The sequence below is a fragment of the Ixodes scapularis genome, unplaced genomic scaffold (genome assembly GCF_016920785.2).
Source record: "Ixodes scapularis isolate PalLabHiFi unplaced genomic scaffold, ASM1692078v2 PGA_scaffold5__190_contigs__length_132052651, whole genome shotgun sequence".
Taxonomy (NCBI): Eukaryota; Metazoa; Arthropoda; class Arachnida; order Ixodida; family Ixodidae; genus Ixodes; species Ixodes scapularis.
In genome coordinates, this window is record NW_024609880.1 from 104,185,849 (window position 1) to 104,257,937 (window position 72,089).

General features: G+C 45.5%; 1 pseudogene; it reads left to right on the forward strand.

Annotated features, from left to right (window-relative positions):
• The first annotated feature begins 16,897 nt into the window (after nucleotides 1–16,897).
• On the forward strand, nucleotides 16,898–21,110 carry LOC120842745 (annotated as a pseudogene).
• Nucleotides 21,111–72,089: the final 50,979 nt, after the last annotated feature.

Sequence of the window (72,089 nt, forward strand, 5' to 3'; positions counted from 1 at the left end):
TCAATCTGATCACTTAGCGCTCTCATGACTAAGGGAACTTAAGAATCCAGCTGGACGTCTTGCTCGTTTGGCGCTTACGCTAGAACAGTACGAGTACTCCATCGTGTACCGCCCGGGGTCAACCAACATAGTTGCTGATGCGCTTTCTCGTGGTCCATTTCCCGAGGAACACTCGCAGGGTACCCATGACTTGGTGACCGTCGCGGCCACGGCACGAGGATCTACAGATTCAGGGTGGGGTACATCAGTGAGCCGCGAGGAGCTTCGCAAGGTGCAGCTGGATGACGGACTCTGCCAACGTGTTTCCGCATGGCTGGCAGCAAGAGGTCCAGTCGACCGCCCAAGGGACAAGGAGTTCGACTCCTACTTGATGAGCGATGACAGTCTCCTGCTGCGCTACATCCCCCAGGCCGACGACGATCTAAATGGCTCGGTGTTTGGGACCGTGGTACCCCGCAAGCTACGTAAGCTTTTTATCCGATACATGCATGACTCTGCTTTGGCAGAACACAGCAATGGGAGCAAGACTTACGAAAAGTTACCCTAAATTGCTACCTGGCCAGGTATGAGGCAGGATATGCTCCGATACTCTCGTAGCTGCCCCTATTGGAAAAACGTACAAGAAACAAACCTGCCGCTTTTACAATTCTGGTATGACACCACCATAATTTCTTGGTATTATGTATGCAGCTAGTTTGGTTTGGCATTCTGCATAACTGGAGATACCGGCACCGCTATGGCTCCGGGTCTGTCTATACTGGCAGCCAGTTTGCTTGCCGATATGATTCCGTGTGGCTGGTATGATTTTGCGTCCGATGACATAGGCGACCGCCTTCTTTCCAACAAAAACGCTTACACCACAGGACCACCGGTATAACTAAATCATACATGCAGAAAGACGACCGCCATCTTCCACCAAAAACGTCCATCGTTCACCACCGGTATCGTACATACACCATGTATGTCGAAAACGAACATAAGCCGCGTTTACATGAATGCGACTTAGTCGCATTGAATCCAGTTGCCGCATTCAATATATGATCATGTAAACGGCATAATGCGCAAAGCGCATCGCATTTTGGAACGGGAAGGATAATCGCAAGGCGCTCGCTGCAGGAGCGAGTGAATAGCTGAGAACATGGCGGCGGCCAACCTCGTCAGCGGCGCGGAGAGCGGTCCCGCAATTTTTTTTCCCGAGAACAAACGCAAGCTTTTGTTGCGATCATAAGTAAGCGGAATATAGCGGAGCTGCTCGGTGAGGGCGGCCCCGTCCAAACCTTTGCGAAGTACGACTTGCGCGTCCGAAGGGGTCACAATGGCTTCAGTGCAAGCACGAATGACACCCGAGAGCTCCGAGCACTGTAGAGCACTGCATGGTAGCGCAGAACGAGCAGCTCCTACTTCGGTGCCGTTCCTGGCTGCGCAAGAGCCTCTCGGACTCGGGGTCCGGTTGGTCCTGTCGCGATCGGCGAGGTCTGGCGCGGCGAAACGCGGAGGCTTCCTCAAAGCGTGGGCACACACGTCGCCTCTCGTTCAGACTGAACCGGCGGCCCGGCCTGGAGTCCTAAACGCCTTGGTTTTGATGCTTCTTCCGTCTCGCAACTTCTTCCACAGCACCGAAGACAGCGGACACGATCTTTACTTTCACTGAATGCGTCGAAAGGACTCCACATGCGATGCACCGGAAAACGTGGTGCGGCTGGTGCCGGAACGGAACTGCGGAACTTCGAGCTTTGAGTTAACGTGCACGGCAAGAAACCAATCGTAACACCAAGCCGCGGATACCGCATCGCCGGTCGACAGCGGCAAACGGCCCGTTGCTCGTACTCGGCAAACTCGGCGTCTTTTCGTGGCCCCTCGCGTCCTCGCAACCAGCCACAAACTCACCAGCCCGCAACCGTAGCGACCGTAGCCGGCGTTGGAGAAAACCGAAACCGAAACTTAAGGCTTCCGCCCAGTGGCTTCGGTGCTTCCGCTGCCGCGGCTTTTCTAAGTTCGCGGCTTCCACTTCCGGTCGTCGCGGAGATGGCGAACAATGGCGAAGATAGCGCGATGTGGTTCGTTGGCTCGTTTACGGTTACGGGACAGATGTTTTGCGGTCCGTTTCTACTGCGTCTCTGGTTCTAAACTCGACGGCGCCTCTCATAGTTCAACCAGGTGTGGTCGGCCTGGGTCAGCGCGGTCGGCTCGCCTCGTCCGATCTCCGGACCGCCGGCGACTTCCGAGTTCTTTAGGCCTGGGATCCGAAGGCGTCTGTCTCCGTGAAACGGTAAGCGAATCTCGTCCCGTTTTCGTTCTACTTTTAAATTACGTTTGGTGCGCTACTGTGTAAGCATGCGTGCCAAGTGTTCGTGACAATTTTGAACTAGAATAATTGTGCTTCATTGCGGTTTGTCATTTACCGCAAATGTAAATCGAGCAATGAACGAGGAGCCATGCTTGAAAACGATGTATGTACGATGTTAACTTCTACCTGTGCGGCTTTAAAGAAAGTCAAGACCGGTTACGGTTGGATGCGAGGCTGGTCCCAATGCAATGTTAAGCACTTAGAGCGCCTTTCTGAACGGCATGTAAGCAATATAGCGATCAACGAGACGAGCGACGGCGAGAAGCTACGAGTGCCGGCGCCGAGCGACGAAGAGATCTCACTCCCGCTGCTTGCGCCGCTCGGTTCTTGGGCTTCTAGAAAACGTCGCTCATCGCCTTGGTCGCTCGCACCAATCGCTTTCATAATGTGTGTGTCGTCGCGCGGCCGTGTTTATTCGAATATAAGTCGACCTTTTTTTTTTCTTTTTTTTTTTTTCGGAAATTGTGACTAAAGAATTTCGACACCTGTATTCGCGACCAAATTTTGCGACCCTACCGGAGGCATGAAGCTATCGAGTCACCGAGCCGGCGTTGCCGTAGAGCCGCGCCGCTTCTTGTTTCAAAAAGCTTTTGGTAACCGAAATGGCTCGCCACCCGCGTTGGCCCGTGCCGCTCCTCGGGCGTCGGATGTCGACATCGCGCCTCTAGCGTTCCCCTTGCTGGGCAACGGGGAAGGAGAGGAACGCGATGCGCCACGCACTTTACCCTCCATCCTTGCAAACGCGTACAAAAAAAAAAAAAAAAAAAAAAAAAAAAAATTTACTTTTGTTAGTTGCTTGAGGCGGCTCGGCTCGCGTGTTGCTCATGGCGACACGGCGGCTTTGCTTGCGTCTTTGTAGTTTGTCTTCCGTCGCTTCGCACCTTCTTTCGTTTCCTGTCGTCATTTTACAACGGTGTCAGTGAAGTATTGCTGCGAATACGCGAGGATGTCTACCCAGCTGAAGAAGCTTCGGACGATGATAACATGTCCAGAAGTTCTGACGGTGATGAAGTTTTTGGCATCGCCCCGTGATTTAGCTGAGAGTGATGTAAATAAAGGTTTGTTTGTTTCTTTTGCCCAAAATTTCCCCTGTTCTTAAAAATAAAAAAAAAGTCGACCTATATTTGAATTACTTTTTTTTTTATTCTCTATGGACCCAGTAAATAGGGTTCGACCTATTTTCGAGTAAATACGGTAACTTTAATTTTTATTTTGGTTTACGTCGGACGCAACTCGAATGCTTGACAGTTACGTTGGGCGTAACTTTAATTTTTATTTCGAGTTCCGTCGGACGTAACGTTAGACACTCCGTTACACTTAAGGAAAATAGGGGCTGCTGGTTCATCATATAAACCAACCATTTGTGTTTAATTAAAATGCATCACTGACCTCAAAAAAAAAATATGATACTGCTATCCTAGAGTTTATGCTATAGGAATGTAGCGCTTCAGATAAATTTGTTAATTTTTACTTTTAGTCCCTGCCCCCTCCAGATACCACATCTGGCCTAAAGCAGTGTTCCGGATCTCCTTCCAAGACCTCAGGCGGGTCGTCATTCAATCCATGAGTCGGCGGCGTCTCATGGGCGTGTTGCTGTTGCTTACTGGATGGTGCTACCGAGGGAAAAGTGGTCATGCTTGGGAAAGGCAAGTATGGCCGCCGTAAGTATACATATTGTCTTTACCTTTGCTGGAATCCACTTTTAAGAAATGCACAGTTCGCATGTGTGCATCTCTCAATGTTTCCACAATCGGCTGTGTGTTTTTTTTTTTTTTTTTGAGTGCTCCAACTCTGCTAGTGCTAGTTTCTCTAGATCATGCAAATGGGATGCAACACTAAACCACATATGCTCTCGCAACAAGCAGTGCTGTGCAGAAGCACAGTGGAATTTACTCTAGCTTTATAATGCAGCACAAAATAGTTGACTCCAAGTATAGCTACTTTTGTGACTCCGTTTAACCAAAAGCTCTGCCGAAACAAACTTGCCGCCTTATAGGTAGTGCAAAAGAACCTCGCGTGCCTAACCTGGAGAAGGGCATTTTTTTTGTAGGTCAATTTTTTCTTAAACCAATACCTTCAGCCTTCCTGAAATGTTAACATCATGTGACACACGGAAGAACAGTAAACTCTTTAATGTTGGCGAACCTTTAATTTTCGCGGCCTTTAATTTTGCAGAATTCAGTGGCTGCGATTATGTGCTCTGTGACCGACTCGAGAAGAAATAGGGGCCACGAAGATAAGGGGGTTTTACTGTACATCGGAGGAAACAGGAAGTCACTTTTGTTTGTATGCAAGAGTAAAACCAACAACAACAATCATGGTGTCGACACTTTGTGAGCCTATCTGTGTCTATTGAATGATATCAATTTTGTTTTAGTTCGTTAAACATTGTTGCCTGTACACTGTGGGATGTCGTCTTCAACACGAGCAGTGGTTTTCCCTGAAGTAGGCAGCATGGACGCGTGCCGCAGCGCAACATAGTTCATTTGCAGGTGGTACCGCAGGTTGAAGGATGGTTGGCACAATATGGGGGAATCACAATTCAATGTTCTACCTCGGGCGTAGACAAGATTTGCTCATTCTAAATCATTTTGTCTAAAAATCAGGGATTTGCGATGAATGTAACCCGCATGGTTGGAAGGGCCAGACAAGCCTTGTGAGCGCTTCGTTTTCTAGCGTCTCAGTCCTGAACCCACTCACGCACCACATGTGTAGATGTTCCAATACATGGGACCACTTATTTGGAAAATGGTGAATGGCAACTGTTATCTTTATCAGACTTCTGTATTATGGTCAAAGTTGGACTGCATATTTGCAATACTTTTTCTCACTTAAAAATATGTCATACTAAAATATGTAGAATAGCCGATGACAAAAAGAGAATGGCTGGGCATCCTCCAGCACGTGCTTGTGCTTTTTACCCCACTTTGGACAGATGTGCTCGCTCCAGGCTCATGAGGCGCTGAAACGTCATCGAAGGTAGCAGATGGGCTGGTGGTGGAACAACGGAGACTTCTCCCTGCCTTCCTCATGCTGTCAGTGAGCGTGTACCTCTATACTCTAACTTAGCTTAACCTGCACAGAGCTGAGGAGAATAGGCTTGGCGAGTGCCCTTACTGCATATGCATTTGTACAGCTGAGGCACTTTCTGAATCAAGAACATTGTGTATCTTACCTTCAAAAACACATCATTTTGGGGGTGCAAGAGGAATTGTAAGGCATATCTTTGTTTGTATTGTCCTATTACGTATCGCAGGCACGTAGCCAGAGGGAGACTTATGAGGCCCGGCCCCCCCCCCCCCCCCCCGATATCTTCCATTTTGCATGGGTCCTCCTCTCCCCCCTCCCCTTCATACAGCATTTTGTTATGAGTGGGCCCCCCCTGAAACAAAATCCTGGCTACGTGCCTGACGCATCGACTCCAACTTAATGCGGAGTCGACCCACCTTGTTGATAAATTTAATGCCTGCCAGGTAATTTGTTTTGCATTCAGTTAATATATCAGTATTCAGTTAGGTATCCCAAGTCATTAGTTGTTGAGATGCAGTCTCTCTGTAAGTCAGTCATGTTTAACATTCATAAAACTGCTTGTCAAATAATGGCACTGTCGAGGACATGTACTCGGCTCGAGCAATCGCTGTCCACAAGCTGGTTGTGTGGATACAGGCAGCAAACATCCCGGTTGAAACGTCCTTCCTCGCAATGTAGCTCAAGACTAGGTCAGGGCCCCACTCACAAACGTCTATACTTTGCATCTCTTTAAGCTGGACCACTTTTTACACTACAAGCCGTTGCAGCAAAAACAGTGTGACACATGATTATAAGCTCGACGTACCATGGCGTCCAACTTGAAGGTCACATGGCTTGCAGCTTCTGCCGTGGTTAACTTTAAACTGAGATAGTTTGGAATAATGCTCTCGGTTTTTAGTGTTGCCCGGCACGGTTAACAATTTGGTGATATAGTGCTGCATTGAAAAATCTGCATTCGTGACTGTATCACCTTATGAATGCATACTAGCTATTAAACTCTCCATTCTGCAGAGAAATGAAATGCACTTTGCTTCCAATTGCAGCTACTTCTGGAACTTCATGGTATGAAGCACCTTATGGCTGCAAGCTCTGACCGATCTTGTTCTCTGGTCTGCGCAGGCCCATTGCAGGGAGTCACTCCGAGAGCCTCACCAGAGGTTCCTGCCCGTGGTCATTCTAAATTTTTTTCTTGTAGGTATGCATCCTTTCTGTCTTCCCTAATGTACTCGGGCGTTTTCTTTTCATTGTCGCAGATTTGCCTCAAAATTGGTTCAGCACAGAAATGGATGCTGTACAACCGTATCCCGCATATTTTGTTCAAGATAACTTTTCTTTGCGAAAGCTAGATTTTTTTTTTATAAAGGTTAGTTTTTTTTGTTTTTATTTACAAATTTATTTAAATTTCCATGGGCAACACTAAGACGTTATGCCAAGGGCAAGGACAAGTTCGCTGCTCTAACTTGTTCTCAACTGATTGCAAGAAATTTTGTTAATGTCGTGAAACCTCTTTCCAGCACTTGCTTTGCAGCATGGAAACAAATTATACATGGGACATACTCTTTTTTAGACTGCTTGCTCATTCTGCAGGTCTACCTTCTATAGATGTCTTGCTACTGGAGAGCAGGCGAATTCGATTGTTGGTTTTGCCATTGCTTTTTTTTAGCTGTTGTCTTAATAGTTCTTGTAAATTTAAAAATTTTCCTAAAAAGCAAGTCGGCAAGAATATCTAGTTTGACTAGTTAGCTGGAAATAATGATCTAGTACCCTTTAGTCAGTAAAATAGATAGTGTATGCCGCTTTTAGTGTCAAGTTGAGATGCACGCTTTTTAGGCATTTTGCGCAGAGTGGTACCCATTTTTATTGGTTAGCCTCTTGGTGCGCCAACTAAACTCTTTCTATCCAGACACCTGCCCTTTGCTTTTATTTGGCAGGCTCTGGCAATAAAATAATATAGTGTTATTCCTAGGTGGCTTAAAAACCTAAAGAAAGAAGTTTCTCCATGTTTAAACGCAAAGTTTTATAAAGGCAAAAATGAATTAAGCCAGTAGCAGACGACACATAGCCTCAACAGTGCTCCGCGCCAACAGCGTTGCGTCAAAATAGTGGTCGTCTCCTTTTTGCTGCCTTCTCTCTCCCTCCTTCGGCGCTCTCCTCCCTTTCCTCCTTTCCGCCACCTTTGTCACCACACCCACTGGCTAAACTCTCCCACTATACGGCTCTGCATTGCAATAGTAGTTTTTTTTTATAGTCTTTAGAGTTAAATGTGAATATTTGACAGAAATCTCCCAGGTTGGGGTGAAAGAGGGTTAAATGAATGCATTTGATCATTCGCCTTAATTCAGTACCCATTATTTCAAGGCCTGTGTGGCCTTGTCCTGGGGTGTGTCTATGACTGTGGCTGTGAAGGAGCAGTTTTTTAATAGGTACAAGTACAAAGTATAAAAGCAAAAGGATCTATGTGCTGATCACGAAAGAATATGCTAGCCATTCTAATGTAGCTCTGCCAAGTACTTGATTGTGATTTGTTTTTATTTCCAGCTACTTGGTTGCCTCAAGATCTGGGGATCCTAGTGGCCACAAGCTTGGACTCAATCTTCTTCTGTGGTCCGGCCAGGACCATGGGGGAGGTAATCCCAGCAACAAGAGCATCACAGTATCTCCCTGCCTGTGACTTTCGATTAGCATCACGACAAGGGCGTGCTCATGCCACCAAGTGTTAGGTATGCTACTCGAAATAAGCATTCTTACCTATTCTTGAAGTGAAACAGCAAAAGCACTGCTAAGCCTAAAATGCAAAAAACATTCAAATCTCGGGTTGGATGGAGTTCCAATTACAAAAAGGCGTCTGCAGACATGATTCACATGTGAACTTAAAGCCCACGGATGTAGGTTCGACGGAGTCACAGAAATAACTTCCCGCAGATGGCTTCACTAGTGCTATACCCAAACAAATTCTTAAAATAATCATTGTGTTACGTTGGTGTCATCAATCTTATGTACCTACCCCACCCAGCAGTCGGGAGATTTGAAATATAAAAAAATGGGAACTTGCACATTGTCAGCTCTGCAAAGATAATATATTGAACCGAGCATAGCACGTTCAACTTAAGAAAGCAATTCAGTGCAGGCCTAGTTTTAAGGTTCACATATTTGTTACTGCCCTTCATAATGAAGTAAAAACTGCTGAAGTTGTGGCCCACTACAGGCTTTCTATTAGTGTTAAAAAGTGTTATGGCAGTTTAAACAGCTCGCTCCAGATATTTTCTAGAAATGCATAGGTTTATGATAATTATTATGTGGATGTTTGCAGACAGTCATGGTGAGACCAATCTTTAGTGCCAAGTGTTCCACTTATTCAGAGTTGGTTGAGTCTGTAAATATTGTAGGTCGCAAATTAAATTTTTATGGTATGCAATGGGCACAATCATACGTAATGACTAGCTCTACCTAGGGGAACTTTATACGTTTACTACGGCAAGATGGTTTCGCAAAACTAAGTATTTAGTTTATTCAACTCCTGCACTAACCTTATCTCTAGAAACTTTTTATATTCTTTACGATGCTGAGTTAGGATTCTGGAAGTAGTTTTTCTAGAACTACGCTAGACATTTCCAGTTGATAATTTTTCTCGCAAAGCATTCGAGAGAGCCAAACCCTATAATATACGGATGGAGTTCCAGAATGATGCGACTGGCAGTTCGAAACATTCGGCACTGTAACAGTAATAATGCCATGTCACTTGCCTATGTAATGCTCATTTTCGCAGATCAAACTGCTTTTTCCGTCTGCACTCATTTTCAGTGGACTCATTCAGCGAACTCGCACCCGAGACTGCAGCGCTGGGTTCTGCGAAGTAATTTGAATGAATATAGATGCAACAGGTTTCTTTGAGTGTGCGTCTAACACGTATTCTTCACATTGAATCTGCTACTGTATTTATGACCGTGTCCTTAAATGTATCCACATTCCAGCTTATTTTTATTTTGACGTTTGAGTTTTCTTCAGTACTTTTCTCAACATCTGTGCTTGTTGAGCCGTACTCAAGACCATACATCTTGTCTTTCCCTATTACATTAATATATAAAACTGTTGATGCCGAGTGAGAATTCAAGGTACCGAATCTGTCGTGCGAGTTAAATAAGAACCAATAGAAAGCTCTACAAAGGAAATTTTGTTAAAGGAGGCTGTATAAGCATTAAAATAGCACATGCCATGCTAAAAAAAAAAAGTACAAATTCTTGTTAGGTATGCAAGGATGACACTGCTGTGCTGTTTCTGATGTGTAACAAAAAAAATCAGTGCCATACAGTGTTCCTTATGGAAGTACAAACTGTCGAATTCAAAGCCCAGAAGTTTTATTCAAGAATGTTCCTCAATACAAATGTATTTAGAGATCTGAGCCACTGACTCATACATGACTATGTGGCGAACATTTATTTTCATGTGCATTATAGTTTACAAGGTCTAGTCTGCATTGATTTATTGCATTCATGCTGAAACTGGGAGGGGTTCTCTGGGTATGAATAAAGATATAAACATTTCTTAAAATCAAAACATTTGAGAACAGACTATACGGCTCTGCATTGCAGTAGTAGTTTTATTTGTAGTCTTTACAGTTGAATGTGAATATTTGACAGAAGTCTCTCAGGTTGGGGCGAAAGAGGGTTAAATGAATGCATTTGATCATTCGCCTTAATTCGGTGCCCATCATTTTAACGCCTACGTGGCCTTGTCCTGGGGGGTGACTGTGACTAAAATTAGAGGATCTATGTGCTGATCACGAAAGAATATGCTAGCCATTCTAATGTAGCTCTGCCAAGTACTTGATTGTGATTTGTTTTTATTTTCAGCTACTTGGGTGCCTCAAGATCTGGAGATCCTAGTGGCCACAAGCTTGGACTCAATCTTTTTCTGTGGTCTGGCCAGGACCATGGGGGAGATAATCCCAGCAACAAGAGCATCGCAGTATCTCCCTGCCTATGACTTTCGATCAGCGTCACGACAGGGGAGTCCTCGTGCCACCAGGTGTTAGGTATGCCACTTGAAATAAGCATTTTTCTTACCTATTACTAGAACAGCAAAAGCACTACTAAGCCTAAAATGCAAAAAAACATATTCAAATATTGGGTTGGATGGAGTTCCAATTACAAAAAGGAGTCTGCAGACATGATTAACATGTGAACTTAAAGCCCGCGGATGTAGGTTCGACGGTGTCACAGAAATAACTTCCCGCAGATCGCCTTGTTCGTGCTTTACCCAAACAAATTCTTAAAATAATCATTGTGTTTCGTTGGTGTCATCAATCTTATGTCCCTACCACACCCAGCAGTCGGGACATGTGAAATATAAAAAAACAGGAACTTGCACGTTCAGCTTAAGAAAAAAAATTCAGTGCAGGCCTATATTCATGGTTCACATATGTGTAATTGCTCTTCATAATGAAGTGAAAACTGCTTAAGTTGTGGCCCACTACAGGCTTTCTATTAGTGTTAAAAAGTGTGATAGAAAACATGATTGCGCTTGGAAGATGGGGACATAGGAAGGACAGACACAACAGAGCGCTAACATTCAACTGATTTAATTCAAGAACCTCAGCGTAGAAACGAACTTTGTCACCGCACCACATCTCAACCAATCCGTTCTGCCACGGACCGCAAGTATGCCAACTCCTTATCCGCCAAGTCAATTGACGCCATACTGACACAACTTGTGCCGGAACTATTTATAGTGTCAGCCTCCATAATCTCGCTAACAGTCCTATCTTTGTGCCTCTCAAGAACAGTAGACGAAGCAAATAATTGTTTGCACCCTCAGTCATGACAGTGACACGACAGATCATCACTGCGATAGCAAACCATTATTTGCTTTGTCTACTGTTCTTGCTAGGCACAAAGATATGACTGTTAGAGAGATTATGGAGGCTGATGCTATAAATAGTTCTGGCACGTGTTGTGTCAGTGTGGCGTCAATTGACTTGGCGGATAAGGAGTTGGCGTACTTGCGGTCCGTGGCAGGGCCACGGATTGGTTGAGATGTGGTGCGGTGACGCAGTGCGTTTTTACGCTGAGGTTCTTGAATTTAATCAGTTGAAAGTTAGCACTCGGTGGTGTCTGTCTTCCTATGTCCCCGTCTTCAAAGCGCAATTATGTTTTCTAACGTACCATACCAACTTGCCCAACAATCAGCACTCGTTAAAAAGTGCTATTGTGTTTTAAGCAGCTCGCACCAAATATTTTCTTGAAATACATAGGTTCATGAAAATTATTATGTAGATGTTGGCAGACAGTCATGGTGAGGCCAATCTTTAATGCCAAGTGGTCCACTTATTCAGAGTTAATTGAGTTTGTAAATATTGTAGGTCGCAAATTAAATTTTTATGGTATGCAATGGGCACAATCATCCGTAATGACTAGCTCTACCTAGGGGAACTTCATACGTTTACTACGGCAAGATGGTTTCGAAAAACAAAGTATTTAGTTTATTCAACTCCTGCACTAACCTTGTCTTTAGAAACTTTTTATATTCTTTGCGATGCTGAGATAAGATTCTGGAAATAGTTTTTCTAGAACTACTCTAGATATTTCCAGTTCATCATTTTTCTCGCAAAGCATTCGAAAGAGCCAAACCCTGTAATGTACGGAGGGAATTCACAGAATGATGCGACTGACAGTTTGGAACATTCGGCACTGTAACAGTAATAATGACATGTCACTTATGTAATGCTCATTATCGCAGATCAAACTGCTTTTTCCGTCTACACTCATTTTCAGTAGACTCATCCAGCGAACTTCCACCTGAGACTGCAGCGCTGGGTTCTGCAAAGTAATTTGAATGAATAATGATGCAACAGGTTTCTTTGAGTGTGCGTCTAACACATATTCTTTATATTGAATCTGCTAACTGTATTCATGACCATGTCCATAATTGTATCCACATTCCAGCTTATTTTTATTTTGACATTTGAGTTTTCCTCAGTACTTTTCTCAACATCTGTGCTTGTTGAACCGTACTCAAGTCCATACATCTTGTCTTTCGCTATTACATTAATATATAAAACTGTTGATGCCGAGTGAGAATTCAAGGTACCGAATCTGTCGTGCGAGCTAAATAAGAACCAATAAAAAGCTATACAAAGGAAATTTTGTTAAAGGAGGCTGTATGGGCATTAGAATAGCACATGCCATGCTAAAAAAAATAAAAAATACAAATTCTTGTTAGGTATGCAAGGATGACAGTGTTGTGCTGTTTCTGATGTGTCACAAAAAACAAAAAAAATCAGTGCCATACAGTGTTTCTTATGGAAGTACAAACTGTTGAATTCGAAGCCCAGAAGTTTTATTCAAGAATGTTCCTCAATACAAATGTATTTTGAGATCTGAGCCACTGACTGATACATGACTATGTGGCAAACATTCATTTTTATGTGCATTATAGTTTACTAGGTCTAGTCTGCATTGATTTATTGCATTCATGCTGAAACTGGGACGGGTTCTCTGGGTATGAATAAAGAGATAAACATTTCTTGATATCAAAACATTTGAGAACGGACAAAAGGAAGGATCTGAGAACGGTATCTTAGATTCTCTTCTTTTTCTTACAGTATATCTAATGTTCACTTTATTTCACCTGATGCATTTAGTTTTTAGCGCAGCTGTTAGCACCCGTTTCCGCGTTTCGCGGCGTCGCTGTCGGCATAACCGTTCATCTAAACTTGGCAGGAAATTGAATTAATGTTGTGGTGATGTGACGTTAATATTTCCGCTAAGTCTAGCTGAGAAACTGAATGTTTTTATGGATGACGTGACACGGTCATGCGACGTCATTTTCCCCGCTACTTTTAGCGGAAAAACTGCATTTGTGTTGAGGTTATGTGACATCAATTTCCGCGCTAAATTTATTGGGAAACTTAACCCGCTAAATTTAGTGGGGAAATTTCCCCCTAAATCGGAGGGAGCAGAAGAGGAGGAGGGGAGGGGAAGGAGGGGCATACCCTCCCATCTTCCTCTTCGAGAGCTGTACTGTATTTTCTCATTACAGAGAATTGTAAACGTCTCATATTTCATCTCATGTTTTTTCAACTTTTATATTGCAGGTGCGCTTGCAGCACAAATCTGGGTTGTGCTGATCCTCTACGCACAAGTTAGGAACTCCTGAGTGACAAGAGTGGGAGTTTGGTCTGACAGCTCAAGGGACACCATTGTTCAGTATTGAATTTTTAATTATCTTCTTTTGAGCAAAGTTAAGCTTTGCTGCATGCAGTTCTTCTAAAAATAAATACCTGCAACCAAATTTACCAGGTCACGACATTTTGCCTCTGCTCTTAGTGCTCCTGGTGAGCCTCAGATAAGAGCTTACTGGTGTGCAAACATCATAATTGTTTGAAACCACTCACTGATATAGAGACTCATTGACATCCGGCATTCCAATGAAACGCTGGATATCCACAAGTCTTTCTTGAACAATGCAAGCGAGAAAGGAAGCATACAATCATATTGTATTGGGGGACATTCTACAGAGTGTTTTTTTTGTATATTTTACAGATTTAAAAAAAAAAAGCTGTAAAAGCTACATTTACGCAGTCTGTACATGTGAGTTATATGGCCAGGGCGGCATGGTATAAAAGGCTAATTTGTAATGATCAGTCGGCTTATTACAGAGATATGCCAGACTTCTTTCAGAAAACTAGATGGAGGTTCATTCTCGCGTGGTATTATCCCGCGAATCTGAATATCCCGTTCGTTTTCCACAAAGATATAACTAAACGTGAGAAAACACAAAAAAAACATCCTACCAATAGTGACATCGTAAGAAGACCTTTCAGCCGCCAAGTGTGTGTCGCTTAAGGGCCGCGCGTCCAGTCGCAAGTTTTCTAGGTATATTCTCCCGCATTGGCACCAGTCGTGACACATTTTTCTGCCCCTTTAAAAAATAGCATGTGCGTGCATAGCTTTCATAGGCGCTGAAGATGCGTGAACAAAGATTTTGAAAGCTGCTTTTGTGACGTCGCTCTCTAGGGAAGTGCTTTCAAAGCGCTTTAAAAATGACTCTATGCAGCCTCGATTAATTAAATTGGCAAATAATTTTGATATTTGAGATTCTGGAGGTCAAATGAAGAAGATTTAAAAGTGTTTTCTCAAATACAAAACCGCTTCAGCCTCTCTCTAAGTATAGTATGTTCCTGAAATTTTTAATCAGTGAAAATAGACCCATGGTTCCAATTAGAAACTTCTAAGCATCATCAAAACACACTAAATCAATTTTCTTTGTGAAGATATAAGACAAGAGCAGCATTTTATGGTGTTCTAAAAAAATGGTCAACTTGGACGCGTTTCCAGACTTCGGTTTCTTACCAGAGCGCATCTTTGCACCTACGGTCCTGCTGCCCGGTGGCCGCAGTGCGAAGCCGCCCCCTCGCCTCCCTCGTAGGATGGAGGGAAGCAAGGCGCACGTGTGTTGCGCGTCTAAGCCCCTGGGGAACAGGACCGTGGGCGCAAAGATGAGCTCTGATAAGAAACTGAAACCTAGAAACTCGTCCAAATAAAGCATTTTTACAGAACGCGTAAATTGCTACCCCTGCATTATATCCTTCTAAAAAGAGTTGATTTTGTGGTTTTCAGTGACTCAGCAAGTTTCCAATAGAAACCATAGTTTCATTTTCACTAATTAAAAAGTTAATTAACAAATTGTATTTAATTATCTGACTGATCGTTACGACTAGGTCCCTATACTACGTACGCCTGGCCATATAACTTGCCTGCACAAATCGCATTAATTTAGCTTTCACGACCTTTCTAACATATATGTAAAGCTTAAAACTAAATTGCCGTGTACAACAGTGAAAAGGCGAAACCACCATGTTGGAGCTATATGGCTCCAACATGCCGTTATCGCCTTTTCGCTGGTATAGGATGTCCCATATTACGTTATCCATGTATGGTTCCGTCCGCCTACGTGGTTCCGCCATAATCCACTACGCCGGTATAGGACGTCCCATAATACGACACGCTTGTATGGTTCCGCCTACCTGTATCGATCCGCCGTAATCCACTATACTGGAGCTGCCTTTTCGCTTGTATAGGATGTCCCATATTACGGTTACGCTTGTATGAGCCTTTTCCATCATCTTTCCATCATCGATATTTTCCAACAGGGTGCTCGGTGTGCCAGAAGGCAAAACCACGCTGTGGGAAGCCCCTGGTCTCATGCAACCAATCGGGAGCCAACGCCCTTGGCAGATTTGTTGCTGTGACGTCGGGGACTACTCTGCGGGGACTACGTGGGAAGGGGCCCTTTCCACATAGTCCCCGCGGCAATCAGTACTTGGTCTGGTAACCTACCATTTCACGAAGTGGGTTGTGTTATTCCCTTTGCGTGAGCTAGATTCGCGAAAAATCTGGGAGTGTCTACTTAAAACATTCGCTAGGTTTGGCTTTCCTGCACAGCTTGTAAGTAATAATGCCTCTTATCTGACGAGTAAGGTCTTCGCGGACGCATGCGCGGTGTACGAAATTAAGCACAAAAGAACTTCCTCATGCTACTCGCAAGCAAACATCACGGAAAGGGTAAATCGGAACCTTAAGATGATGTTAGTGGCCTACACCGAGCGCCACAAGGACTGGGACGCGAAGGTGCCCAAGCTGGCATTTGTAGCCCGCACAACCACTAATCGGCCAACGGGTCTCACTCCTGCCCGACTGAATTTGCGCAAGGAGCGCGTGTTCCCGTTTTTTAACAGTGTCCTTTCTAGAGAGTCTAGGGGAAGGCTATGTGACGTTCGCAGATGACCTGCGAAAGCGCTTCTCCGACAACCTTCGAAAGGCCCGAGAGAATCTCGACGTCGCCCGTGTATAGCAGGCAGAACAGTAAAACCAGGGGCGACGTGACTTGCAGTTCGAGCTGGGAGATTTTGTACTCCGGCGTACTCACCCACTGAGTGACTGAGCGACGCCGGTCGAGGCATCGCAGCTTCCCTCGCAAACGGAAGGTCCGTTTCGCGTGCGTGAAAAGTGCTCACCACTCACTTAAAACTAGTTCGCTGTGAGTGTAGTGAAGAAACCGGGCCTGTTCATGTCACCACGTTAAACGATTTTTTCAAGCACAAGCGGAAGATTTCTCGTAGGACCGGATCGACACTGACTCCAGTCTCGTTCCGGAAGCCCCCTTGTCTCCACCACGGCGGCGGTATAACCTCGACGTCGGTAACACCAAAGAGAGAGAAACCTTTTTTTTGTCTCCTCGACTTCGCCTCTCTCGCATTTTGGGAGTACTTTTCTACTCCCACGGATCTGCTCCCTTTTCAAGAGAAGGGGAAGAAGATTGTGTGCCCACCTCAGATCCCTTATTTGAAACTTTTTGGCATGAGGGTAGGAGCAAGACTTCGCTCGCAACTAAACATTTGCCTTGCCCTCTCTTGTTTTACGAAGATGGATGACGATAACAAGCGGCACCACACTCCGCCATCGAAACGACATGGTGGCCGGGCTCATGGGATGCCGGCCCACCAAAAACGTCAGCCAGGCAAGGGGCGGTCCAGAGTACCGTAGGCCGCGGCCACCCCCTACAGGACGGCCCAGCCGACCCGGCCTATGCAGGCGATGCAGCAGACGGCTTCAGCGATCCATCGTCCATCTGGACTGTACTTGAGGAGCCCACCTCTGTCGGCTGGGCATCATATCTGCGCTGGAGACAGCAGCCCCTCCCCAAGAACGGTTGCCCTCCAGCCAACATTTCTGAACCGTTCCTAGGACGGACCCTCGAAGACCGCCATCCCACAGAGCCGGCTGCGCAACACAGAGCCGAGGAGTTGCGCCTTCACTGCCCACTCTGTGGGGTGCCGGAGATATCCAGAGGGGTCCACACCCGTGGCCAGCTGCACGGAGAGAGGGCAGACGCCGATAGGATCGCCCGCATCAACAGGCTGTACACTGTTAGCAAAAATAACACGCCCAGACTTGTAAACCGTCGTCCCATAGCGGACACGTCGAAACGTGTTCGTTTTACACGGAGCCATCTGTGTTTTTCGTCTACACATGAGGTGCTGTGTAAAGTTAACACGCTACACCGTGTTTGCCTTCCGAGAAGCACGGTTCAACGTGTTCCTTATGAAACATGGCGGCCAGCAGCCGAGAACAGGCGAGGGACGAGCCCAGCCAGCCGCGCCTTTCAGCCGAACTGAAAGCATACAGGACGCGTTCGTTCTCGTTCGATGTCTTTTATGCACAGTAAACAGTCTCCGAGCGGCGGACGTAGCTACGTGCAAAGGTACCTACGTGCATCGTCGGCGGTCGGTGGCGTCGGCAGCTACGACAAAACCGCTAGACAAAAAAAAACAAAAAAAAAAAAAACGAATATTGAACTTACATGGATAAATAGCTCAAGCAAACTCTTGTAATCGGGCGGTAACTTGCGCCACCTAGTGCGATTTCTAGCAACCAATGAAAAAAAAGCAGGAGTCGGTTAATACGCTGGGAACTATCACGAGTAGACTGCTACTCTCATACATCACAGACAACACGAGCACCACGTAGGACACAGCAGCGACACATACACAAACACAACACCGACACTACGCCCGACACTTCCTACTAACAACGGACTCTCCCCGCGGCGTATATATGCTTGACATGTACGGGTGATCTCTTTGGTCGCTGATCGTTACCGATTTATAGAAGACGACACAAAACACGGCACAATGGACAGCCGTATGTAAGAACTGTTTGCATTTAAAAAGTATGGAGGCAAAATCTGTAAAATTAGTCCTTTGCGAAAAACAACGATGTACTAACAATAAATCTTAAACGAGCCATGAAAAAGTTCAAATTTTTGTTATTTTCATGCTCGACCAGTGTTATGAGCAGTCCGACTCGCTTGAATCAGATAGAAAAACAAATGATTGGGATTTTATCAGTACGTATTCAATAATCAATGGAAATTATACTTGCGCAAGGCATTTTTTATATATATTATTGTGAAGGACATCCGCCCAACACTTCACTTCCGCTAGTTGTAGTACGCGTACGGGAGCAGACGCCTTCACTTTTGGGGCGTTTTGATGCAGATTGTTGTCGTATGTCGTGTTGGTGTCGAGCGAAGCGGTGAGGCTTGGGAGTTTGTGACCGGTGTTATTCGTGATCATTAATGTGGCGCTGATGCGTTTTTTTTTAGTTTTTTTTTGTTTTTTTAATATTTTTATATAGCCACATTGAAAATTCACGAGCCCGTGGCACTGCATTATGCTAAAATCGCGAGCTCCTTCTCTGTTGACGTCGTTTTTCTGGTAGCACTCGTGGATACTGCAAGCGTTTAAACAGTGCACAGTCTCGCCTACATCTGCGGTGACGTAATCGACCTGTTGAAACTTATTGCTTGCGTCATTTTGGAGTACGCAAGGCAATTATCTCGCTGCTCTGGTTTCGGTTATAAAAGCAAGGCAAAACGCTCGTAGTTCCCGCCCTCAGTACACGTTGGACATCTTCCACACTTTGACACTGGATAACTGGATGAACGAGGATTTACATTTACTTCAGAGGTCACACTCGCCGCTTCCTCACCGTCGAGCAGCAGGATCAGCTGGCGACAAGCCGCGTATGAAAGGCTCGAGCATCAACAGCCCAAGTGCACTCGGTGCCGATGCGGGCGATGCGGGTTTCTGTCAACCGCTAGCCCAGCACAGACCGTGACCGTTCCAGCTCTTCGTCATGACGCGGTGTTGCAGAAAGCAGCGTATAATACCACTACACGGACCACCGAAGCGAACGCACTGTTATCGTAAATCTTGGCTCGTGATTGCGCCTAAATTTGTAAATAATCTTATTCTTTTTTCTGGAGACGCAAACGAAGGGCATAGCAAAATCGTTTGCAGATTCCGCATACCTCGCAAAAGCATCAGTCACCTTGCGAGAAGCGCGAAACACGGTGTCCGCACCGTCCTGACTTCCCAGTCTTTTACCTGCTTTAGAGCAGTTTGTACCTGTTAGTAGGTATGTCTACTGAAACTGCAACTTGAAACTTGGGGCAGTGCCAGAGGGAAAAGAGACAAATTCGGGCCTCTTCCCAATGTAAAGAAAAACCACTATGTTCTCTACGTAAAAAAATTGGTCTCAGTTCATGCATCTGTGGGCAGGTAGAAAATCTTGCCCCAGTTTATTCACACCGCATGGTGAGCGCAACAAACTCACACGAGTCACACGAGATTTACAGGAAAACATCGGTGGTGACTTAAGTTTCCCTGAAATTCTGTATAACCGGTCGTTTGCGGGACCGAATCATCTACTCGAGCGGTGTGCGTCGCTGTGCGAACACGTCGCTGTGCAAATGCAGTCTAACGACACGAAGCATAGAAACGGCAGATTTAGGGAAACTATCCGAAGTCCCTTGTTCAATTAAAACGACGTAATTTTGTTGGAAACGTCCGCAGCGTTTTACTCACGGTATGCGTCGGGAATCTTCCACATTTTGAAACGGAACGAAGGAAGATTTACTTTTAAGAACGCTCGCTGCGTCCTCCCCGACCAGCTGAACCGGATCAGCTGACGACGACGGGGATAAACCCGTCAAACGCAACCCCACAACAACCAACATGAGATCCGCGTTAGTGCGGGTTTCTACCTACAAGCACCGCACCACACACCACGAACGTTTCGGCCCTTTCTCGCATCGCCGTGTTGCCCCTAACAGAACGAGATCGCCGAAGAACGCAGCGCTGTCGTGAACCTTGGCTTCTGGTTGCGCACTCGTGGACCCTGTGACTCCCCTCGCTTTCAAAGCACACACGACGAATGGTACTTTCCGTCTTCCGGGAACATCACAGGGGCACTTCTCCGGTCACGTCTTCACTATGTGCTCGCAAACTGCGAAGCTCTATGCGAAGCTTCTCGCGTCCCGTCAAACCAAAACAATAGCGGCTGCCAGAAATTTCTCCGGTCAAACAAAAAGAACGAAAGCCAACCGGCTCTTGCTTCCACCGTACATCGACGTTGCGCTTGCGCCACTTGCGCCATGGCCAGATCGGCCAGATCGCTTGCAGTTGAAGCAGTTGAAGGTTGAAGCAAAAACGAAACCAACTGCAATGTCACGTGTTCACATCGAAGACACGCTTTTTATATCTATTTTAACTGTTTTGAACGAATAATTGGACCCATGACTTTATTTGTGGTGTGTAAGAAACTATTATCAAGAGCCCTAAACTAAATGCAAACATGGGCGACATGAGGGAAGCCGCATTGCCATCGACCAGAAAATGGCGGCGAGCCACGGTAAGCGCGGGTTTCGCCAACGTTACGCGACATGGCGTAATTGCTTTTGGTGCTTATCTGTTTCCGAGACATGTTTCTTTCCGCGGCATTTGTCTCGACGGTCCTTTCTAAGTGTGTCCCCAAGCATTCCGGTGCTTCGATAGCCGGCAATGCCGCGGTCGTCGCCGGAGGCGATGCGTGTTATCGAGGTCGGCTACACGGTTATGCGTGTATGACCGAACCAAAACACGTTTTTTACAACCTCGCATGATATCTGAACGTATTATCCGTTACTCATCGTGTAAATTTATGGTAATTTGTGTAAATAGCGTGTTTTTCACCCCAAATATTCACCAAATACACGGCACTTGCTAACAGTGTAGGAGCGCGACATGGAGCGGGCCATCGCGCTGATACAGCGCCGCCGGACGGACCTCCCGCGCCAGCGCGCCCCACCCCTCGGCGTCGACGACATTGCCATTGACATTCCCGACTGTTAAGGGGAGGGGGGGGGGGAGAGAGAGTGTGGGGGACCAGATCTACACGGTTGCCCGGTCCCCGAAATACCGCGGCCATCATTCGGCCGCAAGGTGACGGCAAGCAGCCGGCCACGCGCGCCTTGTGCCGCTCGCCTAGATAAGGCGAGGCAGAAGCGGAGCGAAGGGCAGTCGGCCGATTACCGTAGAGCTGGGATAACTATGTTAGTATTGTAATCGTCCTTGTCCTATTAAATGTAGTTTCTTGTTCTTGAAACCGTTGGCTGCGTGTTATTCCTCCGGGTTGGGTACGCAGCAAGGCAAACCGACAACAGTATATAAGGCGATTAGTCTGAGGATGATACGTCGTGGTTCGCCGGTGGTTGGTGTGGCTGAGGCGGAGGTTCTCGTGCATCAGCTGTGCCATGAACGATAACCCGCGATCCGGGATTATAACTTCAGGAACGCCGTGGCGGAGGACGACGGACTCGATGAAAAACTTGGGAGTTTCGGCTACTAGTACCTTTCACGAATTCGGACCAGCGTGCGGCTGTAAAAAAGGTGTCCGAACATTGGGCTGTCGTGGCAGCTTGAAAGATATCCTCTCTAAGGTCGGTAGGAATTACCAGCAGCCATGACGAGTCGTTGTCTCCGCAGTTTTCCTTGTAAAGTACACCTTGTCGAATGGCGAAGGTCGGCAGGGCTCTCGAGAAGAAACGGGGGATAGTACCTCCTCGTCCTTCGAAGTACTAGATTAGCGCGCGCAGCTCAGGATTGTCTCTTTGGCGTCATGCAATGTCGTCGGTGTCCACTGCACCTTGGAAGCACTCGCCGTCATCATCGTCGCTGTTGCTGGGAAGTGTCTCGGCGGGGGCTCTGGAGAGGCAGTCCGCATTGCTGTGCTTGCGGCCTGACTTGTAGACAGGGGGGGGGGGGGGGGGGGGGGCATGGGGCCCGTGCCCGTCCCCGAAATCTTCCATTTTGCTAGGAGCTCCTCTCCCCCCTCCCACTCATACAGCATTTTGTCATGGGTGGGCCAGAGTCATTTTGAACTGCTGCTGTCGAAGACTCCATCCAGCGAGGCGTCATGAAGGGTCCTTGACGTTTGCAAGCCAGCAGAGCGAGTGGTAGTTTGTGACTACGCGGAACGGGCTCCCGTACAAGTGCAGGCGAAACTTCGTGATTGCCCAGATGACCACAAGGCATCATTTTTTAGTCGTGGAGTAAATCCTTTTAGCCTTGGACAGTGTCCGACTTGCGTAGGCGATGACTCGCTGGGCGCCATCTTGCACTTGAAGCAGTACCTCGTCAAGTCATGCGTTAGTTGTGTCCCTGTGAATCTCGGTTGCCTGTTGAGCGGCTGCCTGCTTAAAGACACGTTTCTCCACAGTCGTGATCATTTGATAAAAATTAAAAAAAAAACAAAAAACAATCCTAAGTAAACGGTTGTAGCTGCATTTGAGAACCCGCGAAGCTTCTTACGAAAGCACGCGATCGAAAACAAAATTGGTACAACACGTCGAACACAAGTCTTTCGGTCAGGCGGCCTGACCCAAATCATGTCTTGGCACGCCGATGTGCTGCGTCAAATTGCCCTTGCTGCGTCTCTGTGCCTTCGCATGTCTGGATTCCCGTCAAGAATCGACGACGTGTGGATGTGCTAGCGCTTCGGGAAAGTTGCACGAGTTCCCCCGCTAAATTTGGCGTGGAAACTCGTGTGAAGGCGTATGTGCTTCTGGAGGAGCGTTGTTCTCTACTTGGAAAACGGTATTTATAACTTGCGGAACTTGCGAACCAGAAATATGTTTGATTGAAGGGCGTGCCATTCCTCCCATCCAGCACTGCCCCAATGTGTTCTGTGTTCTGAAGTGAGTATATCGGATTGATTTAAGTAGAATTCGAAAATAGACATGGGTGATACTGCGTGATAGCAGCCCTTGATTTATTTCTTCACAGATAGCAACCATTGAAAACTGGTAGTAACTCACCAGAACAGCTGGACGACCCATACCTCCGAATGAACTATATATTTTTATTTGCTTTTACATACTCGCAGTCGATGAATGTGCAGTTCACCTCCTCATTATTTTACAGAGGTTCAACGCTTGGTACCTTTTTCAAGTTCAATGAAACCAGAATTATTATGTCTTCTGAAGGTAAGTGTCGCATGTTCAGAAATCGCGTACTAACAGAATGAATGGAACCTTAAATGTACACCGATCTCCTAAGAAGCAATTTGTTTCAAGGGTCAAGATAAGACAGGTACAAGACAAAGTTACTTTCGCCCAAAAAGCAAAAAACAAAATGAGAGCGCAATATTTACGCCGCGAGACCCGTTTGAGAGATTCTGAAAAATGCTTCTATTTCGGCGACTATGAGCCAAGCCTGTTTCGGAATCGCTGCAAATATCTTGATAATAAGTTTCTTATTAAATGATATAGTCTGTGTGACATACGTGAGTTTTTTGCACGTGCGTTGCTCAAAGAAAAGTGATCGATTACAATTACTAATCTTAGTTAAAAATATGCAATTATATTTTTTGATTACTTGATCATAAAAGTTATTTGCCGTTACCTGAAAAAGTAACGCGCTACTTTTCCGGTTCCTTCATATTTTCAAAAGGACAAATTTTTTGCCGGTTTGAAAACTGGTCTTTCGTACTCGTCATTTTTCGATTAAAATCACGGAGTTAAGAGCTACTCATCTTCTTCATTCACCAAGGTGGTAAGCCGATCCTCCTGTCGGAGAATTTGTTAGAGTATTTCTCGGTAGTGAGCTTGTAGAAACAAATGGCGCCATTAAAAAGGGAAGGGGGAATAGCAATGGTTATAGGTTTAGTACTTTCGAAAGTAATCCAATCACTCTAATGGCGACTTCCTAATAAATATGCTCGAATGGTTACAAGATGACTCCAAACGGTAATCGATTGTGAGACTTGCATTGAGTAGAGTATAAGTCTACAGGCGTGTCCTATCCAGTTAGCAAGGAAGTGGTTTGGGGAGTTTATATTCTACATTAAGGGCAGACGTAAAAAAGTAAAAACTTTCGTAGCAAAAGTAACATAAAAATCTCCGTTTTTTTTTTAATTGGCATGTGTCCATATAATTATGCTTATAATAAGATGATAAAGATTCGTATCCTCGCACTTGGTAACGGGATGTAGAAGTGGATACCAGCACAGCTCTGCGACGTAAACCCGGGCCACTTCGAGAGGTCGTCGTCCCTCGGCGAGAATGACGTTGAATGCAGCGCGCTACCAGATGAAAAAAAAAAAATGATCAGCCCCTGACGGTCCCTGACGTCAAAGCATGATTGGAGGCGATTGGCCGACGGGGTGAATCCAAGGTCGCCAAATATGCTTTGGCTTTCTTCACCAAACCTTCGGTATTACGTTCTGGCCAAGGTAATCTGTACCAGTGAGCGTACTTCCTATATAGTGGCCTTGCCGTCGGAGGCCGATGCCGTTACGACATTCGATTGAAACTTTATAACCAAGAACTAGGTTGTTTTTGGTTATCGTTTGCTTCAGTTTAAGATGTCTGTTCTCGCGTTTTTCACCGAAATATTGATGCTTCTATGGTTATAATGCTACCTACATCATGTTTAAGCAAAAAGGGGGTTAATCGATGGCCGAGTGGGCTAACGCACATCAGTTTGGAGCACGTAGAGCGAAAGCTCGCGCTGCAGAACCCAGAGATCCTGTGCTCAATCCCCGCCCCTGCCCGTTTCGATCTAAATGAGCATCGTATTTGCGTGCGGTCGTGTACCACTATTGCGTGGTGCACGTTAAGGACCCCAGGCTTGCGGTTGTGCTGTACTGGCCAAATTGCTTATCTGCAGGTGAAAGAGAAGTCGCCCGTTGAGGCAGACTAGCTTCAGGCTCTATAAACATACGCACAAACACAATATCACTTAAGCGTTAAAGAGTGTAGTGGCTACCGCGAGTATAGTAAGAAAACAACAAATGGTGCCACAAAACAATACAGCAACAAACAAGGCACGGCCACAGGCTTAAATCGATCAGCCTAGGGTCTGCAATTAATAAACTCCGTTTACGTTTAAGGCCTGTTCACACATACAGTGCAGCGGTAACTCAGCGTTTAGACGCAGCGTCAGCGAATGGCGCTAATTCAGCGCTTTAGCAGCGCTCCGCTGCATGTGACCCCGCCTTTTCTTGTTTACACCCGCAACGCAGCGCTATCGCATCGCTGAGTCAGTGATGACATTAGAGCTGTTGCAACCCTGACTTTGCGCTTACTTAGTGCTGCACTGCTTGCGCAAACCTGACTTTAACTGACGGGGCAGAGAAGGCTAGAAGCGCAAGCTCGCCAGTGTTCATTGCTTTAAGAAGGGCAATTGCAGCGCAAGTTCTTGAACTTTATTTTCGAAACCACGACCTTGTGCTCCAGCCTTCGCTGTACCATTTGAGGGAGAGCGGAAAATGGCTGATTTCGCTGTTACAAAATTCGTAGTCCCTTCGTGCTACATCGCAGTCGAACTAGCTCTAGCTCGCAACAGTGACCAGCGAGAATATGCTCGTGGAGAACTTTCATACACAGCAGCAAACGCGCCCTTATGCGTTTAGGAGTAGATGTATGAACGCTTTAAACACACACTAGACTCCAGCCGTTATTACTTACCTTCTCTTGGCTCACCGATTTACCGAGCCATTGAAACGGGCAATGCAGAGCCTCCACAAATCCCAAAAGTTGGGAAGAAGGAGACATGAGAATCTAAAATGGGAATAACGATGTATATGATAATGATGAAATAAAGTAAACTAAATAAGTGGAAACCAAAAACTGAAGGTCGGTAATGGTGACGCCCATGCACAGCTGCTGCGAAGTGCCTATACGGATATCCAGATGCAGAGGGGCGACACCGGAGAATCTCCCTTCCATAAGCTTGTTTATTCTTTATTCACGACTGACTTGTCACATGCAAATACAACGCAGGGCCCCTGGCGTATATGCCAGAGACACAAAAATAGCAAATTACATGTAACCGAATATAATCTTGGAAACCTGCAAGCCTGTGCGCCACACAGAGCGCCACTCCGAGCGTGGCGCTTCCCTGAACGACGCTTAGAGCCAGAATCACGATCTGATCCACCGATAAGTTAAATATTATTTGGCTTTAAGTGCCATTTAAAGTTTTATCCGGCACTTATATTCAGTATTTGACCCAATATCGTACATTTAACATGATGTCATAAGCATTTTGTAATACGTGGTATACGCTTTCGAGCAGTCATAGACACACATACGCACGACTACTAACACACACATTGACAAAATCAAAGAAACACACCCAACACAAACACCCGCATATGTAGTATAAAAATAGGGCTGCGATTCGCGCGTTTCCGAAGCGGACTACGTTGAAATGCGATAATATGCCTGTACTCTATAAAGGCTCGCTTCTGTCTTCCGAAGCAAACGCCGATACAGCTTTCTGACATTCAGTTCACTGCTTTCTCTCGTGAGGGATTGTAAAGACTGTGGCGCATCCTGCGAGAACCTCATCCCGCGACCCGCGCACGCGCCCGACAAGGAAAGGAGGACGGCGGTCACAAATATCGCCGACGTTCTCGCCAATGGACCAAGCTTCAGGCTCGGCGTGTGTACCCTACTCTCCCGCACATTCACGTCCGCTTAAATGTGACAACGGGAATTTTGTAAGGAAATGACTTATCACAAACAACACAAATTTACACTAGCTTGATGAAGCTAACGGAGACCGGTGGCGCCAATTATGTTTTGTGCTGTAAACACGCATAATATGTATGCTGGGGCTCACACCAGCTCCATTCGTACAACACACAGGAAGTGTGTTGTTGGCGATAAACACATTTTTTGCCAGCATGATCACGTTAGCAATTTTTTATATTGTAAAGCAACTGCTGACTGTCTCAACGCGCATGCTTTCCACTCTGCACAGATCAGTCTGTATAGTGTCTGGCTGGAAATCACTGGGTCCCAAGTTAAATCCATGCCTGGAGTATTCTTATATTAGTGCTTTAGTCACGGATTCCATTTGCCAATACGCTTTACATAAGTTTAACCTAAGTGTAACAGCGAGCGTTGCAGTCTTCGTGGAAAAAACGCAAACACATTCTGTTTCAAAACAAATTATGTCCTATCGAAGTCATGTTCATTGTCATTCCTCGCGTACATCATGAACATCTCAGATTCTATAGGCAATTAGCTACACGCTCGGCGCAATATTTAGGGAAATGTTACCGAATTGTGTACATAGTGTTTGATATACTGGCACACAGAGTGGAAGCTTACCAGCGACTATGGCGGCCTTTAACTTTGCGCAGTTCATATTACATTCTGGTTTATTAGTTCATTAGAAATAAGCGAGATTCGTCATTTTTTTTTATTTTCAGTGTTATCTCGTGTCACCTGTGTTGTTGTGAATATCGATATAGTAATTAAAGATCAAACACTAAACGCTTTATGACATCAACTAACAGACCTTGCAAGAAATAAGTTCGATAATTTAGTGAGCCATACGCGCAATAAAATATTTTAAAACTGAAATATTATAAAGACGTCTTGAATAATAAATACAAACAAAAAAAGAACACAGAAAATAGAGATAAAGTGTGCGTAGCAATATTATTTGCATAGTACAAATAAGTATTTTACCTATACCCCATACCATGGAACTTCATGTTCCCAGTAACTTCTGTTAGTGGTCTGTGGGCTCATAATGAGAAGTTCGGGAATATATACAAACTATGCTAAAGCAGCACAACCTATAGTTTTATTTTTATATTGATATAAACAAAACTGTGTTTAACTAAACATTTGGCATTCCACAGGTCAAAGTTCAATCGTAACCGTTCTGTTTGCGGATTCAAAGGACAATTGCTTTATATTGGAAAGAAATGATGATGACCCAAGTAAGTGCCTATAATATTTTTAAGCTTTATTACTGGGTTGCGAAATAAATGTCAGACGGATTGAAGTATTACAGCCTTCCATCAAGGTTGAGTGTTCATTTGTCGCAAAAGATAAAATACCGGTCACATAGTAGTTCTGACTTTTGCGTAATATTGCCTCAAATCGTGTACTACATTGATGATTACGAGAAACTTTGGAATGACGCCAATACATCGATAACTCCAGCACAATTTTTTTAAATATTAGGCATGCTCTTCTTGCGCGGACAACACAGCGCTTCACAGCTTCCTGAATTTTACAGCCGATTAAACGAAACAAGTTATATTCTGCAATACACAATTCCGAGCTATTCGTTGCAAATATTAAGGCCTGTGCCCTGGCGTAATAGCAGAAGTCGCCATTTGGAGGAATTAATTCTGGCGAGTGGCTTTTGATTGTTGAATTTCAAAACTGATGTTGATTTGGCACGAAAAAGAAAAAAAACGACTATTGATATGTGGTTTCTTTTAGAACCCACATACTCTGTCATTCACTGAGCAGGCTGTCGACGCAAAAATATCTTTAAATATGCTCTATAAATGTAAGAATACAACTATGAATAAAAGCTTTGGCTTTTGAGTGGGCTAAAGGGGAGCTGTAAATTATCTTGTGATAAATCACATTATTCGAGAATCATTCGACATTGGGTAGAGGACAGAGGAAACTTCAGTAGCTCCTGAATTTTTATAATAACATTGTGACATATGCATTACAACGTGTGCGATGCGTAAACATGGTCTTGCAAAAAGTATTTTGAAAAACACTCAAAGCGTTTAGGGAATACAAATTCAGATGAACACTCGCTCTGCGTATTAGAAATCTTTCAAAGTGATTGAAAACGCCCATTTGTTACAAGATTGCAGCGCTTGGTGTGGCCAGACATCTTGTCTCAGGCTCAAGATATTAGGAAGTTCGCCACATGACAAGGAAGTTTGCATGTGACACTTGGGATATGATAAATAAAAATTTGTGTCTGCCATTCTTGGAAGTCGAACCTAGAACGATATGAGGACATTGATGGTCCTGTCTATCGGCAGCGACGCGTTATGTGTGAGTGGTTTTGAAAGGGAGAAAATTTGGCTCCTTTAGCTACGCATTACGCAGTATCAATTATGAAGCATAGACGAACGAATGAAACCTTCATAGCCAGAAAGTTGTGGCAGGCGCTTCTAGTCCACTTATCTGCGCCCCCCCCCCCCCCTTTTCTGGCGTATTCACCTTTAAAGGGACCATGAAATGACTTCTTTACTTTTTCCAGCTAACTTTTACATTAAACCGTCAATGTTCACTGAATGCCGAACAGGCATCCGTTTTCGTCTCGGTTTATTAACTTCCACACAAAAAATTAATGAAATATCGACTTTTTCTTTCTCTCCAACTGACCGCAAAACAAGCCGTGACGTACGCTGTTTCCGGAACCGGAAGTTCTCTCAGAAGTAGGAGAATGGGAGGGTTAGCGGCGACGAGTTGGGGTGCGCCGGTAGGTTTTACTGCGCTGATGTCACCGACGTATTTTCTGAATCGGCGCCTCTCATCGCCGCATCGCAGCTGAGCGAAATTCAATGAGATATGTTGTACTACAGCGACAGCATGGGACTAGTCCCATACGCCGGTATGCCTGTTGGGAAGTGCAGCGAGTCTTCCGGTGAAGACTCCAGAAGTCAACCCAACTGTCATTGTTGGCAAAAGGCGGCCCGTGTCAGTCGTTTGCAAAGCGACGTTGATGGAAACAAATTGCCGCGGCGTTTTCCGCGGCCTCGGAGATGCACGAGCGAGCCGACGTTAAAAAATATACGTTTGAACTACGAGTGTCAGCAAGAGCCACGTAAATACCTGTTCACACTCGGAGCGGATGCGCGCGTTTGATGGAAGTGCTTTATTCGCGCTGTTGGTAAGCGCTTCGGGACCGATCTTTTACGATTGCAACTGGATACTGACGCGACACTCGGCAAAGAAAGGTTGGATCGGCATTGCATGTATACCTCCCACGAACTGTTATAGCTCGACAGTGACGTGCAGTCTGTCAGAGTAAAAATGGCATACCAATAACAACGTGTACATACCGTGTTACGAAGGTAATCCATACGGCGTTTATTTCAGCTCTATGTCACACAAAACAAGAAGATAGAATCGACGAGAGTCCCTTTTCGACGAGTGTTCGTCAACACTGCCTCGGAAAGCAAGGGGAAGAGATTGACCTCACCTCTTAATCTAAAATAGAGGTCAGCGATCAAACTATAATACGGGAAGGGTCCGCAAGGGTAGCGCGGGCATATTCCATTCAGCACGCCTGCCGGTCGTAGGCAGACGGTCTTGCGACGAAGCAACGCTGCGCCGAGTCGGAGTGCCTGCTAGGCCTATATTCTGAGCAGCTCGCTTCGTCGGAGTCGTTGGATTCGTGGCCATTGTCGCTCTTCTCGGGTGTTTGTGGATCCAGCGTTCTTGTTCGTCGTGGTCTGTTTTAAGTACTTTTTTTCTTGCTGCTTGAAGTCGGCACGCGCGAGAAGAACACGTAGAAAAATAAACGTTCAGTCAGTCAGAGTTTTGAGAGGAAGGAAATCAAAGGACATAAACGCTCGTCGCGACCCAAGTAACTCAAGTCGGCCCAGCCCTACTGCGCACGCGCAGTAGTTGCTTCGTTTACCACACGATAGATGGCGCTTGGCTCTCAGCATTATCAAATTTGGCAATTTTCGCCACACATCTCTAATTATGCTACAAAATGTGGATCTGAATATTAATTAACAAAACTTTTAGGAAACATTCGCCGGCTATTTATTGTTTACGATCGCGGTGCTGGTGAGGTAGGCACTCACCCAATAGGCGACATGGATTCGGCTGACGTGCTCCGTTTCCGCGGATGCATCGTAGTGAAAAGGCGAAGGAAAGAAGGCGGAAAAGAGTCCAGTTTTCTTTTAAAAGTTCTATAGCAAATAATTTGTTTTGGCTCCCTATTTTTGTGCTTTTGTGTTTCTTGTCACACCTTTTACGACGTGCGGTGGATGAATTCGATTTTAAAATCATTTCATGGTCCCTTTAACTTTTAAACAGCCTGCACATTGCCGCCAAATTCAACTGTGCGCCAAGTGAAAAAAAAAAAAAATCAGAAATGTTGAAGAAACAAAGTTTGAAATCTTGGGTGTCTGGCGGTTGCAACATCCTGACCACTTTACATTCTCCCTTAGCATTTCACGGCGATAATGGGATGAAAAAAAAAATACATCGGAACTTCCAATTAATTTTGCTGAAATAATCGCACGCATTTCTTGCTTTCTTATTGTTGACTTGGAGTGCGATATACTTTGGAGCCTGCAGATATAACTGTGTTTTATTCAATGTAAGAATAAAGCATATGCTATTATGAGCGGTTGGTTCTATACAAGATGTACCGAAGGATGAACTGTCAGCGTATGCGTTTCAGAGACATCATTTTTACGCGTTGACCTGTATCCACTTTGCGGCTGGTGCAATGTTGTCACCATTAGAAAAGCAGATGAATTTAGAACGAATATAAATGTTTGATTAAATGAACTTGCACCATCAAAATTTAACGAGAAAGGTGCCTCGCATTTCGCGTCGGCGACGGCAACTGACTGATGCAAGGCAGCGCGTAAACGGCCCTTTCATACACGTGGCACCTCCAGGAATGTTCTCAACAAGAACACTCGATGACAGCCCTGAATGCGCAAAGCTTTCTTAGAAGATGATGAAAAAATAGCGCGCAAAAAGACGAAAGGGACAGGAACCGAACACAGAAGACAACCAAGCGCTATTTTTTTCTTCATGTTCAATTAGCCCCAACTCGCTCAGCCTATCACCTTAATATAATTTATATCTTAGAAGAGTAAAGAATCAATAAAATAGGAACCCGGGACGAGCAGGACTCAAACTCCATTCCTCTTCGTGACAGCCGCATACGTTGCCGACTCTGCCACGCAGGGGGCTTTTTGTGTTCAGATGTGGACGATGACGGAAGGCAGTGACACAGAATCGCAATGAAACGGTAAAAAACACCAGCCCTCTTGGCTAATGTCGAACATGCTACAAGTCCTTGAGGGTAAACAACACCTCAAAAGTGGCAGCTACTCAGCTGTAGGTTGCTGGTCGTTATAGGATTCTTTCAGAAAGCACATGCGCTCAATAAAATACTTATGCACGGGGCGAACGTCAATATCCGCGTGGAACCCAGCCATGGGGCACGCCGTATGCTGTGCAGGCCTAGCAGTAGGATCATGTCGCAGCGAACTTAACTTTTCCCTTCTACTGCTCGAAAACGCATGCCATGGGGCGTTAATTAGAAGTCTTTTCTGAGGGTCTCCTGGATTGCGTCCCAAAAAAAGACCGCGTCCCAACAGTCTAGCAAAATGTGATCAACCATTTCCTGCCTTCTGCACAGTATGCAGTCGTCAGACGAAGCTACTGGGATTCCATTTTCAAATAACCATGCTTTAACTGAAACTGTTCGACCATGGAACTTTAAAAAAAATGTATACGGTTAGGGGGTACCATCATTCGATTGACCCACTTATTTATCTGAAATGACAAAAATCAAATTTGCTTCTTTTTTTGAACAGAAAAAATAGATTTTTGCGGAGCTGCAGGAAGCAAGGTCAACCCCTTGTATGTACACTTTCTGTAGAATGTCCGTTTTTTTTTTTTTTTTTTGAGCTGAGACTGGGAGCGGGAAGCCCCAGTGCGTCACAAAGGCCATTCACTGCGAAGTTTGAGAGAGCAGAATGTAACTTTGTAAGTCGTTCGTTCAAACTGGCTCCCTCACGCACACACACACAGACATAAACAAAAATAATCCTGCTTACGGTACCTACTCGCAGCCTGTAGGAGAACCAGAACCGAACAATGTCTAAAGCGGATGCAAAGTATAACGGAGCCAGTTCAAATACATGTCAAGATCTCGTAATTCCCCTACGTGGTCTTTGTGACAAGCAAGGTTTCGAGTTGAGGATTGGTCGGGGCGATCTCTTCCGCTAATGGATACTACGCATGATCCGTAACAAATCCTAGAGCTGCTGCTCTTTTGTATAACTTGCGAATTCATCAACATGTGAATAATATCTGGAGAAGCGCGTGTGTGTGCGAAAGAGAGTAAGAAGAGCCTCTTGGTTGCCAGTACAAGGAAATATATAAATCACGAAAACATAATACCTTTTATTTGGAACCAGAGATTTTTAGAAGCAGGCTCTAAGTTTCTCTTCATCAGGGACCAGTGGAGATGCTTTGGGCGAATTAGCGATTGCGACACTGCTAGAAATTTCGCAGCTAGAAAAATTGATGGTCTCATGATGCAGCGCACAGAGATGGCTGATGCCGTAGACGGAACCCGTTTATTATTCTTCAGTACTTGTGAAAATGTGAAATATAGGTTGATATAAGTTCATTGTTATGAGCACTAAAGATGTAAGTGTTCACACAATAAAATAATCGGAAAAGTAACGATTACACCTTAAAGTAATGTCCAGTTACTTTTGCTGTCGAGTAATCAAGTAATCTAATCGAATACTTTTTAGCCAAGAGTAATAGCACTTGCAATCGATTACTTTTGTTTAGTAACGTGTACAATACTGGTTATAGGACAAGTCATTTACACACTCAGGGGTGTAATAATGTTTAGTTTGTGATGTGAAGTTTGAGCCCCTTGCTTTATTTGCCTTACATTCATTTCATGTGTACACCTTCATAATTTATTACAATGACTAAAGATTTATCTTTTTGCAGGCGGAAGCAGCACGGAAAAGTGGTTTTTGTTCAGCACAAATCTTGAGTCTACCAATTCGAGTTGTGACGCACAAATTTCAGCTTTGGATGGCACTTCATATGCAATGTCCAGTACTTCTGGCTGTGAGGGGGTCCGTAAGCCTACATGCCCCACGACGATATGGTTTTCATAAAATGAATACGAACCATAAGTGGCACAAGTAGAGTCTAGCATCCCTCGACTATAAGGCCAACGTGTGGGGAGTTTTGTTGTGTGCAAATTATGTAATCTGTAGGTGGCGGGTTATGTGCTTTGTTATTTTTTTTCTTTTCAAGTAATAAAGTTCAGTTGTGAATAAAGCTGCTTTCCTGTCGCAAGTGTTCCTTTCGTAGTCGTAATTTGTTTGTTGCTGTTATTCCTATAATATTGGACTGCGAATATGTTTAATTACAACCTGACTGGGTAAATAAACGAAACGTCACGGCAATAAATTATATGTTTTAAATGTGCTGTGGCTTTCCTTGTGTTTGTTGAGCAACGAGTGTTAAAATTATAAATATCTTCCCGTGGTGTTGAAAACCAGTACAAGCTAAGCACACTAATTTTGCAATTTTACTAAAAGAAAATACTAACCGTATAATGTTAATATACTTTCAATATGTGAAATATATTATTAATATATCTTTAGTGTATACTGTATTTTATCGGCGTGGTCCGTGCGTCAACCCCATCTGGCAACTAAGCTGTATATGCTAAAATAAATGTTAAATACTGGTTCATAGAAATTTAAAAAAAAATATTTGGCTGACGTATTCTACTTCGCGATGTGATTCATATAAGTGCCACGTTGGTATGCTTTCAGCGAATAGTTTCTTATTAAGGGTTATACGAGTTATATTAGCACAATTCATCATTGCTACATAAGTCGTACCTACTAAATTCTGCGAAATTCCCGCATATTTTAACAAAATTAAATTGTATTTCGACGCTCTGGGAAGTCAAATATTAGAGAAAATAAACACAGTGCAAAATTTCCTCACCTGTTCGAGCATCGAACTATTTGTTTTCCCCTGATAGATAGTAATTAAAACATGATTTATAAATCTGGTATTTGCAAATTTACTTAATTGTGGCACTTATCTATGCTATCCAATATCCATCAAGCAACGTAAATGTGATCAAAATCTACCAGTGGTTGCGATTACTGTTAAAGTTCTTACACTGAATGAAAAAAACAAACAACCAGAGGCCCTTTATTGTGAATGTAGGTGGACGCCGATATGGGCTGAAATGCGTGAGTGGCGACAAGGCAGTACCGACCAGGCAGTCTGACGGGTGACGAGGGAGGAGGAAAATTATGAACGCATCTTCGGCACGCCATACCTCCCCATCCTCCGCCGCGGACATGTTGGCTTGAGCATCAGGAGCGCACGATCGAAACCTCTCATAAATAAAGAAATCTGCACTCATGGCGCCAGACAAATAGACAGCCAGGTTGCGGTAAAACGGGATGAAGGAGCGGCAGTCGTCAAGAAAATCATCTTGAAGGCAGCGCCACATATAGGGTGGTTCAATTCACCAGGCTGGACCGTAAAAATCGACGCCTGCATGTAGCCATCTAAACTTTTGGTCAAATGTGTATTTTACAGGTCGGTTTTTTTTTTGTGTAAAATTAGAAAGCGTAGTTCTCTTTTAGTAAAAAATAGGGCTAAGAAACTTGCCAGGGTCTACGGCGGGCGGTGACCCAGACGACCAAGTCCAGTAGCGGGGTGTGTTTTGCGTTCGTATTGATAGATGGCTTCGCGAGTAGCGTCTGAAGGTGCAGCCGACCAGCGAAAGGTAGCAGACGACACGCAGACGAAATCCGTTGGCAGCAAAAGCGCCGCCGTTATGCAGACGCGTTTTTTTACTTTAAGTTTCGTTTTTATTGTTCAGATTTATTTTTTAACCGAAGATACGTTTCAAGAAAATTATATTCATTTTAATCAACCACAGTAATCGCGAGCCGTCGCGCAAAGGAGGTAGCGCTATCTATCTAGACAAACGCCAAACACCCCCATTACTGGATCCCTGTCGTCTGCGTTGCTGCCCGCCGTAGACCCTGGCAAGTTTCTTGGCCCTATTTTTTACAGAAAAAAAGCTGGTTGTAATTTTACAAGAAAAAACCGACCTGTGAATTACACCCTTGACGAAAAGTTTAGATGGCTACGTGCAGGTGTCGATTTTCACGGTCCATTTTAGATCGAGTCTGGTGACTTGAACCACCCTATATAAAGGTGTCGTGAAGCAGGGGACACATACTCGATTAAAACGGGCGTGCGGCGTGTGTGAACTACAGGGGGCGCTTCTCTAAATATCATCAGCATCGTTTTTGACGTCACGGGTAGGACAGACTGGGACCGACCGCGGAGATCTTGGAACCCTCGGCTCGGCAGCTCCTTTCCCGTGCTGTTTGGGTAACGCGCGGCAAAGCCTGTTTCACGCGTTATGTTTATTTGGTAAAATGGTAAAATTTTTATTCGTTAAAATGCATACAGGACACTCTACCAAAGTTTGGAACCGCACGTGGAACACGTAGTCGTGACAATGAACACTTTTGGCGCTGAGGTGTCGAAGCACGCGGATGGTGGTGTGCTGTTCTCTACCATGCACAGTACAAAAAACTGGATGATGAAAATAGAATACCCAGCGCTTTATTCCACTGGCCGAGTTGGCTAAACCGCACACCCAGCTCGACGCACGTGGAGCGAAAGCTCGCGCGTTCGAGCCCCGCCCTTCGCGTTTCGATCTGGATGATCATCATGCCGGCGTGCGGTCGTGTATGACTACTGCGTGGTGCACGTTAAAGACCCCATGATAGCGGTCGCACTGCACTGGCTAAAATCGCTCATCTACAGTGTAAATCAGTGTCGCCCCATCCTGGCAGACCTTACGCTTTATAAACACTAAATGTCCATTTCGAACTTTTTTTTTCCACTACAACATCTACCACGATAAGAGGGTGTATCTATTTATATGATTCGGATAGAATAAAGCTATGAAAGGGATGTATCATCAAATTGAAAGTAGGTAAGCGAAATTCGAGAACCTCTCGCGTGTCTAGTCACCACTTTAGTGAAAGCGACTTTGTGTATCCTGTTAGTTCCAAAGTGTTGTGCAAGACTTCCGAGTTGATTCCTTTTTGAATTTTGTAATTCAGTAAACGAACATTTCCGGAAAATAAATAATGTAAGAAGCTGTGGCTGGCTGCCGGAGTCATTTCGACTAAATTTCTGCATAGTCACCTTGTGGATGCGAAACGTGCGAGACCCCTTCGTGATCGAATTCTTAAATCAAGAAAGTCAATGACAACTCAGCGTCCCCAAAAAATTATGAATAAACCTGCACTGAATCACTTCCGTCTGTATGTTGAATTTTTGCGGACGCAAATGCGCATGATGCGTGATGCGCTTCTCAGCGAGCGATGCTAAATTTATAAACAATTCCTAGTAAAATTGGATAAAACAAATTAATCAATCGCCTGAATTTGCTGGGCCATGGCCGAAACTTTAAGAATTTAGGAACATTTCTACTTTTCTTTCAAGCAGAAGCCGGGATTTAACAAACTCCTTTGCCACGTATTCGATTCGGAAGGAACTAAGCTTCAGTTGCTGACGAGCATTTGCTCGGCAGCAACTGTCCAGGCGCACATGGCGTCGGTATCGGCAAGCTCAGTGCAGCTCAAACAGGTGTGCGGCGCTTTGCAACACAACTGTGCGCGCGTGCACCGCTATGACGACAGCACATCATTTACTCTGGTAAATGTAAAACCTTTCTCTACAGTAGCGTCCAACGATAAAAAAGACACGCAAAAAAACACAAGTATTAGAGAGGCTGTGAATAGCCCTGACACACGCCGCGAAAGCTGTAACGGAAAGCTCGAGGCTTGCTTTTTGAACAATTTAAAGCCTTTCTATTAGCGCTTTGTTTTAATAAATAAACCGTTTTTAATCGGCATAGATGCGAACTAACGTAGCCACTCCCAGATTTAACATAGCCCGTCGTCTGCTCGCAACCTACCAGCTGCGTAACAGGAGGGTGACCGCGAGGTAGCGCCACCAAAACATATCGTCGCCAATAGCAACCGGTGCAGGCGTCACTACGTCACTGTGACGTAAGCGCTTTGCGGCACGGCACCACTCCGATCTAGTCGAAAAACGGCATATCTTGATTTATATATATATATATATATATATATATATATATAAAAACAAACAAATATGGTTACATAAAAAAATTGGGCATATCTGGCCATATCAAGCACATCAGTTTATATAAGGCTTATCTACTCAGATAAGCCTTATAAGCCCTTTAAAACCAAGATGAATAACTACGAACTAGCCCAACTTTCCACCCTAGAGCAGCATAGTGCCCATGCAGCTCCTGTGAGAGGAGGGGACTAGACGAGCTGGGACGACCCGCTGCCCAGTTGATCTGCAACCCTTCAAGCCGGTCGTGGTCGGGGTTTGACCCCCCCCCCCCCCCCCCCCCCGCACACCTGGCCCGACAAAAGCTGTTTTAAAAGCAACGGATACCTCTCAGGAGGTGGAGATGTCGACATATGTTGACAATCTGTCCACTCCTAGTTCCGACCAGGAAAGTATGGAGTGGGAAACACCCTCCGGTAAACATAAAAAGAATAAGAAGCCTTAGTCCCACCCAAACGATGATCCCAATGTGTTCCACCTAGTTTGTGTTGACTCTACAGTCTTACTTATTAGAACGCAGCTCTTAGGCGCCGCTTTCCGGCTTGAGCGGCGTCGGCGTCGCCGTCGGCGTAACCGCGCGGTGCATTATGGGTAAATTTCCCCACTAAATTTAGCAGAAAAATTTCCCCGTTAAATCTAGCGGAAAAACATCCCCGCTAAATCTAGCGGAAGAATTTCCCCGCTAAATCTAGCGGAAAAATTTCCTCGCTAGATTTAGGAGAAAAAATTCCCCACTAAATCTAGCGGACAAAATTTCTCTGGGAAGTCACGTGACCCCCCTCCCACCCGAGGTCACGTGACACCACCCAGGTCACGTGACCCCCCTCCCCCCCCCCGAAATCACGTGACACCCTCACGTGACATCGGGCAGAAGGGTCACGTGACCCCCCCCCCCTTCGACAACACGTGACCTCAGTACCCTTCCCTCTTCCTCCTCCACAAAAGCTGAGCTCTAATTCGCCGTTACAGGGAGTTGTAAACGGCTTTCATCTTTTTACTAAATTTATTTTTCATAGTTACATACTATTTATAGATGACTAAGTTACATTGTATGCAATAGAGCTGTCGCGGTATTTTAAGAAATATTGATGATGTCAATTATTTCATGAATGAGCTTCGGCCCATCGCTTTCGCTTTGCAAGAAACTCATCTTCACTCTAATTCTTTTAACATTTTAAGTCGTCATCAGGTTCTTAGAAAAGATCGCCCCTCTTCCACCCCTTCCGGTGGTGTCGCAGTGGTCGTGCAGAGTGGAGTTGCTTGCTCTCAAGTTCCCCTCTGCACGCCACTGGAAGCTGTTGCAGTACGTCTCCTTCTGGACCGCCTTGTAACAATTCTTTCTTTATATTTACCACCTAACATTCCTTTAAACCTTCAAGAGCAGCAGGGACTTACAAGACAACTCCCGCGACCTTTTTTTTAAGTTTGGGTGATTTTAACGCCCATCATCTAATGTGCGGTAGTACCCGTCAAGACTCCCGTGGTGGTGTGATTGAACGTCTTTTATTGTCTTCGGGACCGTGCCTTCTTAACGGGGGAGAGCCAACTTTTTTTAGTGCTGCACAACACTCATTCACATCCATTGATATTTCTATTGCTTCACCTTCATTACTTCCTTGCTTCTCCTGGAAGGTTCTTCATAACCTTTTTGGATGCGATCATTATCCAGCTGTTTTAGAGAGTACCGTTGCATTGCATAATATTTTAAAGCGGGTCCCTAGGTGGAAGTTAGACAAGGCAGACTGCGCGGTTTTAAATCTTCACTCCACTTTAGATCCTTCGCCTCTTTCTTCAGATCCTTTGCTTCTTTCTTCTATGTCCCCTGAGAACGCTACACTTCACGTTACTGGCCGGATACTAAAGGCTGCTCGCCAGTCCATTCCACAAACATCTGGTAATATACCAAAAAAAATGTAAACCTTGGTGGAAGGAGGAGTGTGCCACAACCCGGGCGGACCAAAATAGGGCGTGGGGAAGATTTCGCAGCTACCCCACTTCAAGCAACCTTGTTGAGTTCCAGCGACTAAAAGCCAAGGCTTATCGGACTAGGAAGCAGGCAAAGCAAAAGTCGTGGATGAAGTATCTCTCTTTTTTAACCAGTTTTGTCCCTGCCAAAGAGGTCTGGGACAGATGCAGGAATGAGAATGGGGATTATAGGTGCTTTTCCATTCCAACGTTAATACTCCTTCTTCATAACTAAAAGATATTTGTAACATACTCGGGGAACATTTCTATAATTCATCTAGTTGGGCAAACTACACTGTTACCTTCGGACAGTTAAAAGCTCGTGCGGAGCGACAAAAGCGTGTCGTGTCAGGAGGAAATTCAGCATCTTATAACAAACCATTTACGCGATGCGAGCTTGAGATAGCACTTGATGTAACAAAGCTTTCTTCCCGTGGTCCCGATGGAATTCATTGTGAAATGCTTCGCCGCCTTTCTCCAGATTCCCTTGAAAAACTTCTGCTTTTAATCTATTGTGGGAAATGGCATGTTTCCCTCAGGTTTGGAAAAATGCACATACCATCCCCCTTCTAAAGCCAAACAAAGACAGCTCAAAACCATCAAGCTATCGCCCAATTACCCTGACCAGCTGCCTCGGGAAAATATATGAAAGGCTTATAAACAGGCGACTGGTGTACATGTTAGAAAGCAAAAGGGTCTTTGATAACAACCAAGGTCGATCCACCCTTGACCACTTAGTTCGCCTGGAAGCTGTGATACGTGAGGCATTTGTAAACAGGCACCACTTTGTCGCGGTTTTTTTCGACTTAGAAAGGACATATGACACAGCGTGGAGGTATGGGATTCTCCGAACCCCGTATGCCTGTAATATCCATGGTCGTCTCCTGCGAAGCATAAAGGAATATCTGAAGGACCGGAACTTTGAAGTTCGTCTTGGCTCAGTCCTATCTGATTCCTTTGTTAAAAAAAAAAAAAAACTGAGTCCCTCAAGGGGGTGCTTTATGTGTGACCTTGTTTTTGCTAGCAATGAATTCACTCGCACCACTGCTGCCACCCTCTCTTTCATATTCTCTTTATGCTGTTGATACACAGATTTAAACATCCTCTTGCAACCTCTGTAGTTGTGAGCGCCAGTTGCAGTTAGCTATAAACAAAATGTCCAAGTGGGCCGACGAAAATGGGTTAAACTTCTCGGCTTCGAAAACGGTCTCTGCGCCTTTCTGTTTGCGACACGGGCTGTCTTTGTATCCATCCTTGGAATTAAATGGAACTCCCATACCTGTTAAGAAGGAGCACCGAATTCTTGGTGTAATATTTGATACAAAGCTTAATATTATTCCTCGCGTTAAAATGCTGAAGCAAAAATGCCTTCAATCGACAAACCTTTTGAAAGTTTTATCTCGCAAGTCTTGGGGGTCTGACAGAAAATGTATCCTGCAGCTATACAATGCCCTTCTACAATCCTGTCTTGACTACGGTGCAGTAGTGTATGAATCGGCTCAGCCCTCTGCCCTTAAGATTTCGGACTCAGTTCACCATCTCGGCTTGCGACTGGCAACATGAGCTTTCCGGACGTCCCCCGTCTTCAGTTTGTACGCAGAATCCAATGAGCTGTCCCTGAACAAACAACGTACATATATTTATCTAACATTTGCTTAGAAGATATTGGCCGACCCTCAGCATCCAACTTACTTTTCACTCACAAGGTCAAGGGTCTTTCGCCTTTTTGAAAATAAACCTAGCATTGTAGCACCTTTAAGCTTCCGCATTGAACATCTTCGGTCTTCGCTGCACCTTCCTCTGGTCCAGGTCGACCTCGTTCGGGAAGTCAACGGTATTCCACCTTGGAAAACGCAGCGAGTTGCGAAAGGGACGGTTTTTACAGCGAAGTTGTATATGACTCGTTGGTCGGATTTTTGCGGTCTACAATTATGAACTGCTGCTTGCATCCCAAATGTCTTTCGGTCGCACCGTTTTTGCAAGCCTCTAGAGCTTGCTAATGTCACCAGTGCTTAAGAGCATAAATGCTACACAGACAGAAACGTTGAGGTTTAACGAGGGCTTTCGGTTGTACAAGAGTACATCTCGAAAGAGGCAAGTTGTTTTATAAGAATACTCGAAATATTTTATCAGATATCTCACTCCTCCTTTCACTTGGCGTTCACCTAAAACATTGGTGGTTAAACGTTTCCTCTACATTTCAAGCAGCGGTGTTAGGATGGTCTTTGCTCATTATTTTTATAAACCGAAAGTTCTCTTGGATGTCAAAGACTGGAGCACCATCTGGTGACGTTTACGATAACGAGGATCTATAGTCCAGTGGGCAATCGTTGCACGTGCTACCACAGTTCTGCTAACCAACCGCCTTCAAAACGATGGCGGTGCTTATTTTTTTTATTCATCTTTTTTTTGTAGGTTTACCGCGTTTGGGGTGGTATAAAGGCCAGGTCCCTGGTAGACCCTCCGCCAGCTATGGTTAAGAAGCATCTAGTAGCTTCGTGATATATTAAAAAAACAAAACCAATCCTACAAAATGAAGTAAAGTAAAAGAGGAAAGCATCTAAAGAGCAAAATCGTTTGATAGACGATATTATAAATAAACGCCAGTACTTACCGCCGCATTCAGAAAACTCACTCAAACTACACTCAAACTGAAGGGCCCCTCCACCTCCTCGAGGAAGGCGCGAGGGCCGGCGCTGGCCAATAGCGAGGACGGATCCGCCGTCGCGATTGGCCAGCGCCGGTCCTCGCGCCTTCCTCGAGAAAGTGGAGGGGCCCTATAGATTGAGTGTAGTTTGAGTGAGGTTTCTGAATTCGGCGGTTAATATTTGTTTTGAAAATATGGCAATGAGAGTTAACGATATAAATCGGACATGTTGAGAAATTATGAAAATACTTAAATGTAAAAGTAAACCATACGTAGGGCTCCGTGTTGTCGGAGTTTATTTTTCGTGAAATTCGGAGGGTGTTTTTCGGAGTTCATTTTTTAGCGAAAATTCGGTGTTTATCGAAGTTTATTTTCCGTAAATCCCGAATTCTCCGAAATTCGGAGATTAATTTCGCAGTGCTTTCTATTAAAAAAATAATGAATAATAACTGGATGCAAACATATGCCAGATAAAAAATAAAACGCGCTTGTATCAATTAACGTTTCTTCAGTTGAATTTGGCGTTGGTTTCATTGGCAATACTAATTTGTCTGACGACAAAAGTCGCACAAAAGTGTGGCTTTGATAAACGTCGATACCTTGAAATAAATAAACTGCTGGAGGTAGCCGCAAGGAGGCTCGTAGTCATCCCATCAATTTATACCGCGGCCGCGCGAGGTGGAGTGGTGAAGGATGTAATAGAGAAGTTTCGACTGCCCCTCTTGCCTATTTTATACAATATCTTGTCCAAAGCTTTCACTGTTACCCCCCGAAAATACCCTCTCCTTTCTCTAAATCCCAAATCCCATGGCCCAAACTGGAAACCAAAAGAGTGGCCTTTGTCGTGACACGAATGGTACGATGACCTGTTTCCCTGAACCAACCATGACGAGACAAGCCGTAAAACCCCCTTTTGACAACGGTCCGAGGCTTGAAAGATAATTATGGTATCATTTACCCAGGACCATTCCTCCTGCGCTGCTCAAATTGTAAAAAAGAAAAAAAATATATATATATTTTTTTTGTTTTTTTTTTGTTTGGGGGGTTTGGGGGGGGGGGGGGGGGGGGGGGGGGGGGGGGGCTGGCATGGGCAATAACAATTCGGAGTTTATCGGATAAATCAGAATCGACAGAAATTTTACCGGTGGGTGTTTTTCGGAGTTCTTCGGATTTATCTGAAAACACGGAGCCTAACCATACGCATCAGTTGAGCAATTCAAAACAAATTTCACAACCGTCCGGAGCAGTTACGATGGGATGTCACTTGGAAGAAAACCAGAAGACAATCACACCTTCGGCATCGGATCAGCAACAAATGCACGGCTGTGGCTTTTGATTTATTTTTTTAAGAATTCACTGCATTTGCGATGTAATAAATAAGTAGGCATATCTATTTTCGCGAAAAGATGACCGCGTGCCCCATTGGAGCTGTGTACTAAGTTTCTGATTTGCATTTTGCAAGGTTTGACAAATAAGTTGACTTTAACGCCGCATCCTGCGTATTGTAGCCCGCGCAGCTGGCGAAGTAGGCAGCGCGCCCGTGGCCTAACGGTTGTCGTGCTTGCGTCCCACGCAAAAAGCCGAGGTTCGATGCTTTGCCACGGATACACCTTTTTGTTGTTTCTGTAATGCCGTGTTCTCGTAAATTTTAGAACCTTGTTGCTTACCCGAAGCTAGAATGTTCTACGCGCCGAGCTTCATCTGTCCATTGTTCCAGAAACCCACGCATCTACATAAGGGGCTCCGCATGCCGAGCCGAAGGCAGTCTCGCACCAGCGTTCTTTCCTGCTGTTTCGCTGACATCGACGCCTGAGACGCTCACCTTCTTCTGTATTGTTTTGGGCACAAGTTGGCTCCATTAAGCATCTAGTTCCTCAGTTATTTCCTGCCTTAACATTTGTCATTGGTGATATTTTTGGTGGAGGTGCGGAGTATCGCATTTTATGCCCGTGAAGCGTACCTCTCCGAAGACAATTGAGGTGCTCAGCTCCGGGAGGCTACTCTTCGCGGAGGACTGGAACGCTCGAGCAAGCCGCCGTACCAAGGGCCAACTTCCGTAATTCAGACCCCTGGCGCAAAAGCCAAAGAGAAAGATCGGCGACGATGACTACGACACCCACCGTCATCCTGCCCGTCACTCCCCGCAATCCGAGGCCCTTTTACGGAGGAGCCCATGAGGATGTAGAGGTCTGGCTTCATAATTATGAACGGAAGCCACAACGGATGGACGGATGAGCACCGCCTCCAGACCCTCTTCTACATCTCGCTTGAGGGCACCTCGAGTCACTGGTTTGAGACCCACGAAGTCTTGTTTACTTCGTGGGATCCGTGCGCCGCCTAATTGAAGCGGTTGTTCATCAACTATTACTCTCGGCAGCGAACGGGAGGACCTTCTTCAAACAAGGGTGCACGGTCCCAACGAAACCGTGACAAGCATTGTTGAAGATGTCCTGCATCTGAGTGCCCGCCCTACTGAAAAAACCCGTATAAAAATTCATACTGGTTGACCCGTATATCTCATACGGTGTTATGGGATACGGGACTCCCATATGATACTGGGAACCCGTGCCTGTACAGGTTGACCCATTCAGATACAGGAACCCGTTCAGATACGGGGCCCGTACCTGTACGGGTTGACCCGTTTAGGTAAGGGAAACCGTGCCTGTACGGGTCGACCCGTTTAGATATAGTGTCACGGGTAGTGACCAATAAACAAGAAATAAACAGGAAGGAATAAACGTTTAATGTGGCGAACTTGTGCCAAAAATAAAAAAAAGTACAAAAGATAATAAAAGAGCGTCGCGGGCGTCGAAGTCGACGTAGCAGCGGAGACGAACGCTGCACTGTAAAAAAAAATCCCGTCAAATTACGGAAATTGCCAGTTAATTTTTGATGCCGGTACAATTTCCGTTGTCTTGCATAACGGTTACAGCTTTACGTAGGTATTACGTGCATGACAGTAATGAGGCCCTACGGTTTTTGCCCGTAACTTGACCCGTAGAAGCGTGGCAGAAAACCGTAACTCTCATGTACGTGATCCACAGATACGGGAATTGTTCCGGCATCGAAAATTAGCTGGCGTGTTGTCCGTAACTTGCGACGGCAAAAAACCGTAACGGTTAATAACTGAGCTTCACGTGATGTGCAACGACTGAAATTGTTCCGGCATCGAAAATTAGCTGGTGTGTTGTCCGTAACTTGCAGCGGCAAAAAACCGTAATTCTCAATCACCGAGCTGTACGTGATGTGCGAAAACAGGAATCGTTCCTGCATACAAAATTAGCAGGTGTGTTGTCCACACCTTGCAGCGTCGGCCACAGCCTGTTAAACTGCTAGCTGCAGTGACTTAACAAAATGGATGTCTAAGTGAACAATATAGCATTTTACTGCTTATTTATTGTTCACTGAGATATCGGTTTTGTTAAATCACTGCAGCTAACATTTTAACAGTCTCTGGCCATTGCTGCAATGTGCGGACAACACGCCAGCTAATTTTCAATGTCGGAACGATTCCCGTCGTCACTCATGATGTGCAGCTCAGTGATTGAGAGTTACAGCTTTCTGCCGCTGCAAGTTACAGACAACACGTAAACTAATTTTTGACGCGGGAACAATTCAAATTAAATATCTAATGGCCAGGGAATGTGACAAGGCTGCGGGTCCAAGTTCTTTCAGGAGTTAATGCCAGCTGCGCATCCCAGAGATTAACAGCTGCTTAAACACTGTGTTAGAAATTTCGAGGAAGTGCACACAAGATACAGTAGTAAGTAAAACATGTTCATACCTTTATTCTTAAGAAATAATTAGTGGGCCATGTCCACCTTTCCTGTGAAAGGCAATCTCTAATTTTCTGAGCAATCAAGTCCATAGGAAGAATTACAGAACCTGAAAAACAAAACAAAAAATGTGGAATATGGTTAGGTTATGAACAGAATGTGATGACAGAATAAACCTCCCAATTTTCACAAACAATGAGTTACATGTAAGGGCATTGAAGGAGCCTCAGCTGAACTCTGGCGGGCACTAAACAGTGAAACCAACTTGTGACTTGTGGTATGAAACCATTTTAACAAGGGAAGTTAGAAAAATTCCTTTGAAGACAGAATTTCCGCATTCAATAAGTTACTTCAAGTTTGTTGTCACGAGCTAATTTCAGAAGTTACTGCCAGCTGTGCCTCCCAGACATAATTAAACACCGTGTTAGTGGGGTTGTGCGAGTATTCGGAATTTCGGACTGTAGTTTCAAATAATACACTATTCTATATTCGCTTTGAGAAGAACTGTGCTGTTCGTGTTTTTTGAAGTGTTGGTTGCGTGCGGCGGGCTAGTCTCGTTGAGTGCGCTTCTTACCGAGCACTGTTGCACTGCGGAGAAGCAATACCTGCGGAAGCGAGCTCCGCGGGTGTTGCTTCTCCGCAGTGCAACGGTGCTCAATAAGAAGCGCACTCAACAGGATAACCCACTACGATAAACACTTGGGAAAATAGAAATATCGCAATTGCGTGCTTGGAAGAAAAGCATACATTGAACGCGGGGTGGTGCACGTGTGCCGGCTGTATTTGAAAATAAATGGAAACTTTGTGAATGTGCATATGTACTTTGTAGTAAAAGTTTTAAAATTAAACTGACTGTTATGCAAGAGTATACTATGTTAGGCAGAGATGCCCTTACAACCTGCGTTCCTCATGCGCGATTCATTATTTTAGAGCACAGCTCTTAGGCGCCCGTTTCCGGCTTGAGCGGCATCGCCGTAATCGCGCTTTGCATTATGGGAAGTTTCCCATAATGACGTCACGAAGGTTACCCTCGTGAGGGTTACGAGGGTTAGGGTCACAAGGGTTATCCTCACGAGGGTCACAAGCGTTACCCTCACAAGGGTTGCGAGAATTAGTTACCCTCGAAAGGGTTACCCTCACGAGGGTCACAAGGGTTACTCTCACGAGGATCACCCTCACAAGGGTCATGAGGGTTATGAGAGTTACCCTCATGAGGGTCACCCCCCTGAAGTCCCGTGACCTGCCCCCACGAGGTCGCGCAACCTCAGGGGGTCACCTATCCCTCAGTACCCTTCCATCCTCCTCCTCAAGAGCTGCGCTCTTATCCGGTGTTACAGGGAGTCGTAAACGGCTTTCATTTTTTAACTCAAATTAACGAAAGATTATTTTATATAGCAAGATTTGTAAATTCACTCAATTGGACATTTCTATAGGATTCATTTTATGTCAAATCCATCGTTTACTTGCCATTCCAAGACATCAGAACTTCTGAAGTCACAGTTCATAAATATAGATAGATTAAACTTTGCGTATAAACAAACAAGTGGAACAATGTTCACAAGTTTAGCTGGGTTTTCGTCTAAGGATTATGCAGTGATAGTAAAAAGCATGGAAAAACTATTCGATATTCAAATCGAAAATATTCGGCCAATACCGCTATTCGCTTCTAACTCAAAATCCTCTATTCGCACAAGAATACGTGTTAGTAAGCAATTTCGAGGAAGTGCACGTAAGATGCAGTATGAAGTGAAACATGTTCATACCTTTATTCTTGAGAAATAGTTAGTGGGCCACGTCCAGCTTTCATTTGGAAGGCAATCTAACTTCCAGAGCAATCAAGTCCACATGGAGAACTACAGAACCTGGAAAACAAAAACAAAAAATGTGGAATGTGTTAGGTTATGAACAGAATGCGATGACATAATAAACCTCCCAATTTCAGCAAACTATGAGTTACATCTAAGCGCATTGCAGGAGCCTCATCTTAACTATGGCGAGCACTACAGTGAAACCAACTTGTAACTTATGATCCGAAACCATTTCAACAAGGGAGGTTAGAAAAATTCCTTTGAAGACAGAATTTCCACATCCAATAAAATACCTCAAGTTTGTTGTCACGAGTTAATTTCAGAAGTTACTGCCAACTGTGCCTTCCAGAGATAATTAAACACCGTGTTAGTAAGAAATTTCAAGCAAGTGCACATAAGATGCAGTACAAAGTAAAACATGTTCATGCGTCTATTCTTAAAATAATTAGTGGGCTTGCTTTCCAGCTTTCACATGGAAAGCAATCTCTAACTTCCTGAACAATCAAGCTCATAGGGAGAACTACAGAACCTGGAAAACAAAACAAAAAATGTGGTATGTGATTAGGTTCTGAACAGAATGTGATGACAGAACGAACCTCCCATTTCCTGCTAACTATTAGTTACACATAAGCAGAGCTTGAAGTCTCCCTTAGGTTGAGGGGGGTCCCTAAAAGAAGGGAGGAGGGCGGGAGGGGGGGTTTCGACGAAATGTATTAGATGCACATAAAATAACACCCACTGCTGACTCTGTCCCCACCGTACCTGCAACCCTCGAATTGCTAATCCCCAAATGTCACGTTTCTGAAAACAAGCTATTTTATTGCAAGATATGATTTTGATTTCACAAATGCTGGGGCTGTGGAGGAGGGTCCCAGACCATCCGTTAAAATCAGTGGGGGACCCCCTGAGACGACCCAGACTTTAAGCGCTGCACATAAGTGCAGTGCAGGAACCTCAGCTTAATTCTGGCAAACGTTAGACAGTGAAACCAACTTATGACTTATGATACGAAACCATTGTAGCAAGGGAAGTTTGAAAAATGCCTTCGAAGATAAAGTTGCCGCATTCACGGAGTTTCTTCAAGCCTGCTGTCGTAAGTTAATTTCAGATGTTACTGCCAAGTGCACGTCCCAGAGATAAACAGGTGCTTGAAAACCATGTTAGTAAGAAATTTCGAGGAAGTGCACACAAGATGCAGTAGGAAGTAAAACACGTGCATACCTTCATTCTTGAAAATTAATTCATGGGTCATGTCCAGCTTTCATGGGGAAGGCAATCTTCATAATTTCCAGAGCAATCAAGTCCATATGAACAACTACAGAACCTGGAAAAAAAATGTGGAATGTGGTTAGGGTCTGAATAGAATGCGATGACAAACTAAACCTCCCAATATTCAAGCTATGAGTTACACGTAAGTGCACTGCAGGTGCCAGTGTGATTTAAGAAAGTGCACCTCCCAGAGATAAACAGGTGCTTGAACACCGTGTTAGTAAGAAATTTCGAGGAAGTGCACACAAGATGCAGCAGGGAATAAAACACGTGCATACCTTTATTCCTGAGAATTAATTCGTGGGTCACGTCCAGCCTTCCTGTGGAAGGCAATCATCATAACTTCCAGAGCAATGAAGTCCATATAAACAACTACAGAACCTGAAAAAAAAAATGCGGGATGTGGTTAGGTTCTGAATAGAATGCGATGACAAACTAAACCTCCCGATATCTGCAAACTATGAGTTACACGTAAGTGCACTGCAGGTGCCAGTGTGATTTAAGAAAGCTGTAAACCCCAAATGAAACTACTTGAAAGGGGCATGGACACAGAAATTAGGCAAGTTAGAGTATTTGTTACATGACAGAACGATAGCTTATTGCATATACACTAAACAATTCAGAATATTTAAAACTCCAATAATTACAAAATTATTTTTTTTAATGTTCATCATGTTTATCTGGGGACCAGGATACCTTGACACAACTCCTACTGTGGCGACGGCAGCTCGTCGATAAACCACGTGACTCTGATTAAGACGTTAAACAATCTCTCTTTCGTTGTTCTCTACCCGCGTTCGCCACGCCACGCCTGTCCGTTACTCAGGCTCTGTACCTAAGTGACGTTGAATTCGAAGGAGCAAGCTGTACCAGATATTCCAACTTCCCAAAAATTGGGAGGGAAAAGTGGGACAAAGGAGCTTAGTTGAAGCGAGGGACGCCTGGGCACCTTCTGATCCATACCTGAAAGTGCATACAAGAGATCTACGAGTGGCACCGCCCCGCAGCTTGGGACTGACTAGAGACACTAAAGGGACAAGGCAGATGTCGTCACCAAGGCCTGGCTCGCTGAGTAGGTGGACCCAAGGGTCCCGCAACTAATTAGAATTTTTTGTGTGAAACTAATGCATTTTTTGATAAACTAATTTGGCAGCTGTATAGTAACATGTAATGGGCTTCGGTGACATACTTAGATTTCATTTTTTCCATTCCTGAAAAATCTAGAACCATTTGATTTCTAAAATAATACCTACAGCTGTTCTTTTGTTTTACACATACACGTAAACAATTGTTTGTGTGTCGGTACCACGAAGTAACTCCCATGAAACATAGCGTGGACTTCTATGGTACTCCAACAACCAAAACAGAGCCCAAGTGATCCTACTCGTCAATATAATTAGGATAAAAATGCATGGCGACTAAAATTGTAGACTGGCTTGTTGATACGTCACAAAGGAAACATAAAAAACAGGTACGGATAGAAGTGACTCGGCAAACAAAAGGATCTCTCAGTGGAGGTTGCTACCAGGAATTACAGATAAAACAAAACATAGAAGATAACTTAAATCATATGGCACCACCTACCCCCATGGATATCAGTTTGTGTATTGAACAGAGAAGAGGAGCAAAAAAAAAAAACACATTGCAAGAGGAGACACCTCCAGGTGCATTGTATGGTGGGAACAATATGTGATCCACTTTTGCGTAGCCTATGCAGGTCAAGCAAAGCCCTATATCAAAGACAGCCCTCGGTGTCGTGTGAACATTTGGCAGTACAGTTACCAGATGCGGTTGCATGACCGAGTTCAATAAGATGAGATAACTGCAGGCTATCAGGATAGAATCGCAAGGATATGTGGAAGCTGGTGAAATTTTGGCTCGTGACAACCACAACTGCTTCCTCATCCGGTCCATCCCTTAGTTAAAAAAGGAACTTATCACCTTCAACCAATAAACAAAAGCAAGCACCCTCAGCATTCAGATAAGGTAGGTGGCACAGGGTGATTCCTTGTTGTGTAGTATGTACCATAGAAATAAACCAGAGATGCAAATGGTGAACTGTGAGCTTAGAAATAATGTGTCACTTGTCTTTTTTTTTCTGTTTTTTTGGGAATCAAATTATTTACAATCTTTCTTATCTGTGCCACTTATATATAATTGAAAATGGAGGGAACCAGATTTGTGAACATATGAAGAAAAACTATTTTCCTTGTACCGAATGACACTCCAAGTACAACTCTTAGCTACCGCAGAATACCATGCATCCGCCCATTCCACATTAAGCGCCGATATCCAAATTTTTAAGATCCGAGAAAATATGCATAGTACATTTATACGTAAAATTGATGACCAGGCAAGCGCCCATTCTCCATTTTTTCGCGATTATCTCTAAATTTTGAGTGGGCGCTTGCCTGGTATTTTACAGTAATACAGTAGCCTACAATTGAAATAAAGTAGTGTTGTATCCTGCATGCCAAAAGATACACAAAGGCTTGCCCAGTGTGATGCAGATGGACGCTGCGGGAAGCTCTTTGAGTTGAACATTGGAGATGCGTGTTACATTCTAAAAATTAACAATGAAGCCCCCCCCCCCCCAGTTCAACTTCAAACCATATAATTATCTGAGCATGTCTCAAAGGCAAGAAAGCACAAGTGGCTAATGTTTCCATGCATTAACAGACAAAATGTAATCATCAGTGGTGAAGCTTACAAAAGAACTGCTTATAGCAGCTTCTGCAGCAAAAACATGGCTTTTGTAGCACATATTTCATTTAATTTATTTCACACTGCAAACTTAAGGACATGACGTCCCGAAACCAAGACCACACGCAACGAAAACAGCACAACCAAGCACCGGGGCAGGATACCACTAGCAGACAATAGTTGCTTGAACGACGGCAAGTTGAAGTATTCAAATAACGAACCTGCAGCAAAAAGATGTCCGAGCGTTCCTTCATGGCTGTGGTAGCGTGCCTCGAATGACTGGCGTGGGATAGCGGCTTCTGTAGAGGCATCGTAGCTGAAGACCAGTGCTGGCAGGCTCCTAATGCTCCCAACTTGAAATACACCAAGATGGGTCCCAGGAACCACTGTTTTCCCGTGGTCGGCTCGAGAACAATCAATTTCGTGGCGTCCTGTGGTTCGTCCAGCATATGGGCCCCGTCACTGCTGGCGATGCTCAGAAGTATAATCTGCAGCAAAAAGATGCGTGAGCGCTTCATCACGGCTGTGGTAGCGTGTCCCCCACATCAGAGCTTTTGGAGCAGGCGATTCCGGTTTATCACATTGTAAAAAGCGATGCAAGTACTATAGAAATTCCCGCAGTTCCTCACAGTGTCATAAAAACTATTATAATTGCAACTATGATACACAATTATTCACAGGGGATAGAAAGCAAAAACACAGAACTTTGGCAATGACCTCATTGCCTTTAAAGCTTGATGCAATAACTAAATCAGTCCCATCTTCGACAACTGCAAAGCAACAAAACTATTTAAGCATAGCGAATAAACCACACGTCACAACAAGCATTTTTCCCTAAAATGAAAATAATGGGAGCAAGATTCATACGAGTGTTCCTCAAGTAATCGGTGCCACCGAACCAATGATTGACTCCGCTCTTCCTCCCACGCAAAGCATCAATAATCATTCCAGCCAAGGAGAAGCTACTACAAAAGGGAAACTAAGGGTTGGACACTCTTCTCGGAAAGTGGCCACTTTTTGCTTGAGCATATATTTTAATAGTTGCTTTTACATAGGCAAATATAAGCGAGTAACTTGGGGTTCCTCAATTTCATGAAAGAAAAAAATTGTTTTCGTCTATGGAAGCTCACCGTGGGACGGAAGTGGTTTGTGTACCTTAGTCCTATTTATTATCGAACGGTAATACATTGTATCTACTGAAAGTATTTAATGAATCATAGCGGCCGAAGCAGGTGGCATGTCGTCATCTGCTTCCAGCCAGCATCTAATTAAGAGCCTCAAGTAAAAGTGTGTTGAACTGCTAGATCAAGGCATGCGTTCATGGGCGCCATTAAATTGCAAAATTTTGCTGTTGGTTACGGGAATACGGGTAGTTTTTCAACGTAAATCCGGTTAAAAACAGATGCTTGAAGATTTTATGTGAAGAATAAAATAACACTTTTCTATAGACACCATTTTTGTTCCAATAGTTTAAGCATTTTTTACACGCAGAAAACTGTATAATCCACCATCTTTAACGCTGCCATTAAATTGCAAACACACTCCATGGTTTAAGTTGAATGCAATCTTACTTGAGGCTCTCTAGCATCTTATGACGTCAGTGGTGCCACCCGTGGTGCCACCCGTGGTACCGACGTCATGCATGCACGACCGTCGTTCGCGCGGTAGGCCTACCTCACTGATCTCTAATATAGGGGCCTGGAAGGCGCTTAGCCTAGCTCGGAGTCGGGCACGAGTGAAGCCATCGGAAGTTCGATGCTTGTCCCAGAAATCGAGTATTTGCTGGGTTTTATAATGGATTCAGTGAATGTTTTGATTCATGCTTTCTTGCATTTTTACGTGGGTTTTAATAATCCTTTTTAGGAATCAATCTTGAGAATGAGGCACTTGAACTTGGGGAGTGTACACTTAATCAACTAGAATCTCGAAATTCTCAGACATGAAATGGCTTCCAAGAAGACATCTCGGGCCTGCATAAACGCGACAAGCAGGCTCTATTGTTATAACAAAAGCAAATCAAGCGCCTTGGACACTGTTTCGACCACCGCTCGTAAGAGTGGGAAAGCCTGTCAAGCGCTCACTTCCGGGACAAGCTCCTTACTTCCGGTGGCTTTATACCTGTTCGCTCAATGCGCCATCCAACCCTCTAGTGGAGATTATTGGCCCACCTCAAAACAAACTGCCATAGACAAGAACTTTTTTTACACATAAACTCACTGATCTCTATGACAATTGTTCAATCGCGCATCCCCGCTCAGCGAGTGCGGCCACCAGACGGCAATGTTGCACGTCGAAAAATTGTGTTTTTGGAGCGTTGCCGAGGCTGGCCGCAGCGTGCTGAAGACACATTTTCTACTTGTTCGTCGTCATTCAGCCAGAAACGTTTTTTTAAAACCCTGCGTAAGCCGGATACTTGCTAATGAGAACATGTGTGAGTTTTAACGGAAGCGCAGTGCCGAGAGAAAAAAGCACAACTCGTCGAAAGCAAATTTCGACGGTCTTGCGGCATGATCAAAGCTTCCTTGGCATGCCGAAGCGCTGAGTCTCTGTGCCTTGGCACGCTAGATTTGTGAACATATGAAGAAAAACTATTTTCATTGTACCGAACGACACTCCAAGTGCAACTCTTAGCTACCGTAGAATACCATGCATCCGCCCATTCCACATGAAGTGCCGATATCCAAATTTCTAAGATCTGAGAAAATATGCACAGTACATTTATATGTAAATTTGATGACCAGGCAAGCGCCCATTCCCCCATTTTTTTCGCGATTATCTCTAGATTATGAGTGGGCGCTTGCCTGGTATTTTACGGTAATGCAGTAGCCTACAATTGAAATAAAGTAGTGTTGTATCCTGCATGCCAAAAGATGCACAAAGGCTTGCCTAGCGTGATGCAGATGGACGCTGCGGGAAGCTCGTTGAGTTGAACATTGGAGATGCGTGTTACATTCTAAAAGTAAACAATGAAGCCCCCGCACCCCCCCCCCCCCCCCAGTTCAACTTCAAACCATATAACTATCTGAGCATGTCTCAAAGGCAAGAAAGCACAAGTGGCTAATGTTTCCATGCATTAACAGACAAAATGGAATCATCAGTGCTGAAGCTTACAAAAGAACTGCTTGTAACAGCTTCTGCAGCAAAAACATGGCTTTTGTAGCACATATTTCATTTAATTTATTTCACACTGCAAACTTAAGAACATGACGTCCCGAAACCAAGACCACACGCAACGAAAACAGCACAACCAAGCACCGGGCAGGATACCACTAGCAGACAATAGTTGCTTGAACGACGGCAAGTTGAAGTATTCAAATAACGAACCTGCAGCAAAAAGATGTCCGAGCGTTCCTTCATGGCTGTGGTAGCGTGCCTCGAACGACTGGCGTTGGATAGCGGCTTCTGTAGAGGCATCGTAGCTGAAGACCAGTGCTGGCAGGCTCTTAATGCTCCCAACTTGAAATCCACCAAGATGGGCCCCTGGAACCACTGTTTTCCCGTGGTTGGCTCGAGAACAATCAATTTCGTGGCGTCCTGTAGTTCGTCCAGCATATGGGCCCCGTCACTGCTGGCGATGCTCAGAAGTATAATCTGCAGCAAAAAGATGCGTGAATGCTTCATCACGGCTGTGATAGCGTGTCCCCCACATTTGAGCTTTTGGAGCAGAAATTACGGTTTATCACATTGTAAAAAGCGATGCAAGAACTATAGGAATTCCCGCAGTTCCTCACAGTGTCATAAAAACTATCATAACTGCAATTATGACACACAATTATTCACAGCAAAAAGAATGCTGTTGGAAATGGGGATAGAAAGCAAAAACACAGAACTTTGGCAATGACCTCATTGCCTTTAAAGCTTGATGCAATAACTAAATCAGTCCCACCTTCGACAACTGCAAAGCAACAAAACTATTTAAACATAGCGAATAAACCACACGTCAGAACAAGCATTTTTCTCTAAAATGAAAATAATGGGAGGAAGATTCATTCATACGAGTGTTTCTCAAGTAATCGGTGCCACCGAAAGAATGATTGACACCGCTCTTCCCCACACGCAAGGTATCAATAATCGTTCCAGCCAAGGAGAAGCTACTAGAAAAGGGAAACTAAGGGTTGGACACACTTCTCGGAAAGTGGCCACTTTTTGCTTGAGCATATATTTTAATAGTCGCTTTTACGTAGGCAAATATAAGCGAGTAACGTGTGAATTTTTACGGAAGCGCAGTGCCGCAAGAGAAAGGCACAACTCGTCGAAAGCAAGTTTCGACGGTCTTGCGGCATGATCAAAGCTTCCTTGGCATGCCGAAGCGCTGAGTCTCTGTGTCTTCGCACGCTAGGATACCGATCAAGAATTGGTGCCGCGAAAATGTTTTGAAGGTGTGTCGTGCACGGATGTCTTTGCATCTTATATCGGCTAAAGAGTTGTGGAGCATCCAGATGTTCAGGCGAGTTGCTATCAATAAAGGGGGGAAAGCAATCTGTACAGTTGCTCTTCTGCACTATTAACCATGGCTGTGTTCCAAATCTACTCTAATAGATCACATAGCAGCACAAATAGAGCAACGCTGTAGAGCAAGGAGGGTTTTCGAAGGCAAAAGTACAAGACGGCGAGAATGGAGATCTTTGAAGCGCGGTCCATATGGTCGTGTGCAGTCTGTTGACCAATCACAATTAGGCGAGCCGTGCTCAAACGTCAAGTGAAATTAAGTAGGGTGATAATGAGACACCGCTGATCACTGATGAGGAGCTGTTGTGCGCGGTATTCTCTGAACCGTCTAACAAAAAAAAAAAAAAGAAGTACTTTCCCCCTTTCTTCCGTCGCCACTTAGTTACAAATACAGTCGTCAGAGTAAAGTAAACCGCTGCTCCAGAGGCACATACGGCTACAGGCACATTGCACTCGCAAAACACATTCACACGGTGTCGATTCTTGACCGGCATCCAAGCGTGCGAAGGCATAGAGACGCAGCGCTTCGGGGTGCCAAGGAAGCTTTGAACATGCCGCGAGACCGGCGAAACTTGCTTTCGACGAGTTGTGCCTTTTTTCTGCTGCACTGCGGTTCCGTAAACATTGTCACGTGTTTTCATTCGCAAGTCTCATACCTTACATAGTTTTAAAGAACTTCTTCGGTGAATGACGACGAACGAGTAGAAACCGTGTCTTCAGCACGCTGCCACCAGCCTCCGTAACGCTCCAAAAGCGCGCTTTCTCAACATGCAAGATTGCCGTCCGGTGGCCGCACTCGGGCTGCAGCGATCAAGCGGGGGTACGCGATCCAGCAATTGTCCTAAACATCAGTGTATAAACTAGAGAAAACACGACATGCTCTTAAATTCAGTACGCGACAGCGCTCATTATGATTATTCAATGAGCGCGCTTCAGTCTTTCATGTTAAAATCTGATTTCTCCAGTTCTTACCGCGCCCGAAAGCGAAAGGGTGACGGCGCCCGAAAGCAAAAGGTACGAACAGAAGGAGTTCGGGAGAGCCCACTCAGTCCAGAGCAAACCAAACACTCATGGCGATGAGCCCTGTGCCTGCACACGTCCATCAAGTCGAGTCTGATGCGTGGATAGGTTTCCCTCGCGCAACTGAGTCCGGAAGCTAAAGCAAAAAATATGGCGCGTTTTCTGACTCAGCCCGCGCCATTGCGTTAAGTAACGCGTCTTTGATTCCTTCTGCACTTCGGTTATCTCGCAAAGCGCATGCGAAAATGAGCTGGCTTACCTTCTTAGTCCGGTTGAATGGTGAAAGATGATCGCGGCGACGACGAAGAGTGTTGCCGCCCTTCCCGCCCGTGGTGGTTCACGCACGAGCGAGCGTACAGACCGGGAAGTAAACATCACGTGATGGACGGCGCTCCTTGCTCGGTTGTCGTCGTCCGCGAGCTGAGTGCGCCGGCCTTTGGGTGGGTCTCCCTCCGCCGTTCGAAAGAGATTTTAGCATTGGCACGAATGGCACGTAACATGAGACATCTGCCAACAAGAAAACTATCTCTAGAGCAAACGTGGCGCGTGTTATGTGTTTTTACTTCAAAGAAAAGGGAACACAGACCTGAACTAAGAAATATGTGAAGCCGTACATTTACGGACTCGAGCCGTCATGTCGCCTCTACGGCGTTTTGTCCGTGCGCGCCTCTCACGGCGCTTTCCAGTTTTGAAAATGGCTGTTAACTTACGGTTTTTTTTTACAGTGTGGGGCGAAACTGACTGCGGCTCGCCACGCGGAGCCCCTTATGTACATGCGGGGTCTTCTGGAATAATCGGCGTAGAAACTTCGACGCGTAGAACATTCGGGTCTGGAACAAGCAACATGATTCTCGAATTCTCCAGAACACTAAGTTACAGGAATAAACAAAAGACACGTCGCTCCCAGGATTCGAACCCTAGCTTTTCGCGTGGGAGGCGGGCGCGATAACCATTAGGCCAGCGCGCGCGGCAATAGGAACCCGTACCTTACAGGTTGACCCATTTAGATATAGGAACCAATATTTATGCATGTTCATCTGTTCAGATAGAGAAACCTATATCTTTAAAGGTTTATCCGTTCTGACGCAGTAATAGGAATCAACATGGTGTCCAACGTTTGCAAACGGATGGATGGATCTTTGCAGGTTTAACAATTCGCATGCATTTGTCATGCAAAGAATGAGCATGAGCCAGGTCATTTCAGGTTATACGTGTATTTAGTGAATGCAAATTGGCATCTGCAGAACACCAACAAGAAGCTTAACCTCTAAGCAAGCTTAGAAGTCAAACGTCTAGTTAATATCCTGCAGTAGGATATTAACAAATTTGCATACTGCAGTAGATTCACCCGAGCTGTCCTCTTCCCTGGAGAGGCCTCTCGAGGATGCCTCCATAGGTACTCGTTGAAGGCATCTGCAGGGGAAAAGAATACAACAATAAGTCATGTATATCTACAGTTCCCTGAAAAATTTAATATTTTACTTCCTGCAATTATAAGTAAGCAATTTCCGCTACAATTTATGCTTTCTTAATATCTTGTGATACCATGTAGACCCCAAGAGTAACTTGTTACGATTACGCAGTCTGCTTAAAACAGCAGGCATGCATGATTCAGCCCAAAAGTTTTGAACTAGTTCAGACCGAGTTCAGAGGAGTGCAGAAGCAGTGCGCAAGTCGGGCTGCGGCTGGGTGAACTTAAGCTGCAGCGTTACAAACGACCCTGTAATTGGTTTCCGAAAGACCAAAGAGTTGCCATCTGTTACTGCATGAACGCTGAACTGACTTCGGCCAGCGCAAGATTCTGTGGAACTGAGGCTGAGCTCGTGCAGCACTGGAATAAATCGAACAGGCCAGTTCAGCGTCCATGCAACTTCCGGTTGAATCTAATGAGTCAGTTCTTACACTATTTGAACTAGATCGGCCAGTTCAAGCAAATCGAAAAGACCTAGTGTGACTTTCCACAACTATGCACTTAAAGTTTGCTTGCAACAGTGTGTTCCTTGCATTTCAGTGTTTATGAAAATTATAGACCTTGGAGCAGGGGACAAAAAGGAACGGAAAGACACGAAGCTCCAGAGCTTCGTGTCTGTCTGTCCCTTTTTTTCCCCACGTTCCCGGGTAACCACGTCTATCCTTAACCAGCTCGCCTGCCTGTTAACTTAAGTAAAAGTATGTTCTATAAATCTAAATATGTATTTTCAATTATGAACATGGGCCTCTGATTGCCTACAACCTCTAACTTATTTCATGCCCAACAATGTCACCATGGGAACAAGTAAAAGGAACACTGAACACACAATTCTCGACCGGCAGTTTTAGTGCGAAAGAAAGATTTTGACCTGCAATTGTTGTTCTGGGCATGCATATACATTGACAACACAGATTTGATATCAAGAACCATTTAACTAATTTAATATCCGTGTTACGACCCTTCAATGGTCTATTCATACGAGATAGTTCCCTGGTAAAAAAACTGAGCACTAGAAAGGAGGAACACCCACGGTGAGAAGGCGGTTCAGAAAAAATGGGCAGTACTCAAAGGACAGAGCCAAACATAGTTCGGTTGTAGCAGTTCTAGTGAACAAACAGACTCACTTTCACAACTTTGCTAGTGCCAGCTTTTCGTTCAAAAGAAAAAACAAGTGCCTCAGCAGAAGGTCCTGCAAGCAGGCCACTGATATCATGGACCTCCCCCAAAACTTGCAGGGATTAGCAGATATTTGCAATGCGGAGCATGTTACTGTAAAACCTTTCAGTGTGAATACATCAGAAAGCACCAAGGGACCTGGATGACCGTGACAAGGTCACTTTACTTTTCTTCATATATTAAAAACAAAGAGGGAGATAGGGCTTCTTCATTTCGGTTTTGCGCTCAGAGCTTCACGTTCCTAAAGCTCGAACTAGTCGAACCGTGACCTTTCAACAGCCTATAACACTGAAAGTTCTGAAAGCCTTGGAATATTTTATCACATTAATTTTGTCGTAGCAGGTTGCAACTTCAGAAGCCATAAGGTTTGAGTGACTCACCAACTATGAGACATCTGTGAGAAGTGGGCACTTACTGCTGCCAACTTGACTGGAGTCAGGGCCCTCTCGGCGACAGCGCCCTTGAAGCGCCGGCATAGCACCCCAGTCACACTCCGCCCATGCAGGTTCTCCCTGCCAAAGATCAACTTCGTGGCCTCTTTAACGAACATGGAGTCTTCCCGGGCTCCCCTCACGTAGAACAGTTTGTCCTTTTCCACCAAGACACCATGGCAAAGGTGGACTTAGAAATAGATAGAAATGCTCTACAGGAAATGCAGCCAGCCATTGGTCCCGATCTCATTGATCTTTCGGAAACTTGTGCAGACGTCTGCCGCATAATGCCACTTTTTTCGGACGCAGGACATGCAAGGCAGCTCTTCACGCAACATCTTGGGGGTATCCTTTTCAAAGCCAATCACAGAAATTTACCACGGGCACTCACTACTCGTCTCCAACTTCTCAATGTAAAGAACACCTCATCTTGAAGTACACAACAGAGAGCGGAACAAACATAACTGCAAAAGAGTCGCATAGCAAACAGTTCCAGCCACGCATGTCGTCTGCTATGCACAAAAAAAAAAAAAAAAAAAAAACACGGAGGGGAAAACAAAAAAGCTCACGGTCGGGTGTAGCCACGTGACTTCCGCCCACTCACTCTCTCCTCTCCACTTCTCCGACCTCCGTGCGCGGGTTTCAGTTTTGGTTCTGAGCAGTTGCGTTTTTTGGCTTTAATAAAAATACATGTGACTGTTGCAAAATATTAATTTGGTAGTCTTTCGACACCATTAAAAATCGGCTGGCAAAAAATGAAAACTTTTATTGGGGGGTGTAAGTGTCCGTTTAAGTGAGTTCAGAGTAAAGAGAGAAAGCGAAAGAAGGGTACCAATTATAACACAATTTTAATTGGGCTACTTGGTACATGATTTATGAAAAAGCTCGAAATAAGACAAGGACACTAGATAGAAAACGTTTCAGAAAAGTGCCAATTAATTGGGAAGAAATATCTTATCAATGCCCGGCCCTACTCTTTACATCCATCAGCATTTTGAAGCAGCCCGATGGTTCAATTTAAGGAAGCATATAAATAACCTCATTCAAGGAGCTGTGGAAACAATAAAATTTAGTCGCTTGCCCAATATCTGGAATGAATATTCCATGAAATTCTGAACTTACCTCGTCATCAGCCTCTGCAGGCACTGGCACACACTCGGGAAATGCCTCCGGCGGGCCTGCTACAAGATCCGCTGCTGGAACAGCAGCATCAGCGGCCAGTACAGGTCGAGCGTGATCCACACCAGCTCGCACTACGTGAACTGAAGCAGGAGCGCCAGCTGCAGGAACCACTGCTGGGCAAGCTGGAGGAGCTGACCCAACACCGCCAGACGGGACATTGTCCACTGCAACATAATAAAACACTCTTTAGAAACAAGACAGAGTTCAGGAGTCAACCGATTTTTCGGACGCCAAAAATTCAGACAAGCTTGATTATTCGGACTTCAGCACTTTCCTGGTTCGTTGATGGCATGAGGGCTTCATAGTACTTCATGCCACAGAAGACTACCGGCAGTGTGCTTATTTGTTTTTCCGTAACACACCGGGACTGGAAAAGTGGCGCAAGCAGGACACAAAACAAAAGGATGAGAAACAAAACCAAAGAAGGAAAAGAGGAAGAAAAGAAATGCGCTCAAGTTCGCCGGCAGTGGGCGGCAGAGAGGTTGTTTAGTTTACAAAAAAAAATACCGGTGAATAGCTAATGAATATTCATGCCAAGCATTTCCAACGGTTTGCGAGATATAAGCTCAATCTTTCTGACGAAATCCAATGCTGTAGCAGATCGTCTGCTCACCTTTTAACCAGTTGCACAGTTGCGTCGCTTGGCACAATCTGCCGCCCGATTAAAGTTCAGCCTTGTTGGTGCTGTGGTCACGCCTACGACCAGCTTCCTCGCTCCCTCCTCCTCAACAAAAAGAACTCCTTTCTCCCCAATGACGAAAGGATGTGTGCTGGCCGGGCTCATCAGAAAGTGCATATTTAAAATGTTTTGACTGACAGAACAAACTTTCACTTCAAGCCTCATCTATGCACACAGACCATGGTGTCTTGGTATGACATAATTGTTTGACATACTGCAGAACCAGAAAAATATTTCTTCAATCAAAGCAAAAGTGCTGCCGAGCAAAACGGGCTCATCGCCATCAGCAACAAGAAACAAACTCTCAAAGCTCCATTTGCACCCTAAGAGAAGAAAAGAGAATTATAGACACCTCTTAAACTCATTGATACATTGAGGCACCCCTGTAGTATCTGCTTACTTCTGTTTGCGACCAAAAAAAAAAAAGAATTAAAATTACTTTTGATCCCTCAGATAAAGTGTGAGCACATAATGTGTAGTGTATGAGGTAAGCAACTGAAAGTGCCTCCACGCTTACCTAGTAGTGCCAGCAGCTGCTTCTTGATAGCGTCCTCTCTATCTGGGGCTCCTGCTCCAGGTTCAGCACCCTCTGCTTTGCCGACCTCAGCTTTTCAACCAGTCGGGCATGCTCCCCAAGCGACACAGCGGACGTCCTGTCCTCTGTCTTTTTTTTTTCTTGTACTTGCCACCCACTGCAGGGGATGGCGACATCAAAATCTGAAAAAGAAAAAGGTCCAGGTGTTGTAATATTTATTTAATATAAACTCCTACACATAATTGGGACACACATAGTTCACATTAAATTGCTCCCCCCCCCCTTTATTTTTCGGGTGCAGGTTTCAGCCCTATACCTGTGATTGCCCCCTCCCTGAAGAAATGCTTCCAGACGCCCCTGACAAGATATCCGGTATTCACTGTCAGTACAGGAAATAATTGGTATATCGTCCTTTACATACTCTAGTGTGTAAAGGACGATACCTGTTGTCAGAAAACACTGTGTAGGTAAACGAAATAGTATGATAAAATATTGTGTTAAAAGGTACTTCTAAGTTAGTTAGAAAGTAAAATATGATAATACTACTTTGCACCCAAGTGTACTTTCTATGAGGAACGTAAACTCTCAGTTGCTTTGTACTTGCAATTCAGTGCTTTTAAATACGATAGCATCTATAAGCAAAGCATATGCACTTTAGGCGTCTGTTGGTTCGAGGATTTGTAACTGCTTTTGAAAACAGCATGTGCCGGCACATTATAATTCAGAAAAGAAAAACATGCCGCCGGCACTGCGCCTCAAACCCACAACTGTTGGAGTCTAAGCCGGGCATCGTATCCGCTTCACTACGAGCATACATGGGTAAGCATTTGCGAAAGAGCTACTGGTTGCAGGCAAGAGCTGCGTTGATGCACGTGCCAGTGACTCAACGCCGTTGTTGCCATAGCAATGTGCGCCGCATCTGGTCGCAGTCGCACATAGCCACATCTGAGGAGAGCTCCGTGAACCAGACTTGAGTATCATCTTTCGTTGTCGGTATGCGAAAGCAGGTCTCACCAGAGGAACATTACGCAAGCGTGCTGAGGCACAGTGAAAGCAAAGTGCCTAGGGTACTTCGGAACAACATAAAACATGTTTGTTGAAAGCTGGAGAGGCAAGTAGGACCATTGAAGCGGATGAAAAGATTAAAGAGAGGAAACTTCGGCTGCAACGCAAGCAGGACGCCAAACAAATGAGGACGTCTTGCGATAGTGGAGAAGAGATGTAACTTCGTGTACAGCGAGATTTTGACTTGACTTAGAGCAGGTGAGCACATCTCGTAAGACTGAAGAGTGTCGAATTCAGATTTAATGCGGTCGAGAAACGAGCAGGAGAGTGTCTCTTGAAATTGAAGAGGGACAACTGCAGCTACAGCACAGTCGAGACCAGGTGTAGCCAAGCTGCGGCACTTTGTGTGTTAAAGTGCGGCTTGTGGTCCACTTTCATAGAGCGTTCTACCCACCGGACCTGTGTACCAGAATAGCAAGCACTTTAAAAAGTGTTTGTACAAATAGTCCTGACCAGCCATAATGAATGGACACAATTACTCATAAAGCGAACAAAATGCAAGATATTCTTTAGCCTAACCGTTCAATTTTACCCACAATTACTGCCCACTGGTAACGGAAGTGAAGTATGCTGCTGATTTGAAAAAGGGAAACAAAAGACGAACCCCCTCCTTCTGAACAGAGTCGAAGATGAGGTAAGAAAAACAGCCTAAAGGCACACATAAACCTCGAACCTTGAGTTCAATACCATAGGGATGGCCACGTGCTTCTTTTTCAAAGCAGCAACCAGCTCAGCTCGTGTCTCTGTAAAACAAAACATGCACACTGAATTACATCTCAAAGTCGTCGTGTTCGTCTCCCTTTCCCTTCTTGTATCAGGGTTTATAAATATGACCGTTCACCAGCCAGCCTGCGCTATAACCCTCGTTTGAAAAATTATTTTTTTTCGATATTTTTACACATTAAATGCACCACCTAGTCGAACTTGTGTGGTACATTTGTCGAGCTTACAAAGCCGATTTGTTGCGATTTATTTTGAGTGTCGTGGCTACCGTCTGGAGCGCCCTGTAGTTAAACAACGTAAAACCCTTTGCTCTTGCCGCCCAGTTCTTCACAAATCGGGCGCAAGGACCGAATCGGGCGCAAGGACATATTCGTGCCCACCACATTTCGCGAATTTTAGACGCCGGAACGGAGGACGCCGGAACGGGGGCCCACGAAATTTCCGCTTTCCACGTGTCCTTAAATTTCGCTAATTTTTGCACGCGTGTAATTTGCAAAAAATCGAAGGCTGGCGAACATTAGGGAGTGTTCGTAGATCGCGTTTCCCCCTCCGCAACGAAGATGCGCCTGCCCGCCGATAGTCTTGACTGTAGAGTTCCGGGTATATAGCGAGTTGCGGAGGGCGTTGCGGGACAGCGAAAACGATCTACGAAAACTCCCTATTAACGGTTTGCAGTATACGTTGTGCTTCGAGCCCCTGATGCGTAGACAACAACTTACCATTCCCCGGCGCACGCTCCAACAGCCTCCCAGTAGACGCTTTTCGGCACGTCGGGGTCGAAGTCGCCAACGCTCGCCGGTTTGAACTTCTTGATACGGTTCACCACGCTGACTATTGCTTTCGCGCCATCAATATAAATCACGTACGCTTAGTACAGTGCTAATCACACTTGTCTATAACGCGCGAGCGTGCGGCTTTCTCCGGGGAGCGCTAGACTGGTGGCATTCGCGGAAACTAAGCTAGTCACGTGGCGCAGCATGGAACGGTCCACTCAGGGGGTGTCACGTCCCCTGTATCAACTTGATAAGCGATAAAAGTAAAGTGCTTTATGGTATATTTTTGTTTTTTGATGACGACATCTTTGATACGCCTTCACGCTTTAGTTTGTTTATTGTTCGAGCAATGATGTTTGTAAAAAGCGTGCGAGCAGCCTTCCGCGTTAGCCACCAGCTGATAGAGCGGGCAGGACATCCCTCGAGCGGGCCGTTCCATGTTGTGCCACGTGACTAGCTTGGTTTCCGCGAATGCCACCAGTCTAGCGCTCCCCGGAGAAAGCCGCACGCTCGCGCGTTATAGACAAGTGTGATTAGCACTGTACATATCGACACCGATACACACCGATCGAGATAGCCCTAACGTCAATGCGGCTTTGGTTCACAGCACTGGCTGGCACTGGCCGGCTGGCCAGCGGCGCTGGTATGTAAGGATTGGATTGGATTAAATAAATAATCTGCCTTAGTTTATATTAATACTATTATTAGTCGAAATAGTTTTAGAACATTTAAAAGCATAGAAACTTACCATGTTAAGTTTATTTATTGTTAAGAAAAACATTGTTTGTCCGTCGTTGGTTGTTTTTCTGCACTCTGGCTTGCAGCTACGAAATCCAATCCAATTCGACATCAATAAACCGAAACCGAAACTAGCGCGGTACAGGGCTCAAAGCTATGAAGCAAACTCTCGTTTATCTCGGCCTCGCTTCCCATGGATTTGGTTTTCTCATTTTATGACTTTAAATATGCATGTCATAAAATGGTTGAGTTTGATAGCTGAAACTGTTAAACTGAAATGACGTAATATGTGATTTTCTGATTAAAATTCTTTATTGAAAAAAATATCACAGTTTAGTTTCGCGGTGAGCGCGTTCCCATCGAGGTCTGATAATTTCTGGTCGCGTTAAATAGACCAATCTCACCGGCCAGTTTGACTACGCCACCGCTGCCGCAATGCAGCGAGGGAACTTTAGTCTTTGGGCACGTGCGACAACCTCGCTGGAGCTCTTCGCGTGCAGAGCACGAGAAGGCACGAGCCCTCGCGTGCACGGCCGTCTGCCTCCTGTGAACTAAAGTTATGGCGGCTTTACGCATGCGCCCAACGCTTAGTGAGATCGGTCTATTGTGTATACCGCTAGAGCCTGTACAAGGTTACCGACCGCCGGTTTAAGTGCCGGCGCCGGTAAGGCGTTACCGGTCGCTCTGATACGTGGTTGCTGTTAGCCGCGCATCGATTACTGGCCACCGGTACGTTATTACGGCCCACCAGTGTGGCGTACCGGCTTCGCCTGTACGTGTTCACTCGCCGCCTGTACATGATATGGACAACCGATACGGCGTATCGGCTTCGCCGGTACGTGGTTACCGGTTACCGGTGTGGCCTACCGGCTGTTCCCGTACGTGATTACCGGCCGCCTGTACATGGTATGGGCAGCCGGTACGGCGTATCGGCATCGCCAGTACATGGTTACAGGTCTCCGGTACAGAGCTACCGGTTACCGATATGAGAATACAGGACTCCGGTGTGAACCGGTATAGGCCGGTATACATTTGTACAGCTTTTTTCAGTAGGGCGCGAGCCTATCTGGAGGCCGCCGAGACGAAGAAACTTCGCGATCTCAAGTGTGGCATGAAGACTGAAATTATCGGATAATTGGGACGCAATACCCGACGACTGTCGATGGTTATGTAGGCGAAGTCGTCAATATCGAGCGGGCACTGACGAGCTGGCCAAGCGACTACCACCGACTCTCCGGCGCGTCTCCTGCTTTAACCGTCGCAGCTTCCCGTCTGGACCCGAGCAGGCCACCGGTGTCGACAGCCTTCGTGAGATCCTCAGGGATATAGTCCGAGAAGAGCTCCGGAAGATCTTACCCACTGCAGATCAGTCATTCTCACCCTCACTCGCCGAGATCGTCCAAGAGGAGGTTCACCGGCCCATCTAGCCCTAGACTCACGTTAGCGTAGTAGCACAGGAGGAGCCGGCTCTAAGTTACGCCGCAATTGTCCGACGAGCACCACCAGCCCCGCACCCGTACATCGCGCCTCCCCTACGCGAACCTCCACTGTCGCAGTACACCCGACGCTAGGAAGATCGCCGCACATTCGCCCAGACCAAGCTGGCGCAAGGAAGACCGACCGGTAAGGGACGGCCAACAGGCGACCGCTGTGCTAACACTACGGTGAGGCTGACCACGTCTACCGGAGGCGCCCATAACACCAAATGGTTCATCGAGGGTTTGTGCTGAACGACCCTCAACCAAGGTACGGCGAACACCCTCGTGACATCGAGGAATATCGTCCGTTGCCCGCCGTCACCAGCGCCGACAGCACCACGAGGATCCCGTTCTCCATCACCCCGACGTTCCCCATCGCCTTTCCGTCGGTCGCGCCGTGACAGCCTGTCTCCCATTTTCAGCCTGGAAGACTAAGCGCGGCAGCTCCCGGAGATGAAGTTGCACTGGGCAGACGACGTAAAGAGTTTCCACGAACGCCGGAGTTATCCCACTCTCCGGACGCCGTGCATCGCACCGACTCTCCTGCAACGGTGCCCAACAACTTAAATGTTTTTATCGACGGCCACGAGGCATCCGAACTTGTGGACAGCGGAGCAGACCACTAAGTCTTGAGTAGGAGGATCTCTCGCCGCCTTCGAAAAATAAAAACATAGTGGGATGGGCCACAGATACAAACCGCTGGAGGACACTTCATCACGCCTGTCGTAAGCTGAACTGCTCGCGTCGAAATTCACGGCGTGACATGACCTGTGAAATTCGTCTTTCTACAAGACAATGCCAGAGACGTCATTCTCGGCATGGCCTTCCTGTGTGAATACGGCGCCGTCATCGACCTCGCGAAGAACAGATTGGCTCTGCGGGCATCTGTTCCACCTTCAGAGAAGCCCCAAACAGAGTCAGCCGCCGCCCGAGTTGCTGCCGACCACGTGAACGTGCCGCCGCGATCAAGTGTGGTCGGAACCGTCGTGACCGATGCAGCGACCTACGGCGAAGTACTTCTCGAAGGCAACGTTCAATTTCTCCTGGGAAGAGTAATAGGTGTCGCTAGGGGGGTAACTGAACTTCAGAAAAGACGCACTGTGGTCCTCGTGACGAACTTCCGACGTGAAACGCAACACCTCATGAACAGTGATGCTGTAGGCTACGTTGGGAAACTCCTGAACTCCGCCTAAATCGCCGTGATTAAAGAAAAATCCTCGCCATCCCAGCAAGACAGTACGTCGCCAGCGCAGCTCGACACTGAACCCTAAGCTTCCGGGCCCGAACCGAATGGCACCTGATCAACCTCCACGCCGAATACCGCGACTGTTTTCCGACATCACCGATTGTACGCCAAATCGCTGTTGCGAACCACCTCATCGTTGCGAGCGAAGTTTTGCTCCTAACCCCCTGCCAAAAAGTTCTAAATAACGGATCTGAGGTGGGCACACATTGGCAAACACAGTCTTCTCCCACCTCTCTTGAAAAGGGAGCAGATCCATTGAAGTAGAAACCTGCCCCCAAAATGTGAGAGGCGAAGCCGAGGAAACAAAAAAGGAAGGTTCCTCACCCTTTGGTGTCACCGACGTCGCAGTTTATACCGCCGCCGTGGTGGAGACGAGGGGGCTTCCGGAACGAGATTGGAGTCGGTGTCGTTCTGGTCCTGCGAGAAATATTCATCTTCTGCTTTAAAAAATCGTTTAAGGTCGGTGACATGAACAGGTCCGGTTTCTTCACTACACTCACAGCGAACTAGTTTGTAAGTGAGTGGTGAGTACCTTTCATGCACGCGAAACGGACCTTCCGTTTGCGAGGGAAGCTGCGAAGCCTCGAGCGGCATCGCTCAGTGGGTGAGTACGCCGGAGTACGAAATCTCCCACCTCGAACTGCAAGTCGCGTCGCGCCTGGTTGTACTGTTCTGCCTGCTGTACTCGAGCGACGTCGAGATTCTCTCGGGCCTCTCGAAAGTTGTCGGAGAAGCGCTTTCGCAGGTCCTCTGCGAACTTCACGTAGGGGCGAAGCCTTCTTCCAGACTCTTTTAGAAAGGAGACTGTTAAAAAGCGGGAACGCGAGCTCCTTGCCGAAATTCAATTGGGCAGGGGTGAGACCCGTTGACCGAGTAGTGGTCATGCGGGTTGCAAATGCCAACTCGGGCAGCTTCGCGTCCCAGTCCTTGTGGCGCTCGGTGTAGGCCGCTAACATCATCTTAATGTTCCGATTTACCCTTTCTATGATGTTTGCTTGCGGGTGGTATGGGGAAGTTCTTTTGTGCTTAATTCCCAGCACCGCGCATGCGTCTACGATCACCTTATTCGTGAAATAGGAGGCATTATCACTTACAAGCTGTGCAGGAAAGCCAAACCTAGCGAATGTTTTAAGTAGAGACTCCCAGATTTTTTGCGAATCTAGCTCACGTTAAAGGGAATAACTCAACCCACTTCGTGAAGTGGTCGGTTACCACGAACAAGTACTCACTGACGCGGGGACTACGTGAGAAGGGGCCCATGATGTCACAGCAACAAATCTGCCAAGGGCTCTGCCTCCCGATTGGTTGCATGAGACCGGGGGCTGACCACCGCGTAGTTTTGGCTTCTGGCACACCGAGCAGCTACGGGCGTATCGGAGCACATCCTGCCTCATACCTGGCCAGGTAGATTTGGGATAACTTTTCGAAAGTCTTACTCCCACTGCTGTGTCCTGCCAAAGCAGAGTCATGTATGTATCGGATGACAAGCTTACGTAGCTTGCGGGATATCACGGTCCGGAACGCCGAGCCATCCGGATCGTCGTCGGCCTGGGGGATGTAGCGCAGCAGGAGGCTGTCATCGCTCATCAAGTAGGAGTCGAACTCCTTGTCCCTTGGGCGGTCGACTGGACCTCTTCCTGCCAGCCAAGCGTACACGCGTTGGCAGTGTCCGTCATCCAGCTGCACCTTACGAAGCTCCTCGTGGATCACCAATGTACCCCACCGTGAATTTGGCGATCCTCGTGCCGTTGAGGCGACGGTCACCAAGTCATGGGTATCCTGCGAGTGTTCCTCGGGAAGTGGACCACGAGAAACCCCATCAGCAATCCTGTTGGTTGACCCCGGGCGGTACACGGTGGAGTAGTCATACTGTTGTATATAATTGGGCCCCCACGAGACCTAGCGCCTAAAAAAGACCATCGCTAACCTAATGTCGACGTACGTTGACGTGGAACACAAGACGTGAGACGGGATCCTGCCGTATGTCACACTCGCCAACAACACAGCGGTCCAGGAGAGCACTGTGTTACACCATTCCAGCTGGAGCATGGTCGCATGGTGACCACGTCGCTTGACGCCATGTTACCTCACCAGCCATTTGGCGACGGAAGTGACGACCCCAAAGTGGTTACGCAACGAGCAGAAGGAGTCTGCCAGTTCGCCCGAGTCGGGATCAAAGAACAGTTCTCAACGAGTCGAAGCTGGCCGCTACAATCTTCGTCGTCTGGGCGTTCACTTCCACGTCGGAGACCGGGTATTGGGGTAGACATTGACACGACCTGCCGCGCCGGGAATGAAAGACGACGGTCACGTTGCACGTTAATAAGAGCGCGACGGCAATAGAGAACAAACAGAACGTTCTCCCTAAGCTCGGAGTGGGTCGCACTAGACCTTCCGTCCTCAACGTCGAACGCTACACAGTGACATTTGATACCAGGGGTAGCAAGAACAGTTTGGTAGAAATAAAAAGGAAGTGCTGCCAACCGAATACCCCTAAGCAGATAAGAAGGATCAAATTTATTTGACGTCTTCCCAATAGCCTGCCTGTCTTGACGTGCTCAATTTATCATGTTCATTACGCATCTGTGTTTAGTAGTAGAATAGCAAAGAAAAATAAGGTGTTCGCCCTTTGTTTTAGAATACTAATTTGTCTAAGATTTTGCTGTCCACGCCTGCTAGACATCCAAGGTTTTTTTTTTTTTTTGTATGATGCTATGAATGCGCATATTTTAATTTTAGTTAAAATGGTTTCGGGTGTATTTTTGCACAAACAAAAGTAACGTTTGTTTTTCTTTGTTTCATAACATACATTATTAAGCATCATTCTTGAAGGGCAAATAAGATATTATACTGCTTACCAGCCGTGCAATTGATAGTCTTAAAGTGTTACATGTTTCGTTAAAGTGTCCTATTTGTGAAATGCAACACTCGTGACTTCGAGACAGAGATGAAAAAC